Source organism: Gymnoscopelus braueri (assembly GCF_963280865.1).
Source record: "Gymnoscopelus braueri genome assembly, chromosome: 6".
Classification (NCBI taxonomy): Eukaryota; Metazoa; Chordata; class Actinopteri; order Myctophiformes; family Myctophidae; genus Gymnoscopelus; species Gymnoscopelus braueri.
In genome coordinates, this window is record NC_137607.1 from 56,357,338 (window position 1) to 56,429,426 (window position 72,089).

A 72,089-nucleotide genomic window follows, 5' to 3' on the forward strand; every position below is an offset into this window, starting at 1 on the left:
TTGTCAGTTCACACTGAAATTTGTCTTGCGACCCAGCAGCCATGTATGCAACAATAAACAGTACACACATTTGACATGATACATATACATGAACAAAATACATACATAAAGACATCCAAAGACAAGAGCAATGTCCACCTCTCAGCCTACCCCTGGCCTACAACTCCTGATTAAGCCTCAATGTCGTCTGATGGACAAAGGACCTCTTCAGTTTGACCTTATTGTATGTAGGAACACTGTATCTCCTTCCTGAAGGCAGCAACCTATATTCTCCATACAAAGCATGGCTAGTGTTTGAAGTGATATTCCTTGCCAACCTTATCATACTGTCATTATACGTAGATGTATAGAGCCTCTGAAGTGGTTGTCCAACAATCTTTGAACAAATGTTCAGTTGCTGCAGCAGTTGTGACTTTAAGGCTACAGACAGACATCCATACCAGGTGGTACTACAGTACTAAAGAACACTCATAATAACAAAAGTGAAAAACAAAAGAAGAATCTGTCTACTAGCACCAAAAGATCTCAGACGGCTTTGTCTTCTTACCCACTGATTCAATCTGGTCTTTCCATGACAGAAGGTGGTCAATTACTACTCCTAGGTATGTATACAAACATACCTGGTTGATCTGTTCACTATGAATAGTAATGGGGGATCTGTGTATCTCTAGTGGGGCACCAAAAACAATCTCCTCTGTCTTTTTTGTGTTAATGATAAGAGCGTTGTTATCACTCCACTCCACCACCTTATTTACTCTGTGTTGGTGCAGTCCAGGATCACTGGAACTATCCAAAAAAGAAATCAAAACTGTATCATCAGAGTACTTTAGAATGTATTGGTCTGGTTTGTCAGTGCAACATTCAGACAGACATTCCTCAGTACGAAGGCTGTCAGTATAAATGGTGAAAAGTACAGCTGAGCTTACACAGCAGTGATGTGAAGGGTTAAGAGGGGGGGGGTGTTGATCAACAGTTGCCCTTTTTCTGTCTATTGTTCTTCTGTCCCACCCCCAACCGCAATCTGATTGGGCCATCACACACACCCTCTGTGAGTATTTAACAGAGCTCTTTTGTTTGGAGAGTTTTGTTTGGCGTCACTTCAATCTGTGTTGTTGTTGTTGTTGTTAAGAGCTGAACTTCTCTCTTCTGGACTTGGTAAACTAATCAGGTATGTAGTTTGTGGTTTCACAATTCGTGTGTGTCTTGGTTTGACTAGCAGTGATTTGAAAGGCTATATATGTGGGGCTACAACCAACCAATCTACTTTTGATTTCATCCAGTGGCTCTCTGAGTGGGGTCTGGGGACCTAGATGGGGCCTTGGGTTCAGGGGGTCCCTGGCTAAATGCTAGATGTAAAACAAATGCTCCCTCATGGGTCTGTAACTACAATATTGTCCATTTGGTTACATTTGTACACTCTCAGAGTTAAATTGATGATTTTACAGTGTAGACTGATAAACATTGTATCAAACTGGGAGTCCTTGAAACTAAACAGGTTGAGCATCACTGATCTATTCTATTCCACCACACTCTCCCCAATTAATAATGGGCGAGTTAGATGTAGGTGCATGTGCTTAAAGCCATGGCATATGTGCGTTAATGCATACCAATCTACCTAAATCGAACACACACATTATTAATTGGATTAGCTGCAGTCGTGTTGCATCACAGTGTACTATCAGGTCAGCGGCTGACGGTCAGCCTTATGTCATGTTTTACCCTGCTGGAAAACAAACTCAAAAATTGGAACTGGAAAACAAACTGGAAAACAAACTCAAAAATCATCATACAATGGTTTCATTCCCCCCTAAGGGTGGGCTGTTAAAATGCACTGACAAATGGACCCTCCAATTGTATTCATTGTTGACCACTCTATTTGTCTTGTGAACTACAGTATAGCCTGCTGCTGTGACAGTCGACGAAGATGACGAAGGTCAATCAGCAAAAAAGAGACACCATCCTCAGTATGTTTCAACAAGGTTATTCCACGGAGGAAATAGCCAAACACCTGGAAGATACAGGACACTATGTGTCCATGAGGACTGTACAGCGCTACTGCCTCGAACAGCGTCCCCAAAAGACCAGAGGGCCTCGTAAACTGACAAGGTTGGGTTGTTTCTGTGTGCTTTATATACAAATTCATGTCTGTATATACTTGAACACTGTTCAAAACTCTCTAAGTACCCCAGTACTCAAATGTTGCAATTACATACAAGTTCAGGGTACTTGATATGAGTATTTCCATTTAATGATACTATATACTTCACTACATCTCATAAGAAAATGTACTTTACTCCATTACATGTATTTGACAGCTTTAGTTACTAGTTACTTTGTAGATTTACATTATAATTCACCAAATTATTATGTAAAAAGCTCACAATGCTTCACATATTGATGTTACACTTGTTTGTCTATTTTTAAATGACCTGAGAATAAAATACGTCTCAAATGGTGAAATACAAACAGTTGAATGAGTATACGTAAGATGATTCTGAAATTGGTTCTTAATGGATACTTTGGCTACTTGTACAGTTTGAAACTGTTGTACTTTGACTTAAGTAAGATTGTGAATCTGAGTACCTCTTCCACCACTGCACATACATTAAACAATGAAATGCATTTCTTCCTATTCAGTCAGGTGCTCCAAGCTCTGAAATCCATTCTGCAAGAAAATCACAAGTTGACGGCAGGAGAAATTAAAGATCTGCTTCAAAGCAGAACCAACATCCTGCTCGGAATGAAATCATTAACCAAGTTGTTGAAAAAGGAAGACTGGAAAAATCCAAACAGTCGGTAAGTGCTGAAAACAACCTACTGTGGCTGTTATCAAACTGTTTTCATGTCAAGGACCACCACATTAATATGTATTTGGCCGCATAAATATGTTGTGCTCCATACAATGTTTGGGTTGTTTATGTTTAAAACAATATTCAATATCCTCCCACATGTTATCTATACTGTATTTGAAATGCATTATGATACAGTTTTAGGATACACTGTAATTATCATTCTTTGGTTCACAGCATTGTCCCATCAACCAAGAATGACACATTACGCGTCCAGCAAGCCCAGACATGGCTAGAAGAAGGAGAAGGTTGGAATGACGTTCTGTTTAGCGATGAGACAACCCTTTATCTGGAAAGTGTCACTGAGGATGATGGAGAGCCTGTTGAAGTCCATGTGTGGGGAGGGATTTCACGGTTTGGACCCGGAACTCTGTTTATATTTGAAGGTAAGTTAATGACATAGTGCACATTATATAATGATATTGTATAGTTATCTACTCGTGAATTGAGCAGACATACCAGAAAATGGTCCCAACCCATTGTTTAGGAGCCACAATTGTGTATTAATTCATCAGTGCCCATACTATAATATTGCATAATTGCATTGTTCTATATCCATTGATATTATATTGTAATTACATTGCACTTTATCCATTAATATTATATTTGAATGGCATTGTACTATAACCATTAACATTATATCTTAATTACATTGAACTATATCCATTAATATTATATTGTAATTACATTGCACTAGATCCACTAATATGGTATTGTAATTACATTGTACTCTATTGACATGCAGGAACTATGGATCGTGAGTTCTTCGGAGAGGAAATCATCAAAAAGACTGCTGGACCCTTTTTGAGAGATGGCTGGTTGTGGCCAACACATCGTTTTTTTCAAGGTAATATTTTCATTGAGTCAACTTACCAGTGTTATTTTCACAACCTGTTCATGTCAAGGAGTATTTGGTGGACCCCTGTCTGATAATTTTCTGTGTGTGTCAGGGACCCCATACAAGATTTGTGTTGTTGAATTGTCTCAAAAATATTCTAAATGCTATCAATTTCAAGATTCAGATCAACAAGCTCTCAGTTAGTCACATCGCAGCACATCGAGAACTTGTAATTCGGCTACAGAGTTGATGGATAGGGTTAAAGTGGTTACATAGATTTTGATATATAGCCTATACATTAACACATTTAGCTGAGGACCCCCTGGTACCCCCTCAAGGACCGCTGGGGGTCCCCGGACCCCACTTTGAGGCTTACAATGGTTTCCCCTTATTTGCACTGCAGACAATATTGCTGTCCACACCGCTGCCAGACTCTGCATGGAGCAAGAAGGAATCAACTGGGTTAAAACGCCTGCAAAGTAAGTATACAGTTGTTGCCGCCTTTTGACATTGGCCTGTTTTTTTGCGGTGAAAACGTGCTTCATGCATGTGCCACGAGAACATATAATACATACAATTAAATAGTCAAATAAAAAAACTCCCTATGTGTCATATGTGGGATTCAATCCGACGAGTAAAGGAGCAAACATTTTAGAACAATATTGGCCAGGGCATTATACCCTCTACCAGCGGACCGGACTGAATCACTATGAATATGACTTTGTTAAACGATTGACTAATTCTTATTACTTATTATCGGTTATGAATCATAATGTATTCACTAAAAACTCAATTTTTTTTAATCATTGCTGTAGGTCGCCCGATTTCAATCCCATAGAGCTGGTCTGGAAATATATGAAAACATTTGTGCACGGCCAAGAACCGACCAATAAAGAAGAGCTTGTTGCTGCAATCCTTACGTTTTGGGAAAAGAAACTGACCTGCGAACACTGTAACACGTACATTAGTCACTTAGTCACTTGCGTAGGGTTTGCCGTGAAGTCATTGCCAGACGTGGGCGACCAACTTCTTTCCAAGCCTACTGTAAAGATTTTGCACCTTCAGGCAGTTTCTTCACAGCGTAATTTACATCTACTGTTGTATCTTCTGTTATTTGCCTTTTTTGGTATCCCCCCTCAACCAATATTTCTTTTTCATTTTTGCCAGAAGTAGACATAACTACTGCATCTGATGTTTTATGCATACTGTACAGCGTGTGTCTTATGAATATTTTGCACATTTGACACTGCTAAAGACACTGTATGAATCAATGCCTGTTGCTGTTGCCATTTGTTTAAAAAATAAATGTGTTTCAATTGAACAATCTTCCTAACGCTCTTCTTCATTGTATTAATCCTGATCCCTGATGCATCCACTAACATCAATTTATTATTTTCTTATTCATCTTTTTGCTGTAATTCGATTGCATTCATCATCATTTAAACCCCTGGTATAAATTATGTTAATTTCAGCTATGTTCAGTTGAAGAAAGGTATGCAAAATTCCAAAACGTATATAAAGTTTTACACTCTTCAAGACAGTTTAACTGAGCTAAAGGGAACTCAATATACACGTATTCTGTGAACATAGAGTTTAGAACACTGGTTCTCAAATGTTGGGTCCGAGGACCACCTTGGATCCTAATTTAACACGTAGGATTGTACAATGTAGATCGGGTCCCAGAGATAAACAGAAACATACATTACATGCATTAATACATACATACATACATACATACATACATACATACATACATACATACATACATACATACATACATTAATACCATTTTCATATGTATGTATGTATGTATGTATGTATGTTTCATACTATAGACTGGTAAAAGAACACATGGGTAAATTATGGTATCTTCACTGATTCAGTCACATTCCCTGACCTGTGATCCATCATGACATACACCTATGATCCACACATTTGATGGGTTTACACACCACTGAGGATTAGACATTTAGAGGTTAGGTTTAGGGAATACAGATAGAGTTATGCCTTATTTACACTTAGTTAGATTAGGATTAGACATTTAGAGGTTCGGTTTAGGGATTAACCGAACGGGTAATATAACGCATTACTGGGGGAAAAAAAGTAATACATTAGAATTATCATTAAAATTGTGTCCGTTATTGCCGTGTTACTGACCAAAGTGAAGGTTCTCATTTTTCCCTTTTTCTATATCCATCCAAAATGCGCATTACAGCCGCTGAGCCGCAGCGTCAGACTAAGTGACCCCGGAAAACAAAGGCTGGGACCATTATTTCCTGTTGGCGCGGTATAAAAGCAAAACAACATTATTTATTGTCATCAGGCAGAATGGCGGAGTTTATTCCGATGGTTGGAAAGCCTGTTCCAATGGTTGAAGACCCCCCACCCAAAACAATCATATTTGAACTGGGGACCCCCCCAAAATAATCATATTTGAACTGGTGACCCCCCCAAAAGAATCATATTTTAACAGTGGACCCTCCACCCAAAACAATCATATTTGAACTGGGTACCCCCACCCAAAATAATCATATTTGAACTGGGGACCCCCCACCCAAAATAATCATATTTGAACTGGGGACCCCCCACCCAAAATAATCATATTTGAACTGGGGACCCCCCACCCAAAACAATCATATTTGAGTTGTAGGCATTACATTTAGTTTGACTCGGTTCCACAGATAAATATTGTGAGCAGATCTACAAGCTCAGAACGTCTCACCAGCCAGTATTTCAGTAGGTCTGGTTGCTGTGGAATCTGAGAGTGGGATTTTAGCTGTCATTTCCTCTTTTTCTTTGGCTTCTAACATGGTGTCCATCACTTCAATCAAGCATTATTTAATTATTTCTGCATCAGAGAAAGGCTTCTTGTGCTTACCCAAAACGCACTCTGAGTGAGCACTCCGTTGCTACGTTCAAAGTGTAGTCTTCTACTGTTGGTAACAGGCAGCTAGCAAAGTGCTGGTATGAGCATACAAACTCACTGCTGTGCTGCTGAACTCTCGTGACCCCAGCTAACAGCAAATCAGCGCTGATTGCTCGCGCAGTCACCCACACCCACCCACACACAGGCACACACACACACAGAGTCAGTCCACATGCATAGCGCTGCATGAAGTGAATACAAGGAAAATTCTGACTCGTGGTCGCGGTAACTCGCAGATTAATGGCCTGACCTACAAATAATATTTGAAAAAAAAAAAAAAAAACGTAACTTGGATTTGCCCAGGGTCCGCAGGGAGTTGTGCCGCGGTCCGGTCATGGACCGCGGTCCGCCTGTTGAGTACCCCTGGTGTAGAAGATATGCAGCCTCTATCAACAGTAGAATCAACAGCTTTTAAAAAGCTTGTAAGCAAAATTCCTGTCAAAACTGATGGTAAGGTGGGCACGGTGGCACAGTCGGTAGTGCTGTCGCCTCACAGCTAGAAGGTCCTGGGTTCGATTCCCGCAGGGGACGCTGTGGGCGCTGGGGGTGTGTTCTCTCCTCCGCGTCATCAGTGCCCATACCCTAGGTGGGGTTGGCGAAAGGGCCTTTCTGTGTGGAGTTTGCATGTTCTCCCCGTGTCTCCTAGGGTAGGTACCCTCACAAAAACATGCAGTAATCCTGGTCACTATACTGCCTCCCCCTGGCCAGCCGGGGCGCCTGATGGAGGGGAAGGGAACTGGTTGGAATAACGTGTTCCTTCCACGCGCTACGTCCAACCAGGGAAACTCTCCCTGTCAGGTGACAAGAAGGTTAGCTGGCTCTCATGCATTGAAGGAGGCATGAGCTCGGCCCTGGCCTCCCTAGGTTGGCAGAGGGAAGGTAGTGCCCAGGATTACATAGACAATTGGCACTGGGTGTAAAAAATAGGGTTACAAAATCGTGGGATAAAAAAAAAAAAACTGATAGTAAGATGCCGTTGCCAACTTCCTATATTCTTTCCTTTCTTTTTTCTTAAAAATCTAATTATTAATACAATATTTTCTATACATTTCAAGCATGTCCTACCAGACAGAAAGACATTCGCCAAAGAGCTGGACAAGGCATATGCTTTAATGGAGAAAGATCTAAAGAAAACACTTGATGCGCAGCTGTATGTGTCAACAACAGCAGACATATGGAGTGCCAATAACAAAAGTTTCATGGGGGTGACAGTTCACTGGATCGACGCATGTACCTTGAAAAGAGAGAAGGCAGCGATAGCTTGTAAAAGGCCGACACACATACGATTGCATTGCAGCTGAGCTGGAGGAAATGTTCGCTAAATATGGACAGAACCACAGTAAAGTGACTGTATGTGTGACGGACAATGGCAGCAACTTTGTGAAGGCTTTCAAAGAGAATCAGCAGCAAGACTCTACGTCAGACGAAGAGGAGGAGCTCGAAGAAGGCAACGAAGGTGATGAGGTGAACTTTACAGACCTCCAGAATGTGTTCACCATGGCATGGATGATGATGCTCAGCCTGGTCTATTTTCATTGCCTCCCCACTATAGATGTGCAGCCCATACACTTAATCTCATTGCCACAAATGAGGTTGATAAATGGCTGTCATCTAATTCAGAATCAAGGGCTGTGTATCGCAGTGTTTCAGCCAAATGTTCAGCGCTGTACAACAAGGCTAGCCGCTCCACAGCAGCATCAGAGACCCTGGAGAAGCTCAGTGATCGAAAGCTGATTGTCCCCACTGTGACACGGTGGAACTCATTCCATGATGCATATTCACGGATCACAGCAATGTCCCTCGCAGATTTTAAGATTAAATGTATGAACGACAGGGAATACCTGTTTCTCAAAGAATATTGTTCCGTTTTGAAGCCCTTCACTGCAGGGTGAGGATACTTGTTATTATGGGACGCTTCAACCAGCGCTAGAAGTTCTGATGGCCAAAACCACGGCATTGTATAATGGCCTATCGCAAATGACCACTGGACTGCCTGAGGCAATAGTGGGGGCAATTAGAAGTCGATTTGCGGGAACTCTCAACTCTAAGGATGCGTTGCTGGCCGCTGTCTCGCTGCCCAAGTTTAAATTGCGCTGGGTAAAAGAAGAAGACAGAAGAGATCACATTAAGCTCTTGCTTACTACGGAGTGTCGCTTGAGCCTGCACCACGCACCAATAACCCGACACCTAGCCCTGAACCTGCTGATTCTGCTAGCGAGGAGAATTACTTTTTTTCCTTTGAAAAAGTAATTGGTGACTCTGCTGCCATGTCCGTGGAAAACAAGGTAATAGCTTATCTCAACACTGCCACAACGATGGAAAGCCTCACCAGTTTCCCAGAATAAAACAAATTGCACTCCGTTATAATGCCCCAACACCAAATAGGCCCGGTGCTGGCCGTTTAGAGAGGCCTCCAATCCGAGCGCACGTTTAATTTAATTTAACTGTTCGTTTGGATATAAAGCCTAATGCACAGTTTATTTCATTGTTGAAAAAAACTTCCATGCCTTGTTGTTCTTCTATATGAACCTGCTTAGGCTTTTTTTGTTTTAAAAGGCTCTAAAGTGTGTGTGTTTATTAGCCGAGGTCTTTGTATTTTTCACATGACCGAAATGTTCCGCTTTTTCTAGGCCTATTGAAAAAAGCACCTTAAAAAGCACTTTCATTTGCATTCTATGCTGCTCATGCAGTCCTTGTTCAATTCAATTCAAACTTTATTCAAGACACACACAGGGGGGTCCATAGTGAAGAACACATAAAACATACAAAATCAAAACAAAAACAAAACAATACATCAACAAGGCATAAACAAACAAGGCAGGACTTGCAGCCTTATCTCTGCACATACAGGCTAGAGCGCCAGTGTCTCCATAGCTTAGATGACAGCCTAACAGAGCTCTTGGCAGGATTAGAGAGTGATACAATGATGCTGTTCACAGAGTCTGTTAACCTGTACATAAATCTATACATCAGGTTTCGTAATACAGCAGGGCAAGTGGGTACATTTATTTCTACAAACATTTGACTGGCACTACAGCATCTTGGGGCTTTGAGCAGTAGCCTCATGCAGTCGTTATAGGCCCCTGTCATTTTTTGCAGACTGCCCTTTTTGTAGTGTCGCCACAGGTGGGCAGTGTATAGCGGAGTACAGTAAGCTTTAAAAAGTGAGATTTTCACAGGAACTGAGCAGTAATTGAATTTGAGAACACGCATGTTGGCTTGGGCATATAGTTTACGGCGCTGTCTAAAATATCTCTGTCATCAAATAGGTCATTTTTTATAAAATGACCTAGATATTTGGTCTCCTTGCACTCTTTCAGTGTCATACCAGACAGATAGAAGTCAGGAAATACCAGCTTACTGTCTTCCTTACTTCTCACGATCAGGGTTATGCTCTTTTTTGCGTTGTACTTGATATCAAAATCAATTCCATACTGTGAGCACACTCTTAGTAACTGCTGGAGAACAACACTACTTGGACATAGGACCACCAAGTCATCTGCAAACATGAGGTGGTTGATGATACAGTCACCAATGATACGCCCTGTTTTACAGGCATTCAATTGTACAGATAAATCATCCATAAAAACATTCAAAAGGAAAGGAGATAAAATGCTGCCTTGTCTTACCCAATTGGTCACATGGAATGGGGCGGAGATAGAATTACCCCATTTAACCAGCATAGTCTGGTATGCATACCAGTAAACCAGAATCCTTATCAAATATCTGGGGGCCCCTCGCAGACATAATTTGTTAAAAAGTTTACAGTGACTGACTCTGTCAAAAGCTTTGGAGGCGTCGATAAAACAAGTAAATACAGTGGTGTTTTGAGTATGTGTCCAATATCTCCTTGAGTGCAAAGATACACATGTCGGTGCCATGTTTCTGTTTAAAACCAAACTGATTGTCAGCTGTCAGTAAATACTGCTCCAGCCTACCGAGGAGAACTCTTTCCAGTGCTTTTGATAAAATGCTGGCTATAGCTATCAGCCTGTAGTTCTCAGAGCTATTCAGCTTACCCACCTTGTCCTTAATGACAGGCACTAAAATAACAGATAAAATTGATTTTGGTAGTGAACCATGAACCAAAAACCCAGTAAAACAAATGGCAAGTAAAATATGCAGTTTCCTGTTGGCATTTTTCAAGTGTTCAGCAGCAATGTTATCCAACCCACAGGCCTTATTGTTGTTGTTTTTGAGACCTTTATTGTGATGTTTTCCTAGTAAAATAGAGGGTGGTTGTGTCTCAGACAATCACAGTCTCAGCCAACCATCCCGTTCCCTCGGGCTATGGGATCCAAAGTCCCAAAAGTTGAAAGTACTCATTATGCAGAATGTCCCATTTCACAAGTTTTCAAATGTACAAAAGTTTATAGCTTGTAGATCGGCTATTTCCAAATGGCCGAAATGTATATATAGGGCTGAAGTGGTTATTGTAGCTATGTTTTGCGATAATAATCTAAATCTACAAAGTAACTAAAGTTATAGAATAATTGTAGTGGAGTAAAAGTATAATATTTTCCTCCATCCATAAATAAGAACAGGTTATTTTATTTTCCATTTCCTTGTAAAGTAACAGTTTCAAACATACAAGCTCTAGGGGGTGCTCAGGGGGTCGGCGACCCCTTAGTTCTGACACTATGGGGGCTGGGGGCTCACGCATGCTCCACATGCACGCACCGTCAGCGGCGGTCTTTAACAACTTAAAGTTTAAACAATAGCCTCTCAAGGTTCGCGCCGTCAGTGGCGAGCCGTTCTCAATAGCCTCTACCTGGCTGCTTTGCATAACATTAGGCTACTCGAGAAAAACCATGGACTTGATTGAATTGAATGTGTCTCACAATTAGAGACAACAGTCTCTGCACTGCAGAGTGTGAAGGGGATCGCTTAGCAGAGGACGCAGTTCTCTGAGACAAGACAAAGACAAGTTGTCTGATTATTTTAACTACTTATGTGTGGGTGAGTCTATGTAAAGGGATTTTATATAAAACTAAAAGGAAAATAAAATAATTAATTAATTGAAACAAAAATAAAAACAACAAATTAACAATGCAACAAAATGATAAGAAATATAATTACATTAATAATCACATGTTGAATACAGTATTTCAACTAGCACTGAGCTGAGTGGCTATGTGCACATGCCCGCGCGCTAGAGATGCGCGGATCGCGGTTTTAGCCGCGGTTGCCGCAGTTAACCGCAGTTTGGGTGGATTTGGGTCAATCAAATATAATTATTAATTCATATTGGATAAACCGCGGGTGAAATAATGCGGGAATTAAATTAATGATATCAATCTATAGGCCTATAATAGCTTTTAAAAAGCACTAAATTTCACCGTGTGTGCGTTTGTAGTATTTTAATATTACGTCATTTTACACCAGGCACAAAATAGCCGCTCACGACATGTTGCTTTGCTGGCAGCCAGTGTTGCCAGGTTGCGAGAGAAATAAGTAGCCAGGTCTATGAAAACAAGCCCAAAACAAGTGCCAAACAAGCCCAAAAGTCGCAACACAGAGCATTGTTTTTGCTCTGTGTTTTGATTTCACTTTTTCTTTCTTTTTCTGTAAAGCACTTTGAGCTGCATTTATGTCATGAAAGGTGCTATATAAATAAAGTTTATTATATTAAAAGTCGCTTATAAAAAGCCGACATGGCAACAAAGTGGTTGAAAGCGAAAGTAACTTAATGAAGACGTGCGCTTGTTGTTACCATGGTTGTGGATTGTATACAGTCACTGCATCGCGACAGTGGTGAGTAACACTGTTTATAAGAAAACTAACGTCAGGAAAATAACAATTATTTGGTGCGGTTGGTGCGGATCTATAAATAGGATGATATAAGTACCGCGGGTGGATGGCGGATGGATAATGAACTTGTTAACGCGGATTTGGGTGACAAAAAAACCCATCCGCGCATCTCTACCGCGCGCACGCCGTGACGTTATAAAATAGAGCCCCCATAGCTCAAAAATCCACAGCTCACCACTGGTATTTCGTCACCTTCCTAAACTAATGGCCTAAGCACTTTTCTAAAGTTTTTCATAAAAAAAAAAAAAATGATCCAAAACAAAGCTCTTAATCATTTCACCCAAAACGTTTATAACAAATTATGACTATTAACATAAAAAATAACACTGTCTCTCAGTTATGTAACATGATATTTAAATAGGTTTAAACCTGACTTAGGCCAAACAATTTGATGATTTTCTCCAGACTTAGGCAATTTCTTTGGCTTAAGTCACAAAACCATGTGACTTAGGCCAAAAAGTCACACTAAGGAGATAGGCCATTATACTTATACTACTCCGGTATACATTTTACCAGAGGTGGTCAGTGTCATGAGGAGCTGACTTAGGCAAAAAGAAAATAATCCCCAAAAAATGACTTAAAAATGGCCATTAGTTTAGCAAGGTGACGATTTCCTGTATTTTGTATGAACAAACATTGTATTGTTGTATTATCGTTGCCAATACCTCACATGTTGTTCATTAACGTGAACATGTTTTTGAACAGATTCTCCAGGGACTCGTTCCCCGTTAGACGTGAACATTAATTATCTTCCAACGTGTTGCAGCTGTTGAGCTGCTGTTGCATCACCTCTGGGCCAGATGATGACATCATCATCGGTGGTAAACACTAAACACCTGGGTCTGCTGTCAACAAGGTCTGAATAGCAAACAGTGGGTGGTAAAAGTACTGAAATGTTTTACTTAAGTAAAAAGTATCAATACCACAATGTAGAAGTACTCTGCTACAAGTAAAAGGCCTGTGTTCAAAATGTTACTTGAGTAAAAGTACAAAAGCATTGGCATCAAAATATACTTAAAGTACCGAAAGTAAAAGTACTAAAATGTTTGAAAATAGCAGATCTACAAGCTCACAATGTGTCGCGATGCCTAGGTATAAAATAGGGCTAAAGTGGTTAATGTATGTTTTATAATATAATAATTTCTATCTGTAAAGTAACTAGTAACTAAAGTTTTCAAATAATTATTGGCTTGTTCCTAAGCCAATCATTTGATGACCGGCAGTGGTTACGGTAGGAGACACAAAGAGTCTCCTACCGGAACCGCTGCCTACCGGTTCCGCTGGTCATCAAATTATTGTCTTAGGAATGAGACAAAAACTAAATAATATCCATGAATTCAAGTCTCCATGGGGTGACTAATCCATAGAAAAAAAGTCATTTTGGGGGTGAACTATCCCTTTATCCCATTCAACCCGGGAACACATCTGTGTCACTTAGGATATCTTTGGCTATTCAAAACATATCAGATATACAAGCTCATAGCGCAACACTGAGTGCCGCGCTATGAGCTTGTATATCTGATTATTAATTTTGAAATGTTTTGAAAAATTGTGCAAATCTTTGAATATATATATTTTTTAAAGCAATTTTCCCCTCAAATCTTTGCTTCTGGGGGTCCCTGGAACAACATATTTTGACATGGGGATCCGCAGCCAAATACATATATTTTTTTGGGATCCTTGACATGAAAAAGTTTGAGAACCTTAGAATTTAGAAGATATTTGTAGAATCCCCCAGAAGCAAAGATTTGACTTACAAATGCTTTAAACAAATATATATATTCAAAGATTTGCACAAATGTTCACGTTTTTTCTAAAATAGCAGATCTACAAGCTCAGTGCGGCACTCTGCCACGCTATGAGCTTGTAGATCTGCTATTTTTGAATACCCAAAGAAATCTAAAAATTCCGTTCCCAGTCTAAAAGGCTTAACCCTTTAACAGTCTGCTCAACCAATTGGTAGAGCACATTTTAAGTCACTATTTCTCATTGACAACATTGCTGAACTTAACTCAACCTGATTGAGCCCTTTCTACCATTTGGTTGAGGTATGTTATGGCAAAAAAAGGTCCACCAGATGTCACTGTTTCCCAGTCACATGGATTCTCAGGTAGCCACTTTTTAGGAAGTGAAAATCAATTAATCCACTCCTGAAAGGTGGGATTTTTTTGGTTGAAATTTCAGAGGTAAGATTTTTTTGTTTGTCATATTATCATCTCAGAGGTGTTACTGAACCTGATTATGTAGCTTGATACAATAAAAAAATATCTAATAGTGGTCTAATAATTTTCTGAAAACATGCTCTACCAAACGGGTTGTTTGTCACTTTATGGTAAGTAGTGAAGCTGAACTAAAGTAATTAAAATGTACTATTTGCTATGGATAAATAGGGCTTTTGCTAATTCAGTGTTGTTAATATAATACATATAATGTTATTTCATTATATTTATGTATTAGTATGATTTTATTCCTATCTAAAATAACATGCTCAACCAAATGGTTGAATTGTCATTTAATGGTAAAGGTAGTGGTGCTGAAATAAAAAATGGACTATTTTGATGATCTGTGTGATAAAGAAGATGACCAAACAGATGATGCTGATCAACTCTCACAAGCAGAAGAGACTGGGGAACATAATGGGAGACATATTTCTCAGTGAATGCATATAAATCAATGTATATGCATGAAACTTTTACCATTACCATAAAGTGACATCTCAACTGTTTGGTAGAGGCCTATATTTGGAAAACTGTTGGGTCTGTTAAAGAAATTATAATTGATAGTTGTTACTATTGACCCAAATAAATAAAAAATGCAAAGAAATAATTTTTCCAATGCTTTTTTCTTGGGGTGACCTTTAAAGGGTTAAAGTATCAATACTGCAACGTAGTAGGTGTTGTGACAGATGACGTAATGCCATAAGGTGCCACTAGGGGGGGGGGGGGTGAAGGCACAGCTGGTAAGTATAAAATTTACCAACTGGACTGGATTTAGAGGACAGATGAGGACAGACATGAAGGCTTCTCTGGTCATACGCCTTCTCTCCTACCTGACGCTGTTCTCTTCCTTCTCTCCTTTGTCTTCTTCCTCCTCCTCCTCTTCTTGTGAGTTCCAGGCAGCGCTGAAGCTCAACAGAATGTTCAAACCCGGGGACTTGGTTCTGGGCGGAGTGTTTGACATCCACTCTTCCTCCGTCTTCCCCGATCTGACCTTCACCTCCGAGCAGCAGAACCCTGTCTGCTATGGGTGAGTATTATATATATATATATATATATATATATATATATATATATATATATATATATATATATATATACACACACACACACACACACACACACACACACACACACACACACACACACACACACACACACACACAGTACAATATGCTATGGGTGAGTATATTGAGTATATCACACATACAGTATAATAGGTGAGTATATTGAGTATATCACAAATACAGTATAATAGGTGAGTATATTGAGTATATCACAAATACAGTATAATAGGTGAGTATATTGAGTATATCACAAATACAGTATAATAGGTGAGTATATTGGGTATATCACACATACAGTATAATAGGTGAGTATATTGAGTATATCACACATACAGTATAATAGGTGAGTATATTGGGTATATCACACATACAGTATACTAGGCAAGCAAAAAAGAACAGGGACTGTGTTTTGACCTACAGTATGGCTACCATAGAATTAGTTGAAGGTAGGATAAGTGATATTAATTTTCGTTAAAACAAAAAGTATTTAACCCATTGAGACCGGGAAAGCATCTGTCATTTTAGATTTTAACCCCTTTAACCATTATCTTATACTTTGGCTAAACCCTGGGTCTAGACAAAAACGTTCCTACGTCAAAAACCTTTTTGTCACCTTTCATTTAGTGTAGTTTAGTTTAGTTTATTAGCACTTTGTTATAAAAAATATAGAAACAATACATATCAAATGACAAGTTGCTGTGCAAGGAAAGGAAGAAGCCGGCAGGCTTATTTGGAATCCTTTCCTTCATGGAAGAGGTCATTAAATAACAAGGATTAACAGTAATAATAATAAAAGTTCAATATGAACAATATAAAATAATACAAGTTTACAAGGGGAGAGCAGTGGTGCAATAAAGAAATAAAACACAAAAACTGCACAAAAGAAGAAAAAGACAACAAAAAAAAACTATTTTGTAAAGATGACTTAATCAATGGACTACAGTGAGGAAGAAATTAGATATTGTTTTAGATGTTTCTTAAATATTGGGAAGGATTGTGAAGACTTAAGTGATGCATCTAGAGAGATCCACAACTGAGGGCCTCTAAATTTGATGAAATATTGATGTTTAGAAGTACAACATCTCTTTGCCTTGTGGGGAAAATATTTGCCCTCTGAGGAAAATATTATACTTTTAATCCACTACATGTATTAGAAAACTTTAGTTACTAGTTACTTAGCAGATATACATTATTACATTATAAAACATACATTAACCACTTCAGCCCTATTTTATACCTAGGCTATTTGAAAATAGACAATCTACAAGCTCACAACGCGTCGCATCGCGACACGTCGTGAGCATTGTAGATCTGCTATTTTCAAACATTTTAGTATTTTTACTTTTAATTTTGAGCGCAGGCCTTTTACTTGTAAGGGCGCGCTCCCACCGCACTTTTATTTTACCTCTGGGGCAGAATCTGCCAATGCATTGTCAATGTAAATGCGTGGATTCACGCGAGAGCGAATTTTTCCGCTTGTCGCGCAGACCTTGCGTTTATCTGCTCTACGCGACTTGTCCATTGGAAGCATAAAACTGCTGGAGGCAGGAGCTGGGCTACGGGGACGGTCTTGAATGCGAGTGACAGGTGCATCACAGCGTTTTTTTTTAATCCGCTGGCTGCAAAAAACTGTGGCAGCGCACAACCTGCGTTTAACAGCGGCCAGCCAACTTTTGGTGAGAGCGCGCCCTAACAGAGTATTTCTACATTGCAGTATTGATACTTTTACTTAAGTAAAACATTTGAATACTTTTCCCACCACTGATATTAGAATAGATTTTAAGCTTATTTTATTTACTTACAAATCTTTGCACGGCCCATTTATACTTGTCTGATAGTTGATCTTTTGGAGCCCTACATTCCACACAGAGCACTGAGGCTCTTAGAGGTTCACAGAACCAGGCTGAGGAGCAGTGGTGGAAAATAACTAGGTATATTTATAAGTATTATACGTAAGTACAATTTTGAGGTATTTCTACTGTACTTGAGTATTTCCAATTTCCAATATTTTTACTTCTACTCCACTACATTTCAGAGGCAAATATTGTACTTTTACTCCACTACAATTATTTGAAAACTTTAGTTACTTTGTAGATTTAGATTATTATTACAAAGTATACATTAACCACTTCAGCCCTATATACATTTCGGCCATTTGAAAATATCAGATCTACAAGCTCACAATGCGTCACATTGTGAGCTATTTTCAAATGATTTTTATACATTTGAAAACTTGTGAAATGGGACATTCTGCATAATGAGTACTTTCTACTTTTGGTACTTTAACTACATGTTGATACCTATACTGTTGTACTTTTACTAAAGTACATTTTGAATTCCGGACTTGTAACAGAGTATTTCTACATTGCAGCATTGATACTTTTACTTGAGTAAAAAATGTGAGTACTTTTTTCCACAACTGCTGAGGAGTAGGAGTGACCGAGCCTTTGCTGCTGTCGCTCCTAGGCTTTGGAACAGCCTGCCCTTCTATATTAGAAGTGCTAATTTTATCGAGGCTTTTAAATCCGTTCTTAAAACACACTTTTATTCTTTAGCTTTTAATCACACTTAACGGTAGGGTAAGTGATTTACTTTGGTCAAAATAAGTGTTAAATAGCTCTATATTCTCATAGTACTCATTGCTATAGAGTGTTTGTTCAGTAAAAGGAGTCTCCCATGTCTCTCCAGCTCTTTATTATACAGAAAATGCATTTTCAGTGCTCTCTCCTGATTGGCTTAAATGTTGTCACCTACCTGAAAATGTACTATATACTGTTTACTAAAGAGCTGGAGAGACCCCTGTGACCGAACAAACACTTTGTAGCAATGATTACTATCAGAATATAGTAGCTACTTTAACCCTTTAACAAAAAAAGGGGGAAAAAAGATATCACTTACCCTACCTTTAAGTTCATGTCTTGATCTGCTTGTTGTATGTGATGTGTGACTGTGTTGTTGATGCACTTCCATACGTTCCTGTTGATGTTTTTTTTTCTTCTCACCCTGTACAGCACTTTGGTCAATTTCGATTGTTGTAAATGTGCTATAAAGATATACAAGCTCATAGCGTGGAGTGCTGCACTATATGAGCTTGTAGATCTGCAATGTTTTTTCTTAAAGCGAACATTTTTAATTCAAATCTTTGCTTCTGGGGGATTCAACAAAATGTCTTCTAAATCCTGAAAAAAAATGTTTTGCTTTAATATCAGTGGTTCTCAAACGTTTTCATGTCAAGGACCACCAAAATTATATGTATTTGGCCGTGGACCCCCATCTCAAAACATGTTGTTCCAGGGACCCCCCAGAAGAAAATATTTCAGTTAAAAATATACATATATTCAAAGATTTGTACAAATGTTCCCGCTTTAAAAAAAATCGCAGATGTGCCGCGCTATGAGCTTGTATATCTGCGATTTTTGAATAGCCAATGAAATCTAAAATGACACAGTATGAGTTCCCGGTTTTAAAGGGTCAAAGGCTCCAGCTCGTTGATAAACATAAAACACATTTTCAGATAGGTGACAACATTTCAGCCAATCAGGAGAGAGTACATAGATCTATTTAACACTGTTACTGATATTTCTACAAAGATAAATATGCAAGGTTAACACTGACATTGTGTGTGTATATAGTTTCAACATGGCCACGTTCAGGCGGGCTCAGACCATGGTGTTCGCCGTCACAGAGATCAACAGGAACCCCAGCCTGCTGCCCAACGTGACTCTGGGCTATGGGATCTATGACACCTGTTACTCACTGGGAGTCGGCTTCCACGCAGCGCTGTCATTGGTCAGCGGGAGAGAGGAGCGCTTTCGATTGGACGCGGGCTGTGCCGGGTCTCCTCCGGTGCTGGGGATTGTGGGTCCCGACACCTCATCGCAGTCTATCGCCATCTCTAGTGTGATAGGTCTGTACAGAGTGCCTATGGTAAGTTTATTATCTCTAGTGTTGTAAGTTTATTATCTCTAGTGTGGTAGGTCTGTACAGAGTGCCTATGGTGAGTTTAATATAACAGGTTGTTTATCATAATATAACCTTTTTGACATGAAGTGCCATGTTTTATTGTTTTTATTGTCAGTGTGTGATAACATTATGGTTAATTATGACACCTCATCAAAACAAAATATTTCCAACACATTTTGATTGTCATAAATATAACAACTTTTTTTCTTCTTCTTCTCCTTCTGAACTATTTTCTTTCACATCAGGATGTAATTATCATTGGACTCAATCATTAGAGCAATAACCCAACTATCTCTGCTGTCCGGCAGAAACCATTATGAAACCACTATGTGCGAAATATTCACTTTTTTTAAAAACATTCACATAATGTTTTAAGTGTTATAACGTTGTGACATTACGTGTGACGTATGAATCACTGTGATCCGTACATAATAAAGTTACAACAATGTTAACACATTCACTGTCAGGGGTTTTCTAAAACAGGCTGTAGCTTCTGCCAGCATTTTTAAGCATTCTGACTAATCTTTCAAGAACCACATATATTTATCTCCAGTATGATCGATCCCCTGATGGTTGCTAATCACTGAGGGTTTCACTGTGCTTAAATGAAGAAAAAAAATGTAATCGCAACCTCCCATTCACTTGTTATATGCCGTTGAAAATAGCATGTCTCGCCAAAAATACATTGTGAAACACAGGAGCCGAGATACAGAATATGTCCAAAATACTTGTTCTTCCTTTTTTTTAAATGACGGAGATCTCCGTCAATGGCAGGAAATGGGTTAAAATACAATCTGTGCTGACATTATCGGCACGTAAATTGTCATTGAACGTTCAGATTGGATCAGATTGTTTGTTCCTATGTTTTAATCATCAGCCAATCAGTCACAATTTAAAAACTGAACTGTTGGCTGGGAGAGAGAGAGAGAGAGAGAGAGAGAGAGAGAGAGAGAGAGAGAGAGAGAGAATAATATATAGGTTCTGGAGCTCATGAATACGACTAAACATCTCGTCCTCTGTATCCAACGTAGGACTCAGACCAACTGGCTGACGGTGCAACCATTTTTCTAACAGCAACTCATGAAGTGTTTAAATTGTGGTGATTTAGGAACATAACTCAGTTTCATCTCATCAGGTCCTTTTCCATTGCAGGAAGGTAACATTGAGGGGAAAATGTGAAAGTTGAATTGATAATAAAAATAGCCTAAATAAAAACATATTGTATTGTATGTGCATCTGAGGTGACGGAGCACCTTCACTTCTAGACACTAATTAAGCCCTGTGGTGCAGTCAATAATGTGTGTATTTATGTGTTCATTTATTTGTTTGTTTGTTTGTAGCATTGTGTGGTGTTTAGCAGAGGGGGGTGGATCCAGGAGATGCTGAGTGATGCTGAGCAGGGTGACAGGTTGAGTGACAGGTGACAGGTTGAGTGACAGGTGACAGGTGACAGGTTGAGTGGAACATGAGAACAGCCTATAGTCAGTCCTCATTCTCACATGCTTTGCTTAAAGGGGAAATATAAAAAAGTTATATATTACAGAAGAGATGTTTTGTGTGTTTTTCAGATCAGTTACTATTCCATGTGTTCCTGTCTGAGTGACCGATATAAATACCCTTCCTTCTTCAGAACCGTCATAAGTAATACCATCCAGGTGAACCTATAAGTAGTACAATCATAGAGTTAAAAATAATAGAGAGGTAACGAAAATCCACTTGTATAGAGTTGCTCACCCAGCGCATACTCCCTTTTCACCCCTTCTTGGGAAATGTGACGGGCGGGGCCTATTTGGGGTCTATGTGACGCGTTTTGTGTCACTCTGCGCGTCGTCTCGCATGCACTGTAGTGTCATCGCCGTAAATCTCGTCTCATCTCGCGCAACCCCGTGCGCAAGCTCGTGAGTCGAGCCCATTGGTCGAAAACGTTTTCACTCGTTCATGTGTCTGGCCCCAGCCGTAATAAGCTGCAGTACCTATGATCAGCCACCATGTCCAATGGTAAAATAAATGGTGCATTTATATAGCGCTTTTTATCCAAAGCGCTTTACATAGATTGTGCATTACATTCACCCATTCACACACCCATTCACACACACATTCACACACCGATGGCAGAGAAACCATGCAAGGCACCAACCTGCTCATCAGGAGCAATTAGGGGTTCAGCGTCTTGCTCAAGGACACTTCGACACTAACTCTGGGGGAGCCCGGGATCCAACTGGGAACCTTTAAAGCGAACATTTGTAAGTCAAATCTTTGCTTCTGGAGGTCCCTGGAAAAAAAACATTTTACAAATGTTCGCTTTAAAATATATATATTCAAGGTGCTTGGGTGGCACAGTGGTAAAGTCACTGCCCACCACCATGGAGGTTGTGGGTTCAAATCCATTGTAGAGGATCCGGCTTTGTCGAGCGTCTACACGAACACAATTGGCCCGTGTTCGGGAGAGGGAAGCCGGGCGAGGAGGGTGATACTGGTCATTGCAGGTACTCCTACGGGCTGGGGCGGCACCTGTCAGCGGGGAGTGTTGGGGCGGGAGGAGTAGAACGAAGGCTCTGTCAGCTCTATTCTGTGCCAGTTTTCCCAGCCGCAACGCTACCCTTAACCTGATAATGGAGCTGCACCGCCCCAATAGGTTATTCTAGCACCTGCTCTACCGTCACCATTATGCCGACACCATTATTTGCGCATGGAGGTGTGCCCGTGGGCGTGTTGTTGCTATATCCCCCACATTGCAATTCTACAGACACACATGGGTACGGCTTGGGGAGGGGGGATAGTGGATTCTAGAAGCACCCGCTGGTTTATAAAATCACCCGTCAAGTGCACACAGACACTACAATGGCTTTGTGCGTTGGACCATGAGCCGTGTTGCCAGCCTTGGAGAGAAATAAGCAACCGCAGTCCGCAGGTCTATGAAAACAAAAAGAAGCAACTATAAGGCCACATGAGCACTTCAAACTACTAACTAGAGCTTTCATATCCCCTAAATATTTCAGCCCGGCTCGACTAATAATTGACAAATTAGACCCAGCCCAGCCCGTCAGTCATTTTTCTAAAGAAGCCTTATTTCTCATTAAATCTTGGTAATTCGTTAATTCTTCCAACAGTCTATATTTTATTTAAAAAACAGCTTGGAGCAAATAGGGCTATATAAATATATACACTGCCCCATAACCATTTTAAAAATGATTATGGTTATTCTATGAAATATATGTTTCATAGAATAACCGTAATCATTTTTGCGATGGAGAAATCACATCCAATGTTACCTTCTAGGCTACTGCCGCTGCCTGTGCTGTCATTTGAAGAAATAATCCAACATTTACTTTGAGGTGAAAAAGACATGAAGAAAGCTCAATAGTCTGAAGATGTCATGTTATGGTTTAAACTTTAAAGGGATCTCGATCTGCTGCTGCGTCATGACAAGACAGCTGAGTGATTTGACCTACTTTTGAGTTGCGCTGCCCTGTTGATTAATTATTTGGCATCAGCTGTGTAAGAAATGAATATATAACTATTTTAAATGGCTTTCATATACTCTTGGGGATCTGACTAATATGACAAGTTGCTTATTGTGAACACAATAGCCTACGCTACAAATTAATTAATATGTGAATTTATTTGGATGTAAAAAGACCCGGCTCAGCCGGTGCCGACGGGCCGGGTCGGGTCCCGTTGGGTTTGGGCTAAAATCTTAAGCACTTACATTTTTTATAAGATGAGAGGATCATCTAGTGTGATTTTCATTTTGGCTACTGTCTCATTAAACCCATGCTGCGGGTGAATATTATATTATAGCCTATATTATATATATTAGCCTATATTATTATTATATTCCCCGCGTAAACGCTACGTTCATGACCCCCCAAAATAACCATATTTGAACTGGGGACCCCCCCATTTTGTTTGACTCGGTTCCACAGATAAATATTGTGAAAATAGCAGATCTACAAGCTCGCCAGGCGTTGGGTGCTCCATTGTGGTCTCGACCCACAGGTTGAGAACCACTGCATTAAAAGCTCCAAGCAAGTTACATGTCTAGTATGTTGTTGACCACGTAATGTAATATTTTTGGTTTAGTGTTAGGCTTCTCCGTGGCGCGCGCGCCTCATTGCATGCTGTCCAAAATAACAGATCTGTAAGCTGTCGACAGACATGACGCAGCGCCGTTGATAGCTTGTATGTCTGTTATTTTGGGTAGGTAGGCGACGCACATACGCATCGCAGCAATGTGTCTGGGTTTGAGAGGCTTTGATTGATGTAAACTTAAAGTTTAGCTCTGGATTACTGAACAAAGGTGGATGATGAAAGATAACGGGGACAATATGGATGTAAGTTAACTTTAACTGCGTCACTTCAGAGGAAACTATGGAGCTACTACAGAGTAGTATGTTTACACACCCCTGGAATCCATTAGAATGGTGGAAATAGAACAATACAGCCAACGTGAGTACATAGGCTATAGACCTTTCCTAAAACTGTCCAATTTAGTATACCCATGTGCTACTGTTTGTCTGTGTACCACGTAGGAGCGTTGTCGCAACATGATGTAATTAATTATTTGGGAGCAGCTGGTGTGTACCAATAGTATACATATTTTAAATGGCTTTCATATACTATTCCGGATCTGACTAATATGACAAGCTTATTGTGAACACAATAGGCTACAAATTAATATAAAAATGTATTTGGATAAAATAAAAAAAAGAAGGAAAACAAGCCCAATGTGGCTTATAATAATCAGACCAGGCAACAGTGCAGACAGGTAGATAGGCTAGAGCATATATTGGATCGGGATGACGGCTAGCGCAGTCTTCTCTTAAAGGCAATGGCTTCTGGCACGGTGATTGGTTTTATCATTGTAACGCCCAAACCACACCTATGCATAATGTAACGGGTAGCTCAGGTGTTTGGCGGGTGAGGGGGGTGCCATAGAATACCGAATTTTGCGGGGAAACGCCTCTTGCCTAGTCCGAAATCCGAAATGAGTGGTTTGTTCAAATTTCAGCTGGAATAGGGCCCTATGTCCTCCTGGTGGGGGCTCCTCACTGGCAGGTGAGTCAGTAGGATACAGCAGTGACAACACAGAAAGGTGTGGGGAGGAATCAATTGGCATGACGACTAAATTGGGGAGAAAACGGGGTCAAAAATAATTGGCTACTCTAAATGTTTTGTTAATATATATATATATATATATATATATATATATATATATATATATATATATATATTCAAAGATTTGCACAAATATTCACAATTTTTCAAAGAAATCTGACCTACAAGCTCATAGCGCGGCACCCGGTGCCACGCTATGGGCTTGTAGATCTGCTATTTTGGAATAGCCCAAATAAATGACACAGATGCGTTCCCGGATTGAATGGATTATTACGCACTTACAGTGTATCCCTCCATTCTTCATCCAATCAGGTGCGAGCTATGCTGCAGATCATGTTGAGGTTCAGGTGGACCTGGGTAGGCCTGCTGTTCATAGACGACGCCTACGGCCACGATGCTGCACACATCTTCCAGACTGAGCTGAGCCGGTCCGGGTGGGGCTGCCTGGCCTACGTGGAGGTCCTGCCCTGGGACAGCGACCCGGGCGAACTGCAGAGGATCGTCTCTGTGATGAGGACCTCCTCGGCTCGTGTGGTCTTCATATACGTATATGGCATCCGTATGGTTAAACTCATGGATGAGGTTTGGGGTTATGAATTATGATCCATGTTAAAGAAGTAGTTCACACAACAAATTACTTATTTTCTATCAATTACACACCCCATGAAGCATTGAATTCATGGAGATTTTTTTGTTTTTGTCACATTCCTGAGACAATCATTTGACCCGGCGGTCTCTTCCACCGGTCATAAAATGATTGGCTCAGGAATGCGACAAAAACAAAAACATCTCCATGAATTCAATGCTTCATGGGGTGTAATTGATAGAAAATAAGTAACTTGTTAGGTGCTCTTAGACAGCCAATAGGGGCAGGCTGTAATCACTTCAGCCCGCCCCCTCTGTGTTCCTATTGGCTGGGCTTGAAACAGCCATAACTCCGGTTCCCAGCATGCTAAACTTCCCAAACTCTGTATAGGTGCTCTTAGACGGTCAATAGGGACAGGCTGTAATTGCTAAAGCCAGCTTTAAAGAAACAGCTTTAAAATGAATGGACAGGGATTTAACATTGTTCCTCTAGTTCATATAGCTTAATGAAATGAACTCATCAAAGGCACCACTCACTTCACACTGGGTGTGATTGTTTCCCTACAGCAGAAGGTAACAGGTCTTCAGTGCATCGCTGGTATAGAGTTTATAACGGACTCATTCAACAGGTGGTCCATCAAAAGGTAACAGGTCTACAGTGGATCGCTGGTATAGAGTTTATAACAGACTCAAAGCTCCAGACTCCTCTCTACCTTCCCTACCTGAGAGGCAGCCTGGGGATCGCACTCCGTCGTGGAGAGATGCCAGGATTTAAAGACTTCTTGTTGAAAATACATCCTGACAATGACCTTGACAACAGCCATGAAAATATCATAGTGAGTCTTCTGCTTGTTTTCCTTTGGTGTGTGTGTGTGTGTGTGTGTGTGTGTGTGTGTGTGTGTGTGTGTGTGTGTGTGTGTGTGTGTGTGTGTGTGTGTGTGTGTGTGTGTGTGTGTGTGTGTGTGTGTGTGTGTGTGTGTGTGCGCGTGCGTGCGTGTATATATATCTTTTTTTCACACACGTCTGTTTAAGTCTTAATTGTGTTTCTTCAGGTGAGGCAGTTTTGGGAGCACACATTTGGGTGTAAATTTGCACCCCTTCCATCAGAGTGGGTGGATGCTGGTGGAAGGGTGTGTTCTGGACAAGAGGACCTGGGAGCAGCAGAAAGCACCCTGTTGGATGTGTCTGAACTCAGGGAGGATTATAATGTGTACAAGGCTGTGTATGCCTTGGCCCACGCCCTCCATGCCATGCTGCAGTGTGTGCCAGGAAGAGGGCCTTTCCCTGGGCACAGCTGTGCCAGTCTGCAGACAACACAGCCATGGCAGGTTGTAATATTAATACACACTTTGCTAGAGTTTCTAGTTGGATATCATTTTGAACTAGAAAAAGTGCTCCTCAGAGCACAGGTCAGGTAGGTTATTGTGGCCTCCTGGTGGCGCTATAATAGGCCAATGTGAAAAGGGTGCCATTTCTTCTTAGGCCTTTCACGGCAAACAGGCACTGCAGTCATGATTAGAGGCGTTTTGTTCCAAAAATGTGTTTCGCTAAATTAGACCTGCTGGTGGCGCTATTACAGGCCAATGTGAAAAGGCCTAGTGGGATCTGCGTGCAAAGTTTCATGGAAATTGCACGCTGCGTCCATGATTTGAGGCATTTTGTTCAAAACGGACCAATCCTGCAGACTTTGGAAGCCAATGTTTGCCAATTAGGATGGAATATGAAATATCGGACAGATCCGTCCTGATCACATGACTATAGAGATACTGTGTACAGATTTGCGTGATTTTTGAACAGAATTTGAAGGAGTAATATCCAAAAATGTGTTTCACAAATTTCGGCCTCAAAATGGAAGGCTGATGTTTTTCCTTGGCCTCTAGGGAGTATGTGTGCAAAGTTTCAAGCAGATCTGTGCAGTTTTAGTTGAAAATGCCAATCGGCCTGTTTTAGCGCCACCATGAGGCTGATTTGAAAAAATCCAAGTGGCATTTTGTCCTCGGCCTAGTGGGAATGTTTGTGCAAAATGTCACGGAAATCGCTAGCTGCGTTCATGATTTGACACATTTTGTTCAAAATGGACCATTCCTGCAAACTTTGGAAGCCAATCTTAGCCAATCAGGATGGAATATGGAAAATGGGACAGATCCGTGTTGATCACATGACTATAGAGATAATGTGGTCCGATTTGTGTGATTTTTGGACAAAATGGAGTAACAAAAAAAAAAAATTGTGCAAAAATCGGCCTCATGGTGGCGCTATGACAGGCTGATCTGAAAAATTCGGGCAGAGGTTCTGAATTGGCATCCAGGGAGTGTGTGTGCACAGTTTCGCAGTGACTGGGTCAACGGTGCCAAAGTTTAGCTGGTCAAGGACGGACGGACGGACGGACAGACAGACAGACAGGGTGCAAAATATACTCTATCGCCATGCCTTTCAGCCTGGCGGAGACAATAATAATGAATATGTAATATTGGTACAAAGCATGAAAGACTTACATACAAGGATTAAACTGTATAAATACTTTTCTTATAATGACATATAATGATACTTAAAGGAGTAGTTCACAAAACAAATACTTATTTTCTATGAATTACACACCCCATGAAGCATTGAATTCATGGAGACTTTTTTGTTTTTGTCGCTTTCTTAAGCCAATACTTTGAAAGATGCTAATGTATCCGGTAGGAAACACAAAGGAGACTCTTAGTTTCTCCTACTGTAAATACAACCTGTCATCCAATTATTGGCTTAGGAATGCGTCTAAAACCCAAATAAATCTACATGAATTCAAGGCTTCATGGGGTGTGTAACTGATATAAGTTATGTCATTTTTTGGGTGAACTATTCCTTTAATGCCTGCAGTAATGTTTATACCCCCCCCCCACCCCTCTTCATAATTGTGTTCATCACCATTTCCAGCTTGTATATTACCTGGAAAAGGTCAACTTCACCACATCATTTGGTGATCGTGTATCATTTGATAAAAACAGCGATGCCTCACCAATCTGTGAGGTCATGAACTTGGTGTGGCTCCCAGATGGAGGAGTAACGGTTCAGAACGTAGGAGTGTTCAAGAAGTCAGCCTCCGGAGAAGAAGAACTCATCCTGGATGAAGAAACCATCTTATGGAACTTTGAAATCAACAAGGTCATTTTGGCTCGTTTTAAAAATGCCCAATGATATTGAGCCCATGATGTGAATGTGATTGAGTTTGGACCATAGACTGTAAAAATGAATGGACAAAGCTATGCCATTGGTTTCTACAGATCGTAAATTAAGCCGATTGTTCAGGAATTTCAAATCCGCCATCTTTCTATATCGTGTCATATCGCGTCATAGCTAATGCAACCGGAAATGAATGCTATTGGTTGGGTAGCTTGTCAGTCAAGAGCGGGTGCGGGGAATGAATGCTATTGGTTGTGTAGCTTGTCAATCAAATCATCCCGCCCCTCCTAGAGCATACCCTACTTTATCGTCAATTTAAAAATAAATGGGACCATAATTTACCAAAGCGCAGATCATTGTGATTGAAAGAAGACTTTAAACTAGCAACTGGAAGCATATAGTATTTATGAAAATGTTTATTAAGGTAAGAAAATCAAGTCTAAAACCCACCCACTTGCATTGATAAAACATCTTTCTGACACCAGCAGGGGTAAAACAGCGAAACTACAGGCATATGAACTGTCACTTCCTATCTAGACTCAATTTCAAAGGCCAATGCTGGGCCCTTGGTTTGGACTGAAATTGATTATTGTTACTTTCCTCCGCAGCCTCCTCGGTCAGTGTGCAGTGAGAGCTGTTCTCCTGGAACCCGCCTTGCCAGAAGGAAAGGAGAACCTGTCTGCTGCTTTGACTGCATCGCTTGTTCTGAGGGAGAGATCAGCAATGAGACTGGTATATAGTAGCTTTACATTATGCATCGTCGCTGTCGCGCAAAAACCTCTTATCTCCATATTCAAACTTTTTTTTTTCTTGTAAAGCTCAAAACCCAGCGTGAAGCGATGCATTTTGAGCTTGTAGATCTGCTACTTTCTCTATTTTTGGATTTGAATCCCGGAAAGTAACAGTTTTGGACATTCCCACTCGACAAAGACAATACGTACAGTAGAGTATCTTTATGCTGATACTGTACTTGTTCATCCCTTTTAACCTTTTCCCTCTTGTTCAGACTCTACAGAGTGCACCAGTTGTCCAGAGGACTTCTGGTCCGGTCCCCAGCGTGACCGGTGTGTCCCCAAGAGCGTGGAGTTCCTCTCCTACCACGAGCCCTTGGGTATATCCTTGACAACCATCTCGTTGTTTGGCGCGCTCGTCTGCGCCGTCGTCCTGGGAATCCTCTTCTACCATCGAGACACGCCCATGGTGCGCGCCAACAACTCGGAGCTCAGCTTCCAACTCTTGCTGTCGCTCAAACTGTGTTTCCTGTGCTCGCTTCTGTTCATCGGACGTCCCAGACTCTGGACTTGTCAGCTGAGGCACGCTGTGTTCGGGATCAGCTTTGTGCTGTGCGTCTCGTGTATCCTGGTGAAGACCATGGTCGTGTTGGCCGTGTTCAAATCCTCCAAGCCCGGGGGCGCGGACGTTCTGAGGTTTTTCGGCGTGATGCAGCAGAGAGGAACGGTTCTGACTCTTACCTCCATCCAGGCGATAATCTGCACGGCCTGGCTCGTGTCTGCCTCGCCGACTCCTCATAAAAACACAAAATACACCAGCGAAAAGATAGTTTATGAGTGTGCGGTGGGATCAACGGTTGGTTTTGCGGTCTTACTGGGTTATATCGGTTTACTGGCAATCCTCAGCTTCGTCCTAGCGTTCATGGCGCGGAATCTTCCGGACAACTTCAACGAAGCCAAGTTGATCACGTTCAGCATGTTGATCTTCTGTGCCGTGTGGATAGCCTTCATCCCGGCGTATATCAGCTCTCCAGGCAAATATGCAGACGTAGTGGAGGTATTCGCTATTTTAGCGTCTAGTTTTGGCCTCTTGGTGGCGCTGTTTGCACCAAAGTGTTATATAATGATTTTGAAACCTGAGAGAAACACTAAGAAATCCATCATGGGTCGCGGAGCCACCAAGACGTAGAAGGAGAAATGCAATGATCGTATATTTTCGGTGTATTTTATAACAATACGTACATATGGATATATCGCCTTGTCAGTAATAGATTCAGTTTTCTATCAGATTAAACTAAATCCAGTCAGAGATGCAAACATCTGTTATCTATCATGAATAAAGTTGGTGAAAAGTTGTTTCCGTACATTTGTGACTGGGTACAATGCTTTATGCCGCAAGTTGGCATTTTTCATTTTTCATTTTTTTACAGATTATAAAAGTACAGAATATAAGCTTTCATATGATGTATCATTCATTGAAATCGGAACACATTTGAAGAAGATGTGCTCATTTGAATCTGGTTATCTATAATAGTGCAATCTGAGATAATCCCTTATAAAGAATTGTCACTTCTAGCACCTCTCAGCTCCAGGTACTGGGCGTGAACAATGGGTAATTTATTCAGCCTAGCCACTCCTCTAATCACTCCCCCATTGACACCTTTCAGTCAGCTGTGTCCACTCTATTTAGTGCCAGGGACCCCCATAGAGGATCTGTGTTGTAAAAAAATAGGCATATTAAGTAATCATCATCATAATAGATTTAATCAAATATTTATTTGAAAATAGCAGATCTACAAGCTCACAATGCATGCTTGTAGATCGGCAATTTTCAAATAGCCAATGTAAGTAAATGTATTGATAAATCCAGTGCTGGTGTTGTTCTGTGAGAGAAACAAGCTACGAGGTCTATGAAAACAAGCCAACATGGTGTTTGCACTTTGTTCATTTACAGCCTGTACATCTACATAAACGTTCAGATTTCAAATATAAAGTGCTTACCCCATGGCCACAGATGTTACAATTCATTTCGGGTGGGTATAAGTACCCGTATCTTCAGCATTGTTCAATAAAAAGCATTTTAATCCGATCAGCGGCCATTTTTTCATAGAGTTATAATTTATCAAAGTGCAATACACCTCCCAACCGAGGCGGTCGCGTAGTTGAAAGCAAATGGATAAAGTGACCACCGATCGGATTAAAATGCTTTTTATTGAACAATACGGAAGATACGTGTACTTATGTGGGCCCGTACATAATTGTAACATCCGTGGCCATGGGTTAAGCACTTTATATTTGAAATCTGAACGTTTATGTAGATGTACGGGCTGTAAAAGACACTCGCCACAACGAGCTAACGAGGCTATGCTATCTAGCCTAGCTACACGTTGTGGAATACAGTGAAATACTTCCATTCAAACGAACGTTGAGCGGCCTGTTTAGCTGAAAGGTTGGTATAGCTCAAAATGGGGGGGGGGGGGGTCATCAAACACACGGAGGAAAATAAATGAATAGTCCTAGCAGATCAGAGCAACTTTCGCTCTGCGCCAAAAGTTAAATAACAACGCTTCAGACAGAGACCAGTGTTGCCAGATTGTATGAGAGAAATAAGCAACCAGGTCTACGAAAAAAAGCCCAAAATAAAGCGACTATGGGCCACATGAGCATTTTAACCCTACTGTATGCATCAGCTATTTGAAAATAGCAGATCTACAAGCTCACAACGCGTCGCATCGTGAGCGACGCACTGTGAGCTTATAGATCTGCTGCTATTTTCAAATACAATCTTGGGGGCTAACTTATAATAACAATACCTGGCAACACCGGCTCTTGCGGTGCTCAGACCATAGGCTCAGTGAAACCGGAGTACAATGCCTAGCTAGTGACCAATCGAAACTCTATGCAAATCTCGGCCAAGTGTCTCTCCACCCCCCAAAGTAACACAGAGACTTGCTCAAAAGCAGCATAGTAGAGCCTACTTTGCCCTACAAATGTAACCATTTAATGATTCTCCCACGACTATATTTTGCAATAGAAACCTTCTTTAACATTCGAACTGTGTTAATATGAAGAAAAAAACGAAGCTAAATTCACATTTTCACTCTGTTTCCACAAAAGCGACTTGGGGAAGGTCTCATTGTATTCAGTCACATTTGTTTCTGAACAGCCTGAAAGTTGGAAGTGGATAATGACAGTCGGCCGGGAACGTGCTAGCCTATTAATAGACTATAAATGAGCATTTTGTATCTGTGCGTGTCTTAATAAAATGTATATAAAATATCTAAATACTGAATCGAGCAACATAAAAACTGTCTGGGGTGAAACACAAATGCCTGAGTAGACGTTAAAGTGACCCCAAACATGTTTGAGGGTGAAATATCCCTTTAATTTTCCTTTGATTTGTAATACAATGACAAGCCCTGTCAAAGCCCTGTATCAGTGTTGATTTTGACAGCTAATTTTGATTTAGTTTTAGTCATAGTCTTTTGAATAAAATTCAATTTATTTTTATTTTAGTCATCTGAAATGTTTTGTCAGCCTCAACCTTTTGTGAACCTTGACACCCTAGCGTTTACATTTTTTGTCATTACAGATGTTGAACAAAGATACTGTTCTCTCATTACAGGACAGATGTTGAACAAATATATTGTTCTCTCATTACAGGACAGATGTTGAACAAAGATACTGTTCTATCATTACAGGACAGATGTTGATCAAAGATACTGTTCTCTCACTACAGGTCAGATGTTGATCAAAAATACTGCATAAAATGATTTCATTTTTATGAAACATTTCAAAGCCAAGCTTAATTTAACGTTAAAAAAGTAACAGGTTTATTTCATTATTTCAATTTAGGATCAAAATCCCTCTTGTGTTCACATATTACAGAATACAGGAATAAAACACAAACACAGTATTAACATGAGATGAACAAGAGAAAATGTTCAATTAGGTGTATTTAGTCGAAGAGACTAAACAGAGTATGTTTCAGTCAGCAGCGACAGGACAGAATTGTATGTTTTTGCATTCAACCACATTAATACTGAGCCAAGCCAAGTCAAAACTATGTTATAGCACATTTCATACAAAGGACGACATCACGCGATGCGTGCGTTGTCAACTTGTAGATCAGATCTTTTAGATATGTGATGAAGAACATTAAAACGTAGGAAGCCCTGGGAGGGTCAAGTCAGTACATAGCATTTATGGTTAAAGTGTCCAAGACAGACTGTACAATTGTGATCAAACGTTTTTAACATGTTTAAGTGACATCATTGACTGATAGTGGTCGTCTTTCGGGACAGTGGATCTCCTCATGTGAGTGGGTTACTGGGGACAGTGGATCTCCTCATGTGAGTGGGTTACTGGGGACAGTGGATCTCCTCATGTGAGTGGGTTAGGCACATCTGATATTTTATTTTGCCGTTTTCTCTAGAGACCGTTGCCACACCCATCTTGGATGCTGTCAATGCACTGAATGGGACATTATCACGTTTAATCAGACTATTGGATGGTCTAAGCAGGTGAGATACTGACCTACCGACGTGGCTCAGTAGGTGTTTTGTCGTTATTCTGTGGGTTGATGAAAGTCAACAGCAAACGCTCACCCTAAAACATGATTTGCCATTATGTCGGTAATATCGGTACACAACCCTATCGGTACCTAACTCTATTGGTACATAACTCTATCGGTACATAACTATCTGTACGTAACTCTATCGGTACGTAACTCTATCGGTACATAACTCTATCGGTACGTAACTCTATCGGTACGTAACTATTGGTACGTAACTCTATCGGTACGTAACTATTGGTACGTAACTCTATCGGTACCTAACTCTATCGGTACGTAACTATCGGTACGTAACTCGGACGGTGCTGAGTTGGCTCAAGCAAACTTTACAGCATTCGGCACGGCAACTCGCTCACTTTAGCTCGCTCGGTGGTGCCTCTCGTGGCTCCAGTTTGGTTGAGACGGCGCGCCTCCGTCACGGTCCAAAACTATACTTTATACAAAACACCTACTGAGCCCCGTGGGTAGGTCAGTATCTCACCTACTTAGACCAATCAATAGTCTGATTAAACGTGGGTAGGTCAGTATCTCACCTACTTAGACCAAACAATAGTCTGATTAAACATGATAATGTCCCATTCACTGCATTGACAGCATCCGAAATGGGTGCCTAGCCTCCCGTTACAGGAGTTTAAACTTCATCTACAACCATGTTATTCCTTCATTCCAGACCAGCATGTGGAGTCCAGCCTGCAGGTGAAGATCAGTTCTCCAGAACCAACCAGCACCGTTCCTGTTCAACAGGAAACTGAAGTTGAAGTTGAAGAAGACCACCTGGACCTCAATAAGTCTCATGCTCTCTCTTTCTTTCCTTCATTCTGTTCTATGGTAGGTGGGTGCATATTATATGGAAAAAGTACATTAACCTAAAAAATTGCAACAAAAGGTTTCTCAACTGTTTGTTGTAGTATTAGGTGTCCTTAATAACATACTAAAAGTCTACCGAAAGTCTGATACCATATCAACAATTCTGTATTATCACAACAGACATATCACAATAATGGGCCATCATTCCTTATTCTATCCCTTCATTCCAGACCAGTGTGTGGAGTCCAGCCTGCAGGTGAAGATCAGTTCTCCAGAACCAACCAGCACCGTTTCTGTTAAACAGGAACTTGAAGATTAACCTGGAGCTGAAGTTGAAGTTGAAATGTAATCGTCTTCTTCTTCTTCTTCCGTATTAACCCATTAAAACCGGGAACGCATCTGTGTAACCACTTTAACCATTATTTTATGATACTTTGACTATTAAAAAATAGCAGATCGAATCGAATAGCAGAAAAATAGCAGCTCATAGCGCGGCACCGAGTGCCACGCTATGAGCTTGTAGATCTGCCTTTTTTTTAAAAATCGTGACATTTTTGCAACTCTTTGAATATATATATATTTTTAAGCAAACTTTTTTAACTCAAGTCTTTGCTTCTGGGGGGACCCTGGAACAAAATATTTTGAGATGGGGGTCCGCGGCCAAATACATTACATAACTTTTGGGGGTCCTTGACAAGTTTGAGAACCACTGATTATCATTTGTATTTGATTTCAGCAGTGAGTCTGGCCTACAGGCCTGTCTGGGCGTTTCTCCACAGTTCATAACATGAACTGTCCTATCAGCGTCCTCGCTCAATGTTCTGTGATTGACAGCGAAGGTAGGCCAATCAGGTGGAACCCGAGTGGTTCACACATCAGTAATCAATACACCTTTCATACAAGCTGCTCACTAACATCAAAGACAAACCAATTACTCCTGGTGATAATCACTGCAGGACTGCACTAAAGTGGCTTAATTGGACATCAAAGGGCCACTTGGACATCAAAGGGCCACCTAGCTGTATTACTCCCGACCAGACTCCTTCCTGAAATCAAATGCAAATGAGATTTCCGGAGGGGGTGGGGGTGGGGGGGGGGGGGGTTTACCAGGCAACTGATTTACCAACTGATTATAGCAACATACGTTTTTTTTTTTAAACGTAGGATTTAGAAGACATCCCCCAGAAGCAAAGATTTGAGTTCAAAATGTTCGCTTTAAAAATATATATTCAAAGATTTGCACAAATTTTCACGATAAAAAAACCAAATTGCAGATCTACAAGCTCATAGCGCGGCCTATGAAAATGTTAATGTTATCAGTTGGCAATAGAACGCAGCTTGCATGTTATTTCAAAACATGACATATTTTTTCACTTTATATCTCCCCTCATTGTCCATCCTAGATGTCTTTCCTGCCCAACTACGAGTGAAGAAATACACCTGATGTGACCGGCGTGGGAAAAACTTCTTCAAAGACTCAAAATACACCAGAGGACTAATGCATGTGAGAAGCCCTACGGCTGTGACCAATGTGGGAGATGGTTCAGTCACCGTGGAAGTCTCAAACATCACCTGAAAATTAATACAAGGGAGAAACCTTACCACTGTCGACAGTGTGGGAAACGGTTTATTTATCGCGGTCATCTCAAACGTCACCAGACAATTCATACCGGAGAAAAGCCCTTCTCCTGTGACCAGTGTGGGGACAGGTTCAGCAGAAGGGGTAATCTCAAAAGACACAAGAAAATTCATATTGGAAAGAATCTCTACCACTGTGACCAGTCTGGTAAAAGGTTCAGCACAAGCAGTATTGTCAAAACTAACCAGAGAAACCGTACCACTGTGACCAGTGTGGGAAACGGTTCCTTTATCACAGTCGTCTCGCACAACACCAGCAAATTCATACAAGAGAGAAACCCTACCCTACCTACTATGTGACCAGTGTGAGGAAAGGTTCAGTAGAAGTGGTATTGTGAAAGGTCCAGTCTGCAGGTGAAGATCAGTTCTCCAGCCAGGACTGTTTCTATGAAACAGGAACCCGAAGACCACCTTAAACAGGAACCTGAAGACCACCTGGATCTCAGTAAGTTTTAAGCGCTCTGTCCTTATTTATTTTATTGGTGAAAGTGGGCCTGAGGGTGTAAAGATGAACCGATCCCATGTGATTCCTGAGATCTACATGATTCTCACTGTTCTATTATAGCAGCTGTGTTTTCGTTGCTGTCGGGCAGAAACCTTGTATCTCCGTAGTTTAACCTTTTATGTTTTTTTTTACTTTTGTAAATTAATGTCCTAATTCATCATACTACAGTGTCACACAAAAGCAGCGAAAATAACCAATCTACAAGCCTTTGATCTGATATTTTTGCTACTTTTTGAATTAGAATTCTGAAAAGTAACAGTTTTGGATATAAGAGGTTTCTGTTGACCTGTGTGTGTGTGTGATCCAAACGCACAGCAAGGAGGAGGCAATAAAGGGTTAAAGCCCACCCGGGCGAGTTTATTAACAGGAGGTTAAAGAACAAAGTGGGGGGAAGAGGGGTGTGGGCTCCGCAGGTTGGCACGACTCAGCTAGGAATCACCAACACTGGAGAAGAGAGGAGAAGCAGGGTCAGTGAATAGATTCAGAAGGAGGGAAGGTGCACAGTAACTGCGTAAAGTTAAACTGGCTAGCTCTACAACACTGGAATCTAAGTTTGGCTGGCTATACTTTACCAACCATAGACTGGTGAAGATCTGGCGCCGAGCTGCATGCAAGCCAGGCTTTTGTAGCCTCTGGAGGTGATTGCAGATGACAACCAGGTGGGGAGATTGGGAATGGGACACAGGTGTGCTGAGGTGTGCTGTGGTGTGCTGTAGAGCCCTCAGGTGGTGCTGCCGGGTACAGAGAGACCGCAGCACCAGGAAGTGGAGGCGAGGAGGAGCGAGACGTAACAGGACCCCCCCCTCCAAGGTTCGCCACCTGGCGAATGGCGGGGAACGTCGGGGTGAGCCCGCCGCTGACGACCCCTCGGCCGAGGAGCAACCCGGGCAGGAGGAGATTCTGCTTGGGCGGAGGTCGGGGCGGACCGAAGGCAACAGACCTGGCAGGCGGTGCTCCAGCTGAGAATGCGCCCAGAACTCCAGCAGATGTGGGGGGTGTGAAGCTCCAACCAGGGTCTGCCCAGGATGAACGGGGCGTCAAGGTAGTGAATGACGTAGGGGCGGATGTTCTCCACGTGATCTCTCGAGACAGTGAGGGTGAGGGACTGGGTCCCTGTTACAGCTCAGTTAATCAGAATCACTTTTATTTGTCACATCAATGTCCAGACTAGTAATTTACACTCATTTATAAACAGTAAATATACTGTACAGTATATTATAAACAGTCTATCTATCCATCTATCTATTATGGAGACCCGCCCCCCCCCCCCCCCCCCCCCCCACTGATCTTCAACACAAATACAATATGGCAAAGTAACGGCTAAATAGAGATACCAAATATGACATACCGTGTGTCTGAGATATACCTGCTAAAAGTAGGCCTATAGTATGCAGATGTATAACATCTGCACAACATGTTGCACTGGGTATTGAAATGAAAGTAAAGAAATGTTTGGTAGTTCACTACTGGGAGCGCCATGGAGAACGGCTGCTTTCGTACGCGCTCCGTAACATCGCAACGCTTTTCCGTCTTTTTAGTATTTTTTAGCCTTCTCTTTTTTTCCTACACCGTCGGGTGTCTGAGGAGTTATGACAGACAAGCACTTATGGACATCAGCACAGCGATTACACACAGATTTCCGGACTTTTTTGCGGAAAACCCTCCACTCGGCTGGGTGGGGGGAGGGCTCCCCTTTGTCCCGGCCGGGACGATGGCACGGAAACGGCGAAGAAGACGACCAGGTCGACGAGGGAAAAGAGCGGGTCTCCTCGTAAGAACAACAAAACGTGGATATAAACCTGCACTGCCTTCAATCCTGCTAGCGAACGTTAGATCTCTGTGTGAATCAAGAACAGTGACCACTATGGACGACTTACTGGCGCGCGTTAAATACAACGCCGAGACGAGGAGCACTTCCATTGTTGTGCTAACAGAGACGTGGCTAACGGAGTTAGCATCTGATTCTTCCATCACTCCCCCTGGTTTCACCGTGTATAGAAAAGACAGAGACACTGTACTAAGCGGTAAGCAACGTGCAAAGATGTTAAAATCCTAGATAGTCACTGCTCACCAGACCTTGAACTTTTAATCATAGCCTGCCGTCCTTTCTACCTACCACGCGACTTCAGCATTGTGATTGTAGCCGTTGTTTACATTCATCCTGGAGCTAATAAGGACACAGCTATGAGGGAATTACACCAGGCGATCAGTGCACAAGAAAATCGCCACCCGGACTGCGCAGTCATCTGCCTAGGCGACTTCAACCGGACAGACTTAAAAAAGGTCTTTCCCAAATTCCACCAGCATGTCGCCTGCAGCACCCGTGGTGACAATATTCTTGACCACTGCTACACGCCCTTCAAGGATGGATACAAAGCTCTCCGCCGCCCACCGCTAGGAAGCTCTGACCACTACGCCATCCAGCTGCTACCTGCCTACAAACAGAGGCTAAAAAGGGAGCCGGTCGTTGAGAAGGAAATCCGAATCTGTTCTGAGGACACAGACGCTATGCTACAATCCTGCTTCTACCAGACTGACTGGGGGATGTTTAAGAACGCCGCTGGGAATAACATCAACGAACTCTCAGACTCAGTCACTGGCTTTATCAGTAAGTGCATAGATGACATAGTCCCAAGAAAGACAGTTCGGATCTATCCCAATCAGAAACCATGGATGGACAGCGGAGTACGTGCACATCTGCATGAACGGGATGCTGGTTTCAAATCTGGCGACGTGGATACGCGCAACACGACGCGCGCGGCCCTAAACAGCGCCATCAGGAAGGCGAAAAAGGCCTACACAAAAAAGATGCAAGACAAACTCAGCAATGGCGACATCAGGAGCACATGGCAGGCGGTACACACCTTGACAGACTGCAAAACAAGAACCAGAAGCGAGGTGAACCCGCCTGCCTCCCTCCCCAACGAACTGAACACTTTCTACGGCCGGTTTGAGATCAGCTCCAACCGCGGCAGCCAAGCGGGGCCATCAGCAGCACCAGCAGAGGAGAACCCTCTAACCATCTCGGAGAGAGAAGTGCGTACAGCCTTCACACGGGTCAACATCCACAAGGCAGCTGGACCTGATGGGATTCCAGGCCGGGTCCTTAAGACATGTGCAGACCAGCTGGCGGGTGTCTTCGCTGACATCTTTAACCTCTCCCTCTCCCTGGCTGTGGTCCCTGCAGGGTTCAAAATGTCAACCATTGTGCCCATTCCCAAAAAGGCCAAAGTGACATGCCTGAACGACTGGAGACCTGTTGCTCTCACCCCGATCGTCAGCAAGTGTTTCGAGAAACTGGTGAGGGAATACATCAGCTCCACGCTACCTGCCTCGCTGGATCCGTGGCAGTATGCATACCGCAAAAACAGATCCACCGACGACGCTATTGCCATGGCTCTCCACACCGTCCTCTCGCACATGGACAACAAGCTGCTGAAGGACAAATATGTACGTATGCTGTTCGTGGACTACAGCTCAGCATTCAACACCATTGTCCCAGCAATACTTGACAAAAAGCTCAGAGACCTAGGGCTACACCCAAGCATGTGCGACTGGATACAGGACTTCTTGTCCAACCGACATCAGGTGGTGAGAATGGGCAGCATCACATCCGACCCCCTGACCCTCAACACCGGAGCACCCCAGGGATGCGTGCTGAGCCCTCTCCTCTACTCCCTGTACACGTATGACTGCATAGCCACACATGTCTCCAACACCATCATAAAGTACGCGGACGACACGACAGTGATAGGCCGAATCGTCAACAACGACGAGTCTGACTACAGAGAGGAGATCAAATCACTGGCACGCTGGTGCCGGGAGAACAACCTCTCTCTTAACGTCGACAAGACCAAAGAACTGATCGTGGACTTCAGGAGGCCGCGGAGAGACCATGCGCCCATCCTCATCGACGGTGCTGCAGTGGAAAGGGTCAGCGAGTTCAAGTTCCTCGGAGTACACATCGAGGAGGACCTCAAATGGGAGACGCACTCCACACACGTGAGGAAAAAGGCTCAGCAGCGACTGTACTGGCTCCGCCGCCTGAAGAAGCTCGGAGTAGGACATCGCATCCTCAGGCTGTACTACAACAGTTCTGTTGAAGGCATCCTAACAGGCTGTGTCACGGCCTGGTACGGGAACTGCACTGCCCGAGAAAAGATCAGCCTACAACGAGTAGTGCGATCGGCAGAGCGGATAATGGGAATCGAGCTCCCAGAGCTCCAGGAACTGTACAAAAAGCGGTGCGTGGTCAAAGCCAAGCGCATCATCAAGGACAAGCACCACCCAAGTCACAGACTGTTCAACCCCCTACAACGACCGCGACCGGGCAAGGGGCTCTACCGCAGTATCAAGAGTTCCACCACCAGGTTCTGGTGTAGTTTCAATCCGGCTGCTGTCAGAATGCTGAATGGGGCATAAGCCTGAATGAGGCATAGGCCTTGTTCAGCAGCCTGACAACAGGCGGCGCAGACTTTTCTGGCTCTTCCTGAACACACCTGTGGATTATACCAGGGACAATGACTTGGACTTTAGCCCCCCCTCGGACACACCTGTGGACTACACCAGGTACAAATGACTTTTTGTTGCACTCCCTCATGGAGCTACTTGCGGATTATACTAGGGTCAGTCCACTCTAGGTGGACACGCACTGAATTTCACCCACTTTTTTACCTTGTAAACCTGTGATGTGACAATAAAACTGATTCTGATTCAAGAATTAAACTCATTCACATGCTATGTAAGAAAGCTCTGTGTGCAGTGCTGATAAAACTCAGAATTCAGCACATTTTCAAAAGCGAAAAAGGGTGGCATGAAGGCATATCATTGTAATGTCCAACAAACACACTTGTTTTAAAAAAATAAGCTCTTTTATTCACAGATAAGTTACATTTTGTTATCTCAACGAACAATTCCACAGAAGAACTTGATCAATAGCGAAACCTCGAAATGAACTTTTGACAGAATCAGAATTCACTTTTGCCTCATCAAAGGTTTACAGGTGTAAAGAAGTGAGTGAAATCTGTCATGGGTTTGCTTTCTTTGGCAAAGAAAAACAGTCAACATGTTGATGAAGCAAAAGACATTGAAACTTGCATCTATGTAAATGTGTCTCTGATGATGGCCCATCGTCTTTTGTTATGAGCCTTTCACATTGAAATTGACCCTGACTGCAGTTAACTGGAAGAATGTGAGGAGATGGGAGGAGCTGTTTCTCCTCTCCAAGATAAAAAGGTTGTGTTTTCACTCCAAATCTCCTCACTGTCCTCCTGCTCAGACTCCAGGACACACCAAAGTTAAACTCTCTGGACACACCCGGCCCAAACACACAACACACAGTGAGGGAGGACAGACTGTCTTTCCACAGCTACAGGAGGCTCTATCTTCAGTTACACACCTCTTCCACCAGGGGGCGAAAGGCACTAAGAAGGCAACAGTGCCTGGATCCTTTAATGCGCATGTGTGAAACACGTTGACCCGAAAGTAAGTGCGTGTTGTGGTCGCGGTGAAAAACGTGTCATAAAGGAGGTAAAAACGTGTCAAATGGAGTCTATACGGCTGAAGATAAATGAACACATGACGTCGGTGGGAGAGGAGATATTGTGTGTTTTGGACAAACAGCAGCGTGGTGCTGATGTTTGTTGTGTGAAGCTTGTCAGAGTGTTTGTGTTGGAGCGCCTCAGTGCGGCTGCAGAGTTCATGTGCAACCTCTTCCAGAGAGAGATAGAGACACTAGAAACTCTGCTGGAGAAACAAAACAAACTGCTGGACATTGATTTGGATATGGACATCAAACTACACACTGCAGGTATGTCTGTTACACACACACAACATCAATCTACACACTGCATGTATGTCATTTACACACACAACATCAATCTACACACTGCAGGTATGTCTGTTACACACACAACATCAATCTACACACTGCAGGTATGTCTGTTACACACACAACATCAATCTACACACTGCAGGTATGTCTGTTACACACACAACATCAAACTACACACTGCAGGTATGTCTGTTACACACACACAACATCAATCTACACACTGCAGGTGTGTCTGTTACACACACAACATCAAACTACACACTGCAGGTATGTCTGTTACACACACAACATCAATCTACACACTGCAGGTGTGTCTGTTACACACACAACATCAAACTACACACTGCAGGTATGTCTGTTGCACACACAACATCAATCTACACACTGCAGGTGTGTCTGTTGTTGTATTTTCAAAGAGAAATAATGACACGCAGACAAGCTAGCTTCATACCATATTGTTCACTACTTTACTTCCGTATCCTTCTCAAGACAATACAATACACCTTTCCTCAAATAGGGCCCCCTAGGCTACAGGTAGGTTAAGTGCACCTAGTGTTACACCAAATCACATACAGTATATCACATCTTCCCCTTTTTTAAGAGAAGAACATCACTAAATTCAATAAGCTTCAGAATCAATAATATCTGTGCAATATGAGATGTAACAGCATGGCATATGCAAAATATAGAACATGTCTGGAAAAGACTGGCAAAAATATGAAATACAAATAGTAAATGGCAAATCTTTTTGTTATTTTTTGTTCAACACAAGTGATAGCAAGCAATCACTGGCACATTCTTAATCAAACAACATTTCTTCACTGGTACACATTATTATCAACATGTCATTTTTTTTTGTTCCAGAACAACAATGACAATGTTAAATCACATAGCAAAGCTATCAAAGTGTACTCTGTTTTCAAGTCTCTAAGTCACACAGTCCTTGAGCCATATTGGCTTGCTTCTCACCCTCTGAGGTCTGCCCTGGGTATTATCAGTTGGCTGTGGTTGTGCTCTTACTGAGGGCCCAGGTACAGGGAGTGAGTTATCAACTGGTGGGACAGGTTGGGTGATGTCACCTGGAACAGCGCTGTCAGGGAAGAGTGACAGGTGGATTGCATTCCACTTTCTTCCATCCTCAAGGATGTATGTGCTCTGTCCAGTCTTTTTCATTATCTTTGTAGGCTTTCCGAATTTCGGATCTCCTTTCTTCACATGTAGTGGATTTCTGACACGGACCATGTCCCCCTGTTTGAAGGACGACTGCTTGGCCCGACGTCGCTCATCGGTATATTCCTTTGACTTCTGTTGATTAGCGAGGACGCGTGCACGCACCTCCGTGTCCGCGGGAGGCGGGGTCGATTCCAGGCGGGGTCGATTCCACCAACACACTGTTCAGCTTGGTGCGCATCTTGCGTCCATGCAGGAGCTCGAATGGTGAAACACCAGTAGTTGCATGTGGCGTTGCTCTGTAGTTCTGCAGAAAGTCCAGCACGTAACGTTTCCATGGTCTCTGTTCCTGATTAGCGCTCTCAATACAGTCCTTAAGCACACGGTTAAAGCACTCCACGGCCCCGTTTGCTTGCGGATAGTAAACAGAAGCTCTGCTGTGCGTAATGTCCCTCTCTTTCAGGAACGTGGCAAAAGCAGCAGCAGTAAATTGGGCCCCGTTGTCGCTGACTATGTCCAAGCAATTTCCATGTTTGCTAAACACAGTAGCCAGAAACTGAATCACAGCATGTGTAGTAATGGTTTGTGTAAAAGCGACCTCAGGCCACTTACTGTAATAATCCACCAAAGTGATTGCGTAACGGCAGTCCATAGCCGCTGTTTCGAACGGTCCACAGATATCAATCCCCAGTTTCTGCCACGGTCCATCTGGAAACGGAACCGGCTGCAGTGGGGCAACGTGTGTCTTTATAGTTTTGTCCGTCAGCTGGCATGTGAGGCAGGAAGAGATGGCAGCTTGGACACAGGCATCCATGCCTGGCCACCAGTAGAGATCACGTAGGCGCTGTTTAGTGCGCACTATTCCCTGGTGACTTTCATGGGCCAATGCAACGATAGAATGTCGGAGTGCGACAGGTACAATGTCCGTCTTTCTCTAACTCTTTGGCATGATGCTTTCTCAATCAGTTGATCTCTCAGCATTTCGTTAGCTCTGTCACCGAAATCACATGTTGCAAGTAGTTCACGTAGTGCAGAAACATAATCTGTAACCGATTCTTGTGGCAGCTGCGCCCTCTGGCGGAACTTGTGACACTCGACCACAACGTTTACTGTCGGTGTAAAATGCTTTTTTAGCGCAGTTACAGCCGTAGCATAAGTATCACCTGTCTCAGGAATACTGTAGAAAATCCTTTGGCCTTCTGCGCCGAGGCAGTGGAGTAGAGTAGCACGCTTTCGTTTGTCCGGCCAGGCGTCTCCTTCCGCATGTATGACAAGCAAGTAATTGTCGAAAATCTTCATCCACGTATCAAATGGAAAGGAAGGTTGACCAGGGCAGGGCAGGAATAGTGCAGGTAGATGTATAGCTGTATAGTGTGAGTGTGTATACAGCCATCCTCGTCGCCAAATATGTTGTATTTTCAAAGAGAAATAATGACACGCAGACAAGCCAGCTTCATACTGTACCATATTGTTCACTACTTTACTTCTGTATCCTTCTCAAGACAATACAATACACCTTTCCTCAATAGGGCCCCCTAGGCTACAGGTAGGTTAAGTGCACCTAGTGTTACACCAAATCACATACAGTATATCACATCTGTTACACACACAACATCAAACTACACACTGCAGGTATGACACAGTGTTTGCATAGTGAGGTGTTGTTAGGTTGCAGATCTGTTTTTAGGGATCATTGCTTGTGGATCAATAGACCAAAGCTCTGCTTTGACGCCCCCTAAACACACACACACACACACACACACACACACACACACACACACACACACACACACACACACACACACACACACACACACACACACACTTTATATGGAATACAAATGACGGAAATCTGTCGCCACAATAGAGAAGGCATCCTATTTATTAAAGTCACATCAAGTTTAATTATTACAGTCCTTATTCATGTCACAAAGTCTTTATTATTAAAGTATTTATTGTGTTCCTTCATTCCAGATCAGTGTGTGGAGTCCAGTCTGCAGGTGAAGATCAGTTCTCCAGCCAGGACTGTTTCTATTAAGCAGGAACCTGAAGACCACCTGGATCTCAGTAAGTCTTTATTTATTGTATTGGTGAAAGTGGGCCGGTACAGAGGGTGTAAAGATGAACCGATATGAATCGGTTATCGATTTACACATTAAAGGTATCATGACATTCATTTTCACTTTTTTTATTTTCAATGTTTTATTTGGGGTTTTATGACCTCAATTACACCCAAAAAACCTGAACTTAGAACATTCAGTGGATTTTCTGTGGTCTGGGGTTTTCTGAATAATTAGGCTGAAAAGTAATCTGAGCTTGGCCCTTCGACAGTGAGGTCACTGTCGATTAATCCCGCCCACTCTCCTCCTCGCCCCTCCCCTCCCCTATCCTTTCCTTTGGGGGGGGCGGAGCAGAGGCGATGATTGACAGGCAAAATCCCTCACCAGCGACACCCGCAGGCAAAGATTTCTTTTTTCATTGCAGTTGAAAAGGCTTTAGAAATGTTAGAGAAAAACACCTGCCATTGATCACTGGAATGGAATTTTCACTTAAAACGTTTTGTACACTTTTGAAGGACCAGGACAAAGACTTTGAATGTGGTGTAAAAGTGAATGTCATTAAACCTTTAACAATGCAACATAAATCGGACAATGGGCCGGTTGAAAAAGTATTATTGGCTTCACTGAAGCTTTGCAGTTAATTTTACTTCAGTATTAACTAACCTGCCGCAGAAGACTCACTGATCTATAATGTACAAATCATTTCTTTCAAAATAATAGGGAACACCTCTCATTCAGCTTGTCTCACATCTATCTTCTATGAGAGCGCTGCAATGTATCAAACAACGGCCACACTATTTACAGCACACAGTGCAGTCAGTGAACCATCAAATTAATGTTTTGGAAGATGTGGGCAAAGAGTAATTTGTTTTCCAGCCACTGCTCTACACTGAGGTACTGCAGTGGAGGCACAAGATTCAAACCTTTTTATAGAGTCTCATTGTATTTTTTCCCTAGACTTCCTGCATGTCCCTGTGTGTAAAGAGGAGGTTTCACCTGAAGAGGAGCGGAGCCCCAGTCTGGTCCAGGAGGAACCACAACCTCCAAAGATTAAAGAGGAACAGAAGGAGCAACTTGAAAGACCAGAAGAGGCTGGTGGGTCAACATTGACTTTACTAGCAGTGAAAAGTGAAGATGATGACGAAAACAGAGAGACAGAGCCTGTAGCCAGCACCTCAACTGAACACATGAAAACACAAGCTGATGTAGAGGACTGTGTAACATCACAACCAACTAGTGATGACCAGCTCCTCTCTTCACACTGTTCTGAATCAGACACTGAAGACAGTGATGAGTGGGAGGAGACTAGGGGAGATCAGTCAGCTTTAAACACACTGAAATCACACAAGAAAGAAATTGTGGGAGGACAGGCTAAGCTGTCCCAGGACCTGAAATCATTGAAACAAACTCACTCCATGAGGAGTCACACAGGGAAGAAAAGTTTTAGTTGTACAGAGTGTGGCAAAATCTTTAATCGAAAGAGAAATCTGAAGAGACACACAATGATTCACACAGGGGAAAAGCCCTTTGCTTGTAAAGTTTGTGGTAAAGGTTGGGCTGAAAAGGATGCTCTTAAAAAACACATGAGGACTCATACAGGCGAAAAGCCCTTTTCTTGTACAGTTTGTGGTAAAGGCTTTACTCAGACGGGTAGTCTAACAAGACACATGAGGACTCATACAGGTGAAAAGCCCTTTTCTTGTGCAGTTTGTGGTAAAGGCTTTGCTGAGAAAGGTAAACTAAAAACACACATGAGGACTCATACAGGCGAAAAGCCCTTCTCTTGTACAGTTTGTGGTACAAGCTGTCTTCACAAGGGTCATCTTAAAAGACACATGAGGACTCATACAGGTGAAAAGCCCTTTTCTTGTACTGTTTGTGGTAAAGGCTTTACTCAGACGGGTAGTCTAAAAACACACATGATGACACATACAGGTGAAAAGCCCCTTTCTTGTACAGTTTGTGGTAAAGGCTTTGTTAGCACAAGTGATCTAAAAAAACACATGAGGACTCATTCAGGCGAAAAGCCCTTTTCTTGTGCAGTTTGTGGTAAAGGCTTTGCTATAATGTCTCCTCTTAAAACACACATGAGGACTCATACAGGGGGAAGCCTTTTAGTAGAAGTTAGTCACACACAGACACATATATGATCATTCAGTCTAATCCAGGATGGCAATGACATCGATACTAAAGCAGGGGAATCACATAATCTGACAATATCAACATGACTGAATAAACTAAACTATTTGTTTCTAGTTATCTTGTGTATAGAGTTTTGTTTTATCTTTTGTATTGTATATGATGGAATTTCAAATGTTTTAAATCTTGTATTATTCCCTCCAGCTCATAGGTTATTGATAGAACAATATGAGCACCAGTGTGGCCACATTTGTCAGGATTAAAAAGGGTCATGTTCATTGTTATATTCATTAGTATGTTTGCAATAAATATGTTCATTGATATGCATGCAATACTGGTGCAGTAAAGTGCTGACAAGCTGCTCGGTTTGTGTAGCAGTTCATTTTGTGTTGTTTGGATTGTTAAATTATCATAGTACATATATGGTAGATGCCAGAGACAGTTCAGTTAGCTAGCTTGAGTACTTACATTCTACAGAGTTTTTTGTCTTTGTTAAGGTGTTTTTCTGGGGGGAAAAAACTTTTAACTGGGAAAATAAATATTGATAATGTTTTTGTTTGCTTGGTTTAATAAATCTTTCACCATTACAGGACCTCTGTGTGTGTTCTTTATCATTACATAAATGTTAACAAATATGTGTTGTACTTACCCCATAACTTCTGTGAACAGTACAGTCCTTTTACAGCATGTATACCTTTAACTTAAGCTATTAATACAAGGTACATGAGTAAGTATTCATATTTTTATTATTATTATCACTGTTACTTAACTTAAAGTCCAGTCAGCGTTCGGGGAAATCTCAACCAACTAGAACATTGTCTGGGGTGCTCTCATAGACTTCAATGTTAAGGGAATCTGTGCCTGTATTCAACATGTGACTATTAAGGCTGCAACTAACGATTAATATCATAATCGATGAATCGGTCGATTATCTTAATGATTAAACGAATAATCGGATTATCACACTTATTAAGCAATTACCTTATAATTTCGATTTTAGGTTGTTTTAGGCATGTTCTAACTAACAATAAAGACAATAATAATGAATATGTCGCGTAATTGAGGCAGCAAACTGCGTGCTAGCAGGCTTGTTGTAATAAAGTAGAGGAGATGAGAGACGTCAGGTTTCCAAGTTCCATGTTCATTTATTCAGCATCAAACAAACAGCATCATAGCAACTTCATCCAGGGGCAGAGCCCCTGTTCTTCCCCATGCAGCAGCCTCACGCCGTGTGACAACAGTCCCCCTAACACCCATCTTACACAGTTCTTATAGTAGACCATTTACCAAAGATGCTATTCTAAATAGTCATATAAGGTATGTATTAAAGATAAGAGCGACGCAAACATAGGTACACATATACAAATAGCAATGACCATTCGGCTCAGCTGTTAGATTGACAGCTGTAGCTGTGTTAGAATTAGCACATTCACCAGGCATTCACCAGTCACAACACACTCATGATTACTCTTCTGACTTTAGCAAGGTTACATTTCACAGTTCCATCTAGTTTAGATTAATATATGCAACTTAGGGTCCATAATATACGATATTCCCCCCACGAAATACTTTAATAACGTCTTTCGCAACCACGTATATTAATTAAACAATATGAAAGAAAAACATCAACTCTTACTTACTACCCCCCAAGACCAATGACTGGAACTCAAGCAGAACAAAATACATTCAGTCAGACAGAACAACTGTAGATACAGGCATCGAAATTACACAGTAGTCACAAGGTGATTTACATCAAATTTCAGAATAAAAATAGACAGACTGTTTAATAAAATAAGAAAGAATATCGGTATTTAGAAACGTGTCGGCTTAAATCACTGCGTAGTCATGGATCACATGACGCTCGTCTGACGATAACGGCAAAACTTATTTCCCAATAAAACAAGCTGAAAAAATAAAACAACTCCGAAAATCTTATTCAGAGAAAATACATCAATATGCTCACGTCGCATCAAAATGCATTTCCCTTCCAATTAGTGCACAGGTCTCTCTGTTCCTTAAACCCTGGGATAAAATGTACACAGCCAACCATAAATATTTTGGCATGAACGAATGTCTCCTTTACCTAGAAAGGGACCATAACACACGTCCACCCTAATACGATAGAAGCTGAAAGCATACAGTTGAATTACACTCACCAAGCCGATAACACCCCCCTCCCGACCAATGTCCCCCCCCCGCCGAGCAACCAAAATATAAACCATTTAATTACATATGATAACTACCAACGGAAGTGCCCACATTGATAACAGAAGGACAGTGTACCCTCAATGAAATAATAAATCACAAAGTAAACCCACATTAAATACAAGAGACCAGAAAGTGAAACAACACAATCCTCACTTCACACTTTTACGCACAGCAACGAAAACAACGCTCCGTAGTTTAAACCACCAAAAATACAACCTCTCGTCCCGAATGTTCAGTGTTCCCATCCGATAATGCTGCTGTTGTCGCCTCTATCTCAATGTCCACGCACGTCAGCAGAAAAGCTGAGCGCAGTTCCAGGTGGTTCCATTGTCTTCCAGCCAAAAAGATAGCCGCTGTTCACACACCACCTCCCCCCACGGATAACTTTGACGCAGAAAGCTCCCCGCTCCGCCGTCTCCACAGCCAAGCGCTCTGCTCGCAACCACCATGAGAAGAGTAGATGTGTCGCGTAGCCACCTGAGATGTGGTCCCGAGGCCGTCGTAGGCATCACAGCGTCCCCGCTGGAGGCCCTTCATCGTAGGTCGCGCTGACGTCTCCATGGCTTGCTCCGCGGTGGTCCTCCCCGTCGTAGGAAGACTCCCATGGATCCGATCCTCCTCACAGGCCCACTCCCGCGGCCACCTCAAAATACACAGGTTCTTCAATCGAAGCACACACCCGTAGAAGTGAGCACAACGATGGAGCTGGCTCGCCAATAATATATGTATATCCATAATATACGATAAATACTTCCTTCAAAGATAATATTTTATAACCGCTATCTTGACTGTGCAACAACTGTACTGTTAAGTACAAAAAGTGTTCAATCAAATAAAAAAGATACTGAATATAAAACATATAAAATATATTTTCTCTGTAAACAGTACACTGTAGGCAAAGTGCTGATATAAAATCAAAACGTGTTACATTTCCTGTAAACAAACTACAGTAGCAGCAAAAATAGTGCCATATTTTTTTCAAACCAAGGATGTAGCAGCAACAATAAAGTTATCTCAATTAAAGAAAGTGCATTCTCTGAACACTGCACAGCATTCACTTTGTGGTCTGACACACACAGCTCTGTTGCAACTTGCAACATGAGCTAGGCTAGTAGGCTACATGATGTCAAATAAATTCACAGTTTATTCAAAGTGAGGAAAGTTAGCATCTCGGGGGCACGGTGGCACAGTCGGTAGAGCTGTCGCCTCACAGCTAGAAGGTCCTGGGTTCGATTCCCGCAGGGGACGCTGTGGGCGCTGGGGGTGTGTTCTCTCCTCCACGTCATCAGTGCCCATACCCTAGGTGGGGTTGGCGAAAGGGCCTTTCTGTGTGGAGTTTGCATGTTCTCCCCGTGTCTCCTAAGGTAGGTACCCTCACAAAAACATGCAGTAATCCTGGTCACTATACTGCCTCCCCCTGGCAAGCCGGGGCGCCTGATGGAGGGGAAGGGAACTGGTTGGAATAACGTGTTCCTTCCACGCGCTACGTCCAACCAGGGAAACTCTCCCCTGTCAGGTGACAAGAAGGTCAGTTGGCTCTCATGCATTGAAGGAGGCATGAGCTCGGCCCTGGCCTCCCTAGGTTGGCAGAGGGAAGGTAGTGCCCAGGATTACATAGACAATTGGCACTGGGTGTAAAAAATAGGGTTACAAAATCGTGGGATAAAAATGTAAGAGAAAAAAAAGGAAAGTTAGCATCTCCACATGCTCTGGTGTGAGGCTGGCTCTCTTCTGAGAGCAGATATTCCCTGCTGCAGAGAAGATTCGTTCTGCCGGGGTGGATGTTGCAGGAATGCACAGAATAGATCTGGCCACCTTTGACAGTGTGGGAAAACTCTTCTCATTTTCTCCCCACCATTTGAGAGGGTCTCCCTTTTTGGCTAGAGGTGGCTCTTTGAAGTACCTCTGAACTTCATTCCTCACCATTTGGATCTTATCGTCGTCCTGGGTTTCCTCTTCATCCGACTGATCCGAGTTCTCATTCTGACTGTCTGTGTCAGAATGAAGGAGGTCATCCAGTGCAGTGTTTTCAGCTCTAACATTGACGTTCTCCTGCTGTTGTGTGGACTCTGAGGGTTCACCAGTGCTCTCCTTTGCTTCTTTGATAGCAAGGACTTCAACTGCCCCTTGCACCCTTGTGCCATCTTCAGGTGCCATAGACTTGAGCTTTCGAAATCTTGGGTCAAGGGCAGCTGCAAGAAGAAGTGGGTTTTTCTCTGGGTTTTTGATGGTGATCAGACTCCCCCATCTCTCGGTTATCCCTTTTTTTTTCAGTGGACAGAAAGGCTTTCCCTGCGCTCGTCTCAAAACGGTTTTGCTGCATGGACCGTTGCAGCCCTTTGACCACCTGTGGGAGACATGAAGCAGTTGCGTACTCCTGCCCACTAAGGTAAACGGTAGCACATTCAAACGGCCGCAATCCTTGCACCAGCTCTTCAATCAGCACCCACTGCTCTGCCTTCAAGTCCAATTATTGTTTGCCCTTTGGCATGTCAGGATCAGATAGAGTTGCAGTGACTGGACAGCGCTGTTCCAGGAGTCTCTCTATCATGTAGAATGTACTGTTCCATCTTGTACTGTCATCCTGGATCATCTTGTGATCTGGTGTGTTCATCTGCTGCTGTTTCACCTTCAGTTTTGTTGAGGCTTTCTCGGATTTATGGAAAAGTTCCACCACACATCTTGAGGCACCTACAGCTCTGGCGATGCTGGTATCTTTGAGGGCACTGTTAACTACGAGCTGGAGTGTGTGACCAGTGCCAGGCACGCTGATTTATGTGCGCGGCTGTGGGGGCTCAACTCGAGCCGCAATAGCCCCGCCCCCCCCCCCCCCCCCCCCGCCGCGAGCCGTTTCTCTGTCTGGGCTATTGTTGTCAACGGCGCGTTAACACCTATCTGCGCCCCGCTATAGTAATGGTAATGTTAATGGTACTGTAAGTTTGAGCCTGACATCTGAGATTCATGAGGGGGCTGACCAATTGAGCGTGGGGGCGCTGGACCCTCTCAGCAGCCTGCTAAGTGAATTGATCACGTCCTAGCATTCATGTTTCTAATAGCGCAAATAGAGCCCTATTGGCATGACTGGTAACACGTCGGACTGGCGAGTGGGAGCCTCGGGTTCAATCCCAGCTCACTGTGCGTTCCACTACAATAGCATACTTTTTGTCACATATTCCTGCATATATATATATTTTTTTGGGGGGTATATTTACATATAGGGGGCAGTATCTCTTTAATATGTGTAGTAGATCATTATAAAGGGAGTGTGGTATGGTCGGATTTTAGATGTGTGACTGCATAGCATTATAGCACCAATTTTGTACCCAATTTTTACCCTATCTGACTGGGGTGGATCATCAGTGAGGGTACTGTTTATTTTACACCTTGTGAGCCCCCCTCCCTTTATTTAGTTGTTGTTCATATGTCTTTCACTATCCCAGAGTGATGTGCTAATTGTCTGGGGAGCTCTTTCTCATCCTATGAGGGTTTTTTGCTTGATGTTGAGTAGGGAGAAAGTGAGGTTAGAGGCCGAGATGTCTCACATGCGTTATGTTACAGCAGGTGCAAGAGTTTTTTGTTTTTCTGTGGATTTCTGTGTTTTTTGTTATTTGTCCCACCGCAAGACAGAGATGGTTGTTTGAACGGGGTAGACTGGGGTCAGATGATTTGTACATTTCGGAGTGATGTCAAAGGGTCAACGCCTATCAGCAAAAGAATAATATAAACGCCAGATGTTTAGATGTTTAGTTAGTTTATTTTGATCCACATCAACAATTACACCAAACATACCCCACTATAAGCCAATGGTTCATGTTGATTGATCAAAAAGGCATAGGCTGAAGCTCAAAGCTTATTTATGCCTATCCTTCCTTCATGTTGTTTTAACTTAGATACATCATTTATAAAGTTCATATTATATGAACACTCAAAGTATTTCATAATTACATTCAAGATGTTACATTGATCGTAGTAATCGAACACTCGAAAATATACAATATATACACCCATTTCTTCATTCTTATACACGTAATTACACCCGAATGCGTGCATATACTAATATACACCCATTCAAATATCATACTGTTATATACAAACGCCAACACTACCACATCACACCATACCCCTCAATCCATCAATTTCCTAGTTATTACGCATATACATGTCAGTATCTCACCACAACATGCCAACATATTATGTTACCATGCTTTACTGAGCAGGCAACACGCCCTAATCGTTATATATACACATATAACACATGTACACCCATACATAAATATACATACATACATACACACACACACACACACACACACACACACACACACACACACACACACACACACACATATATATACACACACACACACACACACACACACACACACACACACACACACACACACACATTAATTATCATATCTATATTTCTCCAACAGACTCTGCTTGTAATGTTTTTTAAATTGTATTATATTTTTACATTGCTGAACCACCTCCGGTAAACCATTCCATAGCTTCACTCCACTGACAGATATGCACAAGCTCTTAAGAGTGGTACGAGCACCAAGATTTCTAAAGTTCAATTCCCTTCTCAATTCGTACCTCCCCTCTCTATCCTTAAACAATTTCTGTATATTTCCTGGTAATGTTTTGTTTCTAAATTTAACCATATCCAGAAACTTCAAAGTATTAGACCTTAAGAACAGTACGTTTGTATGCTCATGATATCCTACCTTGTGAATTATTCTTATTGCTCTTTTTTGGATTGTGCATAATGGTTGAAGGTTACTCTGGTAGGTGTTTCCCCACACCTCCACACAGTAGGTCAGATATGGCAGTATTAGCGTGTTATACAAGGTGTACAGTGACTTATAATTTAAAATATGCTTTGCCTTATACAGTACTCCAATACTCCTTGCCACTTTGGTCCGTACATGATTTATATGGGCTTTCCAACTGAACTTATGGTCAATTATAACTCCTAAAAAGATATTCTCATAAACTCTTTCCAATATCATACTTTGTCAATCCTTAACTCAACCTTTGTATTTAAGTCTATTTTTTTATTTCCAAAAATCATATATTTAGTTTTTTTTTATGTTAACACATTGGGTGCCAGAGGCTTTCTAAAATAATGTACAGTCAGTGCCAGCATTTTTGAGCTTTCTGACTCATCTTTCAAGGACCACAGAATGTTCTGTGCTATTGCTATGTAAACACCAAAGATCTCAAAAGAAAGATTGGAATCTCTACTTTAACCAGGGAAAAAAAGTGAGTTGATAGCATGTTCTGTTTTTGAGATATTGGCTGTTGAATACAGCTTGATTTCACCAAAAACAGCACCTTTTCTCTAGAATCAGAGTTATGGCCATTTTAGTAAATCTTTTTTTTTCCCCTTTTTTTTTTTTGAAAAATAATTTGACATTTATTTTTGCCTTCAGTGACAGTAGTCATCTCAATAGTAGTTGCTTTAGAGAAAAGAAAAAAAAACGCTTTTGAAAATACTTGTGGTTCGTTTTCACTCCTATGGGTAATAACAATAGAATAATGATATGGAAACATAAAGGCTCGTTGTCACTCCAATCTCTTTGAAGTGCATCTTAGTTTAGCTTATTTCAAAGTTCTCAAATAATAAATAATACATCAACCTTGGTTTCAGACAAGACAGCAGCATAGTAATAATAGAATAATTACAGAAAACATAAGAGGTTCGTTTTCACTCCAATGTATTTCAAGTGCATCTAGTTCAGCTAATTTCAATTTCAAATCACAATAAATACTACAATAACAATAAATCAAATTTCAAAGGTTCAAGGTTGTACTTTGTTCTTTCTTGTGTACAGGTTGGATTCCAACCAGACAGCAGCAGCAGCATATGTAATAATATAATGATTGAAAACAAGTTTCACTCCAAGTAGCACACTTCACACTATATACAGCAGATAGTTTAGTGTAAAGTAATAGTGCAAAGTATTACAAAAATAGAGGTTCAAGGTTGTACCACAGTTTAGTTTATTTCAAACTCAATTTCAAAGTTCTCAAATAATAAATAATACATCAACCTTGGTTTCAGACAAGACAGCAGCAGCATAGTAATAGAATAATTACAGAAAACATAAGAGGTTCGTTTTCACTCCAATGTATTTCAAGTGCATCTAGTTCAGCTAATTTCAATTTCAAATACTACAATAACAATAAATCAAATGTCAAAGGTTCAAGGTTGTACTTTATTGTTCTTTCTTGTGTCCAGGTTGGATTCCAACCAGACAGCAGCAGCATCATATGTAATAACAATATAATTATTGAAAACAAGTTTCACTCCAAGCTATATACAGCAGATAGTTTAGTGGAAAGTAATAGTGCAAAGTATTACAACTCCAAGCTATATACAGCAGATAGTTTAGTGGAAAGTAATAGTGCAAAGTATTACAACTCCAAGCTATATACAGCAGATAGTTTAGTGGAAAGTAATAGTGCAAAGTATTACAAAAATAAGAGGGTCAAGGTTGTACTTCACAGTATAATACAGCACACTTCACACTATATACAGCAGATAGTTTAGTCAGCAAAGTAAAAAAAGTAAAACAATTAGGCATTAGGCTCAAAATAATAAGCTTCTTATGATTAGTAGAACAAATTATACATTAGGCTAAAAGTAGGCATTAGGCCAATCAATACAAAATAATAAGCAAAAATATGCATTAGGCAACAAAAAAAAGGGGCATTCTGTGATTCTACCATTTAGTGAGGTTCTTTTTCGAGTGGTACAGTGTTGTACATTCAACATGCAAGGGGACTTTACAGCCTTTACACATATACCTTGTGTCGCTTGTTGTTTTGACTCCTTTCCGGATGCAAATCCTGCATGCCCTCTGAGGTGTTTTTTTTCCTTTGGTTGGAGGGTATTTGACCAGTTCATGGTCGGTCACGATCCTGTTCAGCCTGCTCATGGGGTCTTCTTTTGGTGCCCTCCACCGTGGGTCGTGTACAGGTGGTGCAGGTGCCGCACCCTCCTCCTCCTCCTCCGGTGGTGGTGGTGCAGGTGCCGCCCCCTCCTCCTCCTCCTCCTCCTCGGGGCTCTCCTCCCCAAGGTATTTGAGGGAGGTCCAGGATTTGATGACGAGGTAGATGAAGGACTTCAAGTTTGTACAGCTGGCAGTGCCCATAGGATGTTTTGCCTTGAACAGGACAAAGGCATTGAACAAGCTAATCTGAAACAGATAATTTACAAACTTTTTTGGCCACTTGCATGTCTTCCTGACAAATAGATAGTAAGCGATATTTTGGTCCAACTTGTCGACCCCATTCATGTACTTGTTGTACTCGACGATGCAGTTCGGCTTTTGTATTTCAACGTGCTGGCTGGGGGCCCTTTGCTGACCCTTCTTCTTCTTCTCCCTCCTCCACTGGAAAGCACTGGTCGTCTCATGTGGGTGGAGTGTGGTGATCATCTTCACGATCCGTTTGTCATGCCATGCCACCACCATGACGTCGTCCGTGTGACGCATCAGGGTTGACCCAATGGGAAGCTTGGCATTCCTGATGGCTGGTGGCTCCCCTCGGTTCGTGCGTAGGGTCCCGCACACATGGGTCTGAAGACCAAGGAGGTGTTGACACAGCTTCACTGAATTGTAGTAATTGTCCATGAACAGATGGAAACCATAACCTTTTAGGTCACCAAGGAGGAAAGTGATGGTGGCTTGCAGGGGCACCTTCTCCCCACAGAACGGCTTCATGTTGTACATGTACCCAGTGGCCGAATCACACATGATGTAGGATTTAATGCCGTATTTGATGGGCTTAGCTGGGTTGTAAACCCTCCAAGAAAGCCGCCCTCGCCAACACAGCATTCCCTCGTCTATGCTAATGTTCTTGCCTGGCAGGAACATCTCTTGGAAGTTAGCCAGCAAGGTGTTCAAGACTGTGCGGACTTTGCACAGCGGGTCCTCAGTGTGCATCGTCTCATTGTCGTCAAAATGGAGGTTACTCAGGATGAGCTGGAACCGGTTCCTGGAAATTGATTTGTGGAAGAAGGGAGTGGTTCGGATCTCATCAGTGAGCCAATAGTCAGCAATCTTTGGCTTCCCTATCAGTGCTGTGAGGAACAAAAGCCCCAGGAATTCTTTCAGCTGCACAACTGTCAGGTCTTTCTTCCATGCATGCCCTCTGGAAAATGGCAGGGTGCTTGGTACACTGCGTTTTGCATACAGATTTGTCTGCTTCACGATGTGCTCAAGCAGCTCATCTGTGATGAGCAGCTCCAGGAAGTCCACAGGTTCTTCAGACTGCAGGTCAGCGGCCCTGCTCCGAGGACCTGGAGTCCCAGCACTGAAAGGGATGTCCTTCGGATGCCAAGAGTCTGCTGACTCAGACCACACAAGCTCAGGTGCTGCGCCGCTACGAGGCCTGCCACCACCTGGAAATTAGAAATGCATACGTTAGCATCAGGTGTCATCGCCATGCTGGCTTGTGGTGGACATTTGACAATTCTATTTTTGCCATGGACATAGAATATAGACAAACACAAAGAGCTAGCCCTAAATGACCATTACAGGTCTGTAACTCTGAGTGTGTACAAATGGAACCAAATGGACCCGTAACTCGAGTTATGGGGGTCCTTGAAAATAAATTGTTCAATACATGGTGTCATAGTAAATCAGTGTCATACATATTCTGAAGAAAACCTGGAGACTGACTTTCAGTAATTGGGTTTATGATCAAAATAAGAACACTATAAATGGTGTGTAAAAACAAAAACCATTTGGCACAGACAAGGCAAAGTCTTGCCACGGACACATGTGTCCGTGTACGGACATATTGATGACCCCTGCGTAAAATACATATTTGTCATTTGTGTGGTAAAAGAGCGCTCAGTGTGACAACAGACAAAGTTCTTACCTCGTTTACGGCTGACAGGTGGCATTACAGGTGCGTCCTCCTCGTCTTCCTCCTCCTCCTCCTCCTCCTCCTCCTCCCCCCTCGACTGTGTGTCTGTAATCACAGTAAAATATGAAATGTAAATATGATTTACAAAAAATGAAATCAACTAATTTCACCCCCAGGCTGTGGACGATGGAGGATTGTACAACCCTTCTGCCAAGAGCACAAGTAATCAGAACATGGCTATACTGTCATGTTACAAGGACAAGCTGTACTATAAACAATAGCCATCAGGCCTAGGAGAGACATCTTGGCTCTACATCATGTAAACTAAAATGTATCATAGAGCAGAAAAATGAATAGAATAATATAAACAACATAATGTACTGACAACAAGGTAACATAAGCAATCATGATAACATAATCTGATTTCGTCCACACCTTAGAATGAATCATTTTTATTCCTGTTGTAATGTCTTTACTTACCACGCTGATGATACACAGACGCAGCACCAGCCTCATCCTCCAGCTCATCCTCCGTGTCGGAGCCTAAGATAAAATACACTTGGTCAATATAAGTACATCAAATCCATTTAGGCATAAACAATCTTACTATGAGATGCCTGACAGAACATATGCATTTTATTAGCTAACTAATTGTGCTTATTGGAAGTCCCTCTGGATAAGAGTGTTTATGGCTAAATAGATTTGATGTACTACACTGTCTCTGTATTCTATGATCCTATAGTTTACTGAGACACTACACTGTCTCTCTGTACAGAGAGACAGTGTAGTGTCTCAGTAAACTATAGGATCATAGAATACAGAGACAGTGTCTCTGTACAGAGAGACAGTGTAGTGTCTCAGTAAACTATAGGATCATAGAATACAGAGACAGTGTAGCTTCTCAGTAAACTATAGGATCATAGAATACAGAGAGACAGTGTAGTGTCTCAGTATGCTACTATGAGATGCCTGACAGAACATATGCATTTTATTAGCTAACTAATTGTGCTTATTGGAAGTCCCTCTGGATAAGTGTTTATGGCTAAATAGATTTGATGTACTACACTGTCTCTGTATTCTATGCTCCTATAGTTTACTGAGACACTACATAGTGTCTCAGTAAACTATAGGATCATAGAATACAGAGACACTGTCTCTGTATTCTATGATCCTATAGTTTACTGAGACACTACACTGTCGGTCTCTCTGTACAGAGAGACAGTGTAGTGTCTCAGTAAACTATAGGATCATAGAATACAGAGACACTGTCTCTGTATTCTATGCTCCTATAGTTTACTGAGACACTACACTGTCTCTCTGTACAGAGAGACAGTGTAGTGTCTCAGTAAACTATAGGAGCATAGAATACAGAGACAGTGTAGTACATCAAATCTATTTAGCCATAAACACTTATCCAGAGGGACTTCCAATAAGCACAATTAGTTAGCTAATAAAATGCATATGTTCTGTCAGGCATCTCATAGTAGCATACTGAGACACTACACTGTCTCTCTGTATTCTATGATCCTATAGTTTACTGAGAAGCTACACTGTCTCTGTATTCTATGCTCCTATAGTTTACTGAGACACTACACTGTCTCTCTGTACAGAGAGACAGTGTAGTGTCTCAGTAAACTATAGGAGCATAGAATACAGAGACAGTGTAGTACATCAAATCTATTTAGCCATAAACACTTATCCAGAGGGACTTCCAATAAGCACAATTAGTTAGCTAATAAAATGCATATGTTCTGTCAGGCATCTCATAGTAGCATACTGAGACACTACACTGTCTCTCTGTATTCTATGATCCTATAGTTTACTGAGAAGCTACACTGTCTCTGTATTCTATGATCCTATAGTTTACTGAGACACTACACTGTCTCTCTGTACAGAGAGACAGTGTAGTGTGCTATAGGATCATAGAATACAGTACATCAAATATATTCAGGCATAAACACTTATCCAGAGGGATGAGAGATGCATATGTTCTTAGGTCAGGCACCCCATAGTAAGATTACATCAAAGGAAGAAGAGTATCAAAGCTGTATTGTTTTTTTGTTTAGATAATTTGACCTTCTAGCTCTTTGAAGCTGGTTAGAAGGGGGCTCGCTCACCCCCCAAAAAAAAGCAGAATAGGACATTTTGTTTACATGAACTTGTGACAGGAGAACAGGTGCAAAGGTGTTGTTCCGTTTTGTTTACATGACCTGACATTATCTCTTTGAAGCTGTCTTAGAGGGGGGGTCACCCCCCAAAAAAAAGCAGAATAAAGGACATTTTGTTTACATGAACTTGTGACAGGAGAACAGGTGCAAAGGTGTTGTTCCGTTTTGTTTACATGACCTGACATTATCTCTTTGAAGCTGTCTTAGAGGGGGGGTCACCCCCCAAAAAAAGCAGAATAAAGGACATTTTGTTTACATGAACTCATTACAGGAGAACAGGATCAAAAGTATTTTTGTTTATATGACCTGACATTCTCTTTGAGGGAGCTTTGCACCTGCTATAACAAAAAGCAGATCTACAAGCTCACAACTAGCTTCTGGTAGACACTAGTATATCTGCTATTTTTTATGATTGCCCCACACAATACATAGTTTAGCCTCCTGCATCTGTCATTGTACATAGGCTAAATTGTCATATCAATATCATACAGATCAGAAGCATATGTATACAGAATACATAATTTTCATCTCATCAGTAGCAGGCTATAGTAAATGAACCTATAACTTAGAGTGGGAGGGTCTATAGTACACAGTGAGTGTAACGGTTGATCTGCGTCTCTTTGTTGACAGTTTATTCTGGTAAGAATAGACACAATTCTCTTGTCAGAAACCTCTTTCGGTATAACTGTGGCCCTAGCTGCGGCCTGCTAATTTTTGTTGCCAGATCTTGGGATAGGAATAAGCAACCAGGTCTATGAAAACAAGCCCAAAAGCAGCGACTATATGCCAAAAGGAGAGACTATATAAATATTGTCACGGCTATTTTCAACTACGTTTCAAGTGCCCATCTGGCCTATAGTCATTTGGCCACATGAGCGCTTCAAAACTGGACAATAGCCGTGAAAATCACATTCACAATAATACAATTCAAGCCGTAGATCGTCATTTCCCGCCGACGTTCTCTTTCTAAACTCCAACCATGGATTGCCTTTCAATAAAACCATATTTGATAGACATACGATTCACCTACATTGTAGCCTAACAACAAGCTCACAATCGCAAGTTCGCAACCATTTTACAAGCAGCGTTACAGAGAAAACAAGCCCATAGTAGCTTACAATAAGCAGACCTGGCAACATTTAGCGTAACCCAGACACAATTCTCTTGTCAGAAGAAACCTCTTTCGGTATAACTGTGGCCCTAGCTGCGGCCTGCTTATTTTTGTTGCCAGATCTTGGGATAGGAATAAGCAACCAGGTCTATGAAAACAAGCCCAAAAGCAGCGACTATATGCCAAAAGGAGAGACTATATAAATATTGTCACGGCTATTTTCAACTACGTTTCAAGTGCCCATCTGGCCTATAGTCATTTGGCCACATGAGCGCTTCAAAACTGGACAATAGCCGTGAAAATCACATTCACAATAATACAATTCAAGCCGTAGATCGTCATTTCCCGCCGACGTTCTCTTTCTAAACTCCAACCATGGATTGCCTTTCAATAAAACCATATTTGATAGACATACGATTCACCTACATTGTAGCCTAACAACAAGCTCACAATCGCAAGTTCGCAACCATTTTACAAGCAGCTTTACAGAGAAAACAAGCCCATAGTGGCTTACAATAAGCAGACCTGGCAACAACCCAGACATGACTTTCCAGACAAGTTTTCTCCGTAATATCAACTAGAATAGATAACCCATCAAATACGACACAAACACGATAAAATGTATGTATTCTTACCACTGGCTGCTGGTTCCCACTCATCAGAGTCGTCATCTGAAATGGAAGACGATGAATCCTCTAAATCGCTCCCTGAAGCATCAGGGAGATGTACTGACGACCTCCTCCTTGAACTCCGACGAGGAGCAGTCACCATGATGACCGGTTCATCATGGTGATCGTGGTCCTGGACCACAGACCCGGCCCCACCAGGGCCCACTGGAGGTGGAATACATGGAGGCTCTGTTCCACTCGTACGGGGAGCGTAGAAGTCCCGCATGGTCCTCTGCTGTTGCGGCGGACCCCCGGACGGCTGTCGACCACCGCGCCGCTTAGAGCCGTTCCCTTTCTTTCCTGACATAACTACGCTAATAAAATAAATCTATATCTCTCACCTATAGATCTACAGTATCGCCCCTCTAAACCTACTATATAAATACTCCTTTTCTCCTTTCTATATCTTTTCACCACTAACCCTCACTATCTCTCCACTTATCTCCGCTAAATCTATAACCTCCTCGCCCTTTCTAACCCAAAATAAAATAGCTCACTAGGCTTACAATACAATACAAATACAAAATACACTCAACCTCACAATAAACTCAACACTCAACCTCACAATACAATCTCTCACTCTACAACTATAACTATAACTATAATCTATCTATCTATCTATCACTCACTCTCTCAATCAAATGTATCTATCACTCTCTCAATCAATCTATCTATCTATATATCTAAACTATATCTATATATCTAAACTATAACACTATCACTATCACTATCACTAACTCAAACTCACCCTCACTCACTTGTTCGCTCTCAGTCTGTCTGTCTCTGTCGGTCTCTCTCTCACTCGCAATGGCTCTTTCAAAACAAAGTTTGGAATGCACAGGAAGACTGCGGCGCGCTGCTCCTCTTTTTAAAGCCCAAGATTTGGTCATATGACTTCGATCACGTGCTTTTGGGGGTTTTCTTTCATGTAGCCGCACCAAATTCAGTGAGAGGCTGCATTAGGGATCAATGTACAGTAATCCAATGAAAAGAGGTAAAACCGTATATATACGGTTTTGGCACACAACGTCAGTTTTTGAAAAACCGTATATATACGGTTTTGGCACCCAATGTGTTAAGTGATAATTTATTTAAATCAAACCATAATTTCAGTTTCCCCAATTCAACAGAGACAACTTCCAACAGCTGCTGAAGGTTCTCCCCAGAGCAAAAAATATTAGTATCGTCTGCAAAAACAACACATTTCAAGATACTAGAGACTTTGCATATATCATTTAAATATAATATAAATAACTTGGGGCCCAATATAGACCCTTGTGGGACTCCACAAGTAATAGCCGAGCTTGTTGATCTATAATCTCCCATCTGTACAAACTGTTGTCTATTTTCAATATAACTTTTCACCCAATTAAGCCCAATGCCTCTGATACCATATCTTTCCATTTTTCTAAGTAAGATATCATGGTCAATTGTGTCAAATGCCTTCTTTAAGTCAATAAATACCCCTATTGCAAATTCCCTATTATCGACTGAACTAGTTAATTTTTCTATCACATCAATTAATGCCATTGAAGTTGATCTATTGGTTCTAAAGCCATATTGACAATCTGTCAAAAGCTGATGTTTATCCATGAAACTGTCCAGCCTAGCAGAAAAAAGTTTTTCAAGGATCTTGGAAAATTGAGATAACAAGGAAACTGGCCTGTAATTTGTGTAAAGGTGTTTGTCTCCTGCTTTGTGTATTGGAATTACCTTAGCTATTTTCATCTGACAAGGAAAAGAGCCTGTTTTAAATGATAGGTTACAGATATGTGTTAATGGGTCTGCAATAGCATCAATTACATTCTTTATAAGTGACATGTCAATGCCGTTCCAATCTGTTGATGTTTTGTTCTTAAAATTATTTACAATATCAATTATTTCTTTTTTGTCAGTATTATGTATAAAGATGGCGTCTGCGTTACTTTCCACAAAATATTGAGCACCTCCCGTTTGGGGCGGGGTTATTTCCTTTGCCAGTTTGGGTCCTATACTCACAAAGAACTCATTAAACCCCTCAACCACCTCATTCATGTTGTTAATGGTCTTTTCCTTGTCAACAATATGATCAATATAGTTAGAGTATGTTTTATTCCTAATAATGCTATTTAATATTTTCCATGTACCCTTGATATAATTTTTGTTTTTGTCTAATAATTTATTATAATAATCTTTCTTACAATTCCTAATAATATCCATTAGTTTATTTTTATATTTTTTATATTTAATTTCTTTATCTCTAGTTCTATATTTTATGAATTCTCTGTATAAGGTATTCTTCTTTTTACATGCAAAGATATGAATAGTATAACATTTTGAACTGAAAAGGGGATTCACAACCCAGTAAAACTGGAAAAAAAAATTAACCTTCTTAAAAAAGGAAAGTAGCCAGGTAGCTTTTCTACAGGAAACCCATTTAGCGGATAAAGAGCATGTTAAGCCAAACCGGGATTGGGTGGGTCAAGCTTATTATTCGTCATTCTCCTCTAATAGCAGGGGGGTTGCGATCCTTATTAATAGGGCCATTCCATTTGTACTTAATTCATGTAAGGAGGATCCTGAGGGTAGATTCATCCTTGTCCATGGTACAATTTATGGTATACTACTATGATGAATATATATGCTCCTAACCCACCTCCTCCTTCGTTTTGGACCAAGCTAGCAGCAGAACTAGAGGAACACAGATGTGCCTTCACTCTGCTACCTGGTGACGCTAACTGTTGCCTTGACGATGCTAAAGACAGGTCCCAAGTGGATAGACAAAGACGAACAAGCACAGGTGCCTCTTTGGCTAAAATGTTGGATGATGTAAATTTGATAGACATATGGAGGGTCTTGAATCCGACTGCTAGGGACTACACATTCTATTCCAACCCACATAAATCCTACTGTCGGCTTGACCATTTCTTTATGCCACCTCAGATTATTGGACAGGTGACTAATTGCAGTATAGGCTCTATCCATATCAGTGATCATGCCCCAGTGTACTTGGAAATGGTCATGAGGGAAGACCCAAGAGGCACACAGAGGTGGCGATTTCTTTCATATCTACTTAACGACACAGACTTTAAGAAAAAGATGGAGGAGGAGATGGGTTTATTTTTTTTAAATAAACGATAATGGGGACACAAACCCTGAATATCTATGGGAAGCTGCACCTTTTTGTAGGTTATTATTGAGACTGAGATTTGTAGGTTATTATTGAGAAATAAACCCAGAGAGGGTGATTAGACCCCTTCATCATTCTGAAGGGGTTTATTTCTCTATAATGACCTGCTATCCATTGATTATCCCTCTTATTACACAGCTTCTTAATTCATAAATAAATTGACCCAAAAGTAACAACAAAATGAAGGATTTAATTGCTAACGGTAATTAAAGTACTGTAGTCCATTCATTTATGCCAGTTGCGTCCATTGCAACGTGTCACCTTGGAAAACAGCGGCATAAGTGTTGATAAATAGAATCAATATGTGGTTACTGCATTCAAAAACATTCTTGAAAGCATTGTGTAGCTGTAAATCACATTGTGTGTGTGTGTGTGTGTGTGTGTGTGTGTGTGTGTGTGTGTGTGTGTGTGTGTGTGTGAGTGTGTGTGTGTGTGTGTATGTGTGTGTTTACATGGCTGCCATGTTGCATACAGCACAAAATAAAGCAGGTCAGAATGATATGTGCAGGTGCTCTGAGTCTTTGATTAGACAGCGGTCTGTTATTAACACACCGATTAATTCAGTGATTGTCCAATCAGAATCAAGTATTTTCAGCAGTGGGATAATATTTTTTTGCTGCATGGTAGATCATGTTGAGCTGGTTGAGCCTTTCACATTGAAATGGTACCTGACGGCAGTTAACTGGAGGAGAGCTAAGAGGAGGTGTTTCTCCACTCCAAGACAAAAGGGAATTGTTACTGTGTATACTCCTACATCAATACACTGCCAGTGTCCAGAACACACACACACACAGACACAGACACACAGACACAGTCACATATACTCCTACATCAATACACTGCCAGTGTCCAGAACACACACACACAGACACAGACGCACAGACGCACGCACAGACGCACGCACGCACGCACGCACGCACGCACGCACGCACGCACGCACGCACGCACGCACGCACGCACACACGCACACACACACACACACACACACACACACACTCAGGTGGTGAGAGACTGGCGGACCTTATTGGTGTCTTATTTGCATTTTAAATTGTGTTGACCAGCCGTCACATCACAGTTAATCTACACAGTTGATCAGAATCACCTTTATTTGTCACATCAATGTCCAGTCTAGTAATGTAGGACAAAATAAAAACAAATACAAACCCATACATACACCCATTTATATACAGTAAAATATTTGGTGTTGATTTAAGTCAGAAGAGTGTACACATGGTGTCCATTTGGTTCCATTTGTACACTCTCCACAGTGAAGTTAACCCTGGCATTTCACTCTCTATGAAGTCAATCAGATCAAGAATTTGAATATGTTGCATTGAACAAGTACATTTGCAGATTTAAGTGTGTCAGTTGAGCTTTACCAGTAATTCTCAAACTCTGCCAATTCAATTACCCACAATTTGATTTGCATTAGACCACATAACTCCATTTGATATGATTTGTATCTCTGGATCCCCAATCTAAGATCAACAAATCAAGAAATAAGACATGTTTGGTCTGATATGTGTTCTGTGTCATTTGGTCCAGAATTCCTTTGCAGTCTATGACTCTATGTGCTGTAGGTACATCCACTCATCCATCCATCCATCCATCCATCATTACATTACATTACATTACAGTCATTTAGCAGACGCTTTTATCCAAAGCGACTTACAATAAGTGTATTCAACATAGGTAGGGAACGAAAACTACTAATCACCAGAAGTCTTTAGTGCATTTTCTGCAAAAACAAGCAACCAAGAGTATACCGAGCGCTAAGGTAAAAGTGCAATATATCAGCTACCTATTTCCTTAAACAGATGAGACAAAATAGCTAAGTCAAATGAGCATGAGCTAAAACAATTCAGTGTATCGACTAAACAAGATCCAATAAACAATACAACAATAGAAAACAAGCGTTCGTACAACTAGTTAACAACAAGTAGGTCAGGCAGAGAGGAAGGGTAGTGTTTCCTGAAGAGGTGGGTTTTCAACCTGCGGCGAAATATGGGCAGTGACTCTGCTGTCCTAACATCAGTGGGAAGTTCATTCCACCACTGTGGGGCCAGAACAGAAAAGAGTCGTGACCGTGTGGATCGGCCAGAAGGACCCTTGAGTGACGAGGCAATCAGTCGCCCCGAGGTGGCAGACCGAAGTGGTCGGGCAGGGGTGTAGGCATAGACCATAGCCCGGAGGTAGGAAGGAGCTGTTCCTTTCACTGCCCTATAGGCTAGCACCAGGGTTTTGAACTGGATGCGAGCCGCTACGGGGAGCCAGTGTAGAGAACGGAGAAGGATGGTTGTGTGGGAGAACTTGGGGCGGTTGAACACCAGACGAGCCGCAGCTTTCTGAACAAGCTCCAGAGGTCTGATGGCAGATGCCGGAGCACCAGCGAGGAGGGAGTTGCAGTAGTCCAGGCGGGAGATGACGAGAGCCTGGATGAGCACCTGGGCTGCCTTCTCCGTGAGGAAGGGGCGAATCCTCCTGATGTTGTAGAGGAGGAATCTGCAGGACCTTGTCACTGATGCGATGTTTGCCGAGAACGTCAGTTGATCGTCCAGGGTCACACCCAGATTCTTCGCAGTCCGAGTTGAGGTCACCACAGCATTATCAATGGTGATGGCCATGTCTCGGTGTGGACAGCCCTTCCCCGGGAGGAACATCAGCTCGGTCTTGTCCAGGTTGAGCTTCAGGTGGTTTGTCGACATCCACTCCGAGATGTCAGCCAGACAAGCAGCAATGCGTGCCTCCACTTGGGTATCAGAGGGGGGGAATGAGAGGATCAGCTGGGTGTCATCGGCATAGCAGTGGTAGGAAAAGCCATGGGAGTGGATGACAGCACCCAGAGATGTAGTGTAGAGAGAGAAAAGAAGAGGACCCAGAACCTTGGGGAACCCCAGTTGTGAGTCTGTGTGGTTCTGACACAGACCCTCTCAGCATCACCTGGTAGGAGCGACCCGTCAGGTAGGATGCAAACAGGGAGAGTGCAGAGCCTGAGACACCCATCCCCTCGAGGGTGGAGAGGAGGATCTGATGGTTCACCGTGTCGAACGCTGCAGACAGGTCCAGGAGTATCAGGACGGAGGAGAGAGAGTTCGCTCTAGCGGCATGGAGCGACTCCGTCACTGCCAGGAGGGCAGTCTCTGTCGAGTGACCCACTTTGAACCCAGACTGGTTGGAGTCCAGGAGGTTGTTCTGGTGGAGATAGGAGGACAGTTGTTTAAAGACAGCACGTTCGAGAGTTTTAGATAGGAAGGATAGAAGGGAAACCGGTCTGTAGTTCTTGATCTCAGAGGGGTCAAGTGTCGGTTTCTTCAGGAGGGGGGTGACTCTGGCAGTTTTGAAAGTAGAGGGAAAGTAGCCAGATGTCAGAGAGGTGTTAATAAGGTGGGTTAAGAAGGGAAGAAGTTCAGGTGCAATAGACTGCAGCAGAGTGGATGGGACCGGGTCCAGAGAGCATGAGGTGGGGCGACTAGAGGTAACAAGGAGAAGGACCTCGTTAGGGGAGAGGGGAGAGAAGTGGGATAGAGAGGGGATGGGGGGGGAAGAGGAGTAGATGAAGGTAGAGAGGGGGGGTGGCAGGCAGACGGGTGTGGGTAGTGCGCAGGGCACCAGCCGGGGGAGGAGGGAAGGAGGATCGGATATCGTTCACCTTCTTGTCAAAGAAGTTGGCGAAATCGTCAGGGAGGAGGGACGAGGAGGGAGGAGGGGGTGGTGGTTGCAGGAGAGAGGAGAAAGTTTCAAAGAGTTTTTTAGGGTTGGAAGCAGAAGCCTGAATTTTAGTGCAGAAAAAAGCAGCTTTAGCAGCTGATAGAGAGGAGGAAAAAGTAGAAATGAGAGATTGGAAGGTGAGAAGGTCCTCCAGGAGGTTGCTATTTCTCCATTTGCGCTCAGCCGCTCTCAGGCTCCGTCTCTCAGTCCGCACTGAGTCCGACAACCAGGGGGCAGGTGGAGTTTGGCGTGCAGGCCTGGTGGTGAGGGGACAGAGATGGTCGAGAGAAGAGGATAGAGTAGAGAAAAGAAGATCTGTGGCGGTATCAGGGGATAGAAGAGCAAAGGATTCAGGGGCAGGGAGAGCAGAGAGAATAGAAGAGGAAAGATCAGTGGAGGAAAGTGAGCGAAGATTGTGACGTGAGGAAATCATGTGAGTAGGGAGGGGCTGTGAGGGGGGAGAGGAGAGAGAGAGAGAGAGAGTAGGACATGAAATAGTGATCAGAGAGTTTCTTACCCTTTTCACTGGAAAGAGGAGTGACAGACAGGTTAGCAATAGAGCAGCCTCTGGTGAAGATCAGGTCCAGTTGGTTGCCCGCCTCATGGGTAGGAGGAGATGGGGAAATAACTAGGTCAAAGGCGGCGAGAAACGAAAGTAGTGGGTCTAGCTGCTTCTCAGTCGGGAGGTTGAAGTCACCCAGAAGGATGAATCCAGAGCCATCGACAGGGAAGTGGGAGACTAGATGGTCCAGCTCCTCCAGGAAGCCACCAGCAGGGCCCGGTGGGCGATAAACAACTGCAATGGTGAGCTTGACTGGATGAGAAACAGTGACCACATGAAATTCAAATGAGGTAGGAGAGAATTGTGACAGTGAAACAGGAGAGTATTTCCATTTTCTGGAAATTAGCAGACCAGCTCCACCACCTGTCCGCACGGCTCTGGGAGTGTGAGAGAAAGAGTACACATCTGACAGAGCCGCGGGCGTAGCAGTGTTTTCTGGTCTGATCCAAGTCTCAGTCAGAGCAAGGAAGTTAAGGGAGAGCAAGGATGCGTAGGCTGAGATGAAAGCAGATTTGCCTTCCACCACAGCCGAGTGGCAATTTCAAAGCCCCCCCGTTACCACTTGCTCGACGTGAGTTGACAGAGTCGGATAGATGAGATTAGTTGTGTCGCGACATCTGGGTGTAACCCAGTGTTTGTGCGACCACCAGGAAGAAGAGAGGACAGGAATAGGAAGAAAACACATTGTAGATCACTAAACATATACTACTATACACTACTATATCTATCACACTACTATATATGTCACAAATCAATGATACAGCGTATCGTTCATTGACTAAGTCGGACTTTGACAAAGTCGCCTGTCGCCTTTGTTCGCCTGGCCTATACAGGGTGAAACTACTTGTACTACTACAAAGTGCCAATAGCCTACTGCTTGAAGCACACAAACAATACAACTATAAACTACAGACTACCACACAAGCTAATAATATAATACTAATAGAAAAGCACTTAAGGTACCACTACTAGCAGCTTGCTAAATAACAAAAGAATGCTGCTATACTCAACTACCAGAGGTCAGGAGCTCTGTTCACTTCAGATGTTGGTTACACACTGAAGACAATACTCTCAACCTGGCTACTTATCCCTTGAGCTGTGCTGGCTAAACCACACACTTCACAAGGCAATCAAGTGGCCTATACAGGGTGAAACTACTTGTATTACTACAAAGTGCCAATAGCCTACTGCTTGAAGCACACAAACAATACAACTATAAACTACCGACTACCACACAAGCTAATAATATAATACTAATAGAAAAGCACTTAAGGTACCACTACTAGCAGCTTGCTAAATAACAAAAGAATGCTGCTATACTCAACTACCAGAGGTCAGGAGCTCTGTTCACTTCAGATGTTGGTTACACACTGAAGACAATACTCTCAACCTGGCTACTTATCCCTTGAGCTGTGCTGGCTAAACCACACACTTCACAAGGCAATCAAGTGGCCTATACAGGGTGAAACTACTTGTATTACTACAAAGTGCCAATAGCCTACTGCTTGAAGCACACAAACAATACAACTATAAACTACCGACTACCACACAAGCTAATAATATAATACTAATAGAAAAGCACTTAAGGTACCACTACTAGCAGCTTGCTAAATAACAA

General features: G+C 42.2%; 1 protein-coding gene across 1 annotated transcript; it reads left to right on the forward strand.

Annotated features, from left to right (window-relative positions):
* Positions 1 to 1,924: 1,924 nt before the first annotated feature.
* Positions 1,925 to 30,458, forward strand: LOC308087018 (extracellular calcium-sensing receptor-like; the record flags this gene model as incomplete). The annotated part of the gene is made up of 13 exons (XM_080430659.1): positions 1,925 to 2,106; positions 3,027 to 3,235; positions 7,911 to 8,069; positions 8,234 to 8,358; positions 15,540 to 15,670; positions 19,340 to 19,634; positions 21,239 to 21,325; positions 21,518 to 21,568; positions 25,101 to 25,370; positions 25,941 to 25,946; positions 28,293 to 28,520; positions 29,147 to 29,270; positions 29,545 to 30,458. The coding sequence occupies 13 exons, from the start codon at positions 1,925 to 1,927 to the stop codon at positions 30,456 to 30,458; spliced, it is 2,781 nt and encodes a 926-aa protein (XP_080286785.1).
* Positions 30,459 to 72,089: the final 41,631 nt, after the last annotated feature.